The sequence below is a fragment of the Muntiacus reevesi genome, chromosome 7 (genome assembly GCF_963930625.1).
Source record: "Muntiacus reevesi chromosome 7, mMunRee1.1, whole genome shotgun sequence".
Taxonomy (NCBI): domain Eukaryota; kingdom Metazoa; phylum Chordata; class Mammalia; order Artiodactyla; family Cervidae; genus Muntiacus; species Muntiacus reevesi.
The window spans coordinates 32,062,146-32,134,234 of NC_089255.1; the positions used below are offsets into that span (position 1 = coordinate 32,062,146).

At 36.8% G+C, this 72,089-nt stretch overlaps 1 pseudogene; it reads right to left on the reverse strand.

Moving 5' to 3' along the window:
• Positions 1 to 36,675: 36,675 nt before the first annotated feature.
• On the reverse strand, positions 36,676 to 38,228 carry LOC136171995 (elongation factor 1-alpha 1 pseudogene; annotated as a pseudogene).
• Between the last annotated feature and the right edge of the window lie 33,861 nt (positions 38,229 to 72,089).

Sequence of the window (72,089 nt, forward strand, 5' to 3'; positions counted from 1 at the left end):
CTTGTACAGATTTATATAAGAAATAATGAGGACCCAAATGGTAATTATAAGGACAAATGTATCATATTTTTATGCTGTTTAAATTTTTTTTTAAGATAAGCTCTTAAATAAAGGGCTTCCCTTGCAGCTCAGCTGGTAAAGAATCTGCCTGCAATGCAGGTGACCTGGGTTCTATCCCCAGGTTGGAAGATCCCACTGGATCTTCCGGGCTACCCACTCCAGCATTCTTGCCTGGAGAATTCCATGGACTGTATAGTCCATGGGGTCACAAAGAGTCGGACACAGCCAAACAACTTTCACTTATTCACTCACTTAAATAAACACAAAATCACAATGTGTTTTGAGGTTCACCACATTTAAATAAAATCAGTCCTGAATATCACACCACATGTAAAGGAGATCAGTCCTGGATATTCATAGGAAGGACAGATGCTGAAGCTGAAACTCCAATACTTTGGCCACCTGATGCAAAGAACTGACTCATTGGAAAAGACCCTGATACTGGGAAAGACTGAAGACAGGAGGAGAAGGGAAAGACAGAGGATGAGATGGTTGGATGGCATCACCGACTCAATGGATGTGGTGAGTTTGAGCCGGCTCTAGGAGTTCGTGACGGATAGGGAAGCCTGGCATGTTGCAGTCCATGGGGTTGCAAACAGTTGGATATGATTGAGTGACTGAACTGAACTTAACATATAAATAAGTAGACTATATCACAGCAATAATATAAAAGCTTGGAGAGAAGTACATATATACTGTTGTAAAGTTCTTATTCTATATGTGAAGAGATATAATACCACTTAAAGATCGACTCTGGGCTTCCCAGCTGGCACTAGTGGTAATGAATCTGCCTGCCAATGCAGGAGACAGGAGATATGGGTTCGATCCCTGACCAGGAAGATTCCTTGGAGAAGGAAATGGCAACCCACTCCAATATTCTTGCCTGGAAAAATCCCATGTACAGAAGAGCCTGGTGGGCTATAGTCCACAGCGTTGCAAACAGTTGACCATGACTGAAGCAACTTAGCATGCATGCATAAAGACAGACTGTGATAAGTTAAAAATGTGAATTATTATCTGTAAAATCAATATAAAAAATAAATGTTATAACTAATAAGTGAGATACAATTGAGTAATTAAAGATGCTTGATTCATCAAAGAGAATTCAGTTAAAGAATAAAAAGGACAAATAAAGGCAAATAACAAAATAGAGATTTAAACTTAATCATATAAATAATCACATTAAATATAAATTGTCTAAACATACAATTATAAGGCAGAGATTATGAGATTGGATAACAAAGTAAGACAATTATATGTTACTTATAAGAAACCTAGTTTACATATGGAGACAGAACTAAATTAAAAATTAAAGGATAGGAAAAGATATATTATCCCAATACTGTTAAAAGCTGAAGTGGCTATACCAACATGAGAAAAAGCAGATTTCAGAGCAAAGAATATTGCCGGTGATAACGAAGGCCATTTCATAGTGAAAAAAGTGCCAATTTATCAAGGGACCTATGGTCTTATATGTTTAATTAATGCTCTAGTGAGCATCACAATACATAAAACCAAACTTATGGTGCTCTAAGAATAAATAGAAAACTCCACAGATATAATCAGGCTTTCAGTAACCCTCTCTCAATAACTGGCCTGAATGACGGATACAACAATGATACGGAAATTTGAGTAACACCATCAATCATTTGACCTAACTGACCTCTATAGAACTCTCCAAACAACTGCAGAACAAACATAATTTTCAAAATTGACCAAGATACACTGTATTAAACGGACACAACATGAATCTCAATAAAGTTTAAGGGATTTAAGTAGTACAAAGGCTGTTTTCTGACTACGATGGAATTAAATCAGAGACTGCTTTGCAGGGCTGAGTTGTTCAGTCATGTCCAACTCTATGGGACCCCATGGACAGTAGCCTGACAGGCTCCTCTCCCCATGGGATTTTCCAGGCAAGAATACTGGAGTGGGTTGCCATGCCCTCCTCTAGAGGATCTTCCCAACCCAGGGATCGAACCAAGGTCTCCCTCATTGCAGGAGGATTCTTTACCAACTGAGCCACCAGGGAAACCCAACGATGTACCCTATAAGTCAGTCAGGAGTCAGACTAGTCAGAAATATTAGAGACTAGTCAGAAATATTCAGAAAATCCCAATTATTTGGAAACTAAATAGCACGACTTCTAAAGAATCACTGGGTAAAAAAAAAATCAAAGGGCAATTAAAAATCATTTTGAACTTGATGGAGAAGAAGAAAAAATATCAGAATGTGTGAAATAACTTTAACACAGTATTTAGAGGGACATTTATAGCTCTACATACATATAATGAAAATAAATAGGGCTTTGAATAAATACCTCAGTTTCCAACTTAAGAAACTAAGGAAGAATGTATTGGATTCAAACCAAGCAGAAGAAATGTAATAAAAGAGAAGAGAGTGGAAGTCAAAGAAATAGAAAATCAGTTGAGGAAATGAATGAAACTAAACTATAGTTCTTTGAAAAGACTTATATAATTGATAAACCTCTAACCAGACTGACCAGGAAAAAAAACAGAAAAGACACAAATCAGGCATGAGAGAGTTGGTAACACTACAGAGTCTACAAATATCGAAAGGGGAAATTAGAGAATATTGTGAATGATCTTATGCCAATAAATTTGACACTGTAAATAAGATAGTTCTTTCTTAAAAGATACAAATTACTAAAGCTCATTCACAAACAAATCGGTAACCTAAATAGTCATACATCTATTAAAGCAAGATTTCTCAAAGTTGACACTACTGATATTATGGGCCAGATAATTCTTTGGTAGGGACTATTCTACACAAAGGATGTTTAGCAGCATTCTTGGCCTGTAGTCACTAGATGCTGTAGCAGTCCCCCTTGTGAAGACACAAAAATTGAAGTTAAATGGTATCAAGAGATTCTCTGGTGAATATCCCAAGCTCTTAACGGACCTCCTAAAGAGATATACCTTAGTACTGAGGGAGTACCAGAGACAAACATAGCCTCAGGAAATCTTCAGTTTAACCTTGAGTCAAATTTCATTCAACTGAGATGATTTGCCACTATTCTTTCAAAATGTCAGAAGATGGGTTAAATCATCTCTTGAGATTAAATAAATCACCCAGATCTGCTACAATTTTTCATGCCAGTTATTTGACATTCAAATCAAAATTATGAGGCCCATAAGAAAACCAGGAATATGAGCAAAATCAGAAAATAGAAACAGAACAATAGGTGGTTCTGACTCATGGCTACCAAATAATAAGTTTAACTATGTTAACGTTCTGAAGAAAACAGATGATTCAATTGGACATATTCATCAGAGACTGTGATTTATAAAAAGGAACTATTTCTAGAACTGAAAATATAATAATTAATAGCCATAAATATAGAATATATGTCCTCTGGTTCGGCTTCTTACACTCATCCATGTTATTGTCTGTATCAACAGTTGCTCTTGTTGTTTAGTTGCTCAGTTGTGTCCAACTCTTTGCAACCCCATGGACTGCAGCACAACAGGCCTCCCTGTCCCTCGCCATCTCCCAGAGTTTGCCCAAGTTCATGTTCATTGCATCAGTGATGCCATCCAGCCATCTCACCCGCTGATGCCCTCTTCTCCATCTGCCCTCAATCTTTCCCAGCATCAAGGACTTTTCCAGCGAGTCATCAGTTCGCATCAGATGACCAAAAACTCGATCTTCAGCTTCAGCAACAATCCTTCCAGTGAACATTCAGGGTTGATCTCCCTTAAGATTGACTAATTTGATGTTCTTGCTGTCCAAGGGACTTTCAGGAGTCTTCTCCAGCCTCACGATATGAAGGCATCAATTCTTTGGTGTTCTGCCTTCTTTACAGTCCAGCTCTCACAACCATACGTGACCACTGGGAAGACCAAAGCCTTGACTATATAGACCTTACTCGGCAGAGTAATGGCTCTGCTTTTCAACACACTGTCTAGGTTTGTCATCGCTTCCCTGCCAAGAAGCAATTGTCTTTTGATCTCATGCCTGCAGTCACTGTCTGCAGTGATTTTGGAGCCCCAAAAGAGGAAATCTTCTTATCTTAATGGATCAATAGTACATTACATTTTTATTGCTGAGTAGGATTCCCTCCTATGAATATACTTCAATTTGTTTATGTATTCCTTTGTTGATGGACATTTGAATCATTTACAGTTTGGAGGAATTACAAAAAACTTGTATAGGAATGCTTACAGCATTGTGAAGGGCACGATTCAGCTCAATAGAACTGCACCCATCTCACTTGCACTTAAAATTATATTGGTTGATATACAATTCATGTAGACAGAACTAAATCATAAGAAGATGACATTATACAAAGTGTTACTTCATAATCTTGACAATTTTGAGTCCTGGTCATTTATTCTCCATGTTAATCCAGGAGCACTGAGGTCTCTCCCCACTTCAGATGGTAGCTTCTCCATTGGTACTACTATTTTTTCTTAGCTAAGTATTCTACAGAGTCTGGGGTTTTCTTCACTTAATGGCTTTACTATAGTCATTCTATCCTTCATTTCCCTCAATTATGACCTGAAAATTCAAGTTATAGTCCATGTGATTAAAAGAGGAAACGATTCTGTGTTAGAGTATAGGAAGGGAGAAGTGTTGGAACAAATCTGTCTTCCTTGTGCCATCCTGCCCTCTTCCAAGTTTCTAAGAAAAGAAACAACCAGGCATGAGAGCTATCAGTAAATTTCATAACTAAGAATTGGACCAAGTTCACCAGGGAACAACAGAAGGCACTCAAAAACATAATCTTTTTTTCCACAAAGCTAGGGTACCCCATATGCTTCTCTGCTTCTAACCTGACTTCAGTCAGTTCAGTTCAGCCGCTCAGTCTTGTCCACCTCTTTGCAACCCCTTAACCTGGCTTACCTCCCTCATATTCTCAGACTGGTCTACAACATTCACTTTTTCAAGCATCTTGGGACAATTTCCCACCATGAGGCAATTTCCATCCTTTTTATCAATGAAATATCACATTTCTCTGATCTTCTCCACCTGTAAGGGAGGCATTCTTGATAATTATTTTTGATTATCTGACTATTGAAGGTAAGTTGTCTCTCAAACATAAAAAAAAATCAGAAATAATATTCTATTTTTGAGAAAAAATGATTTTGCTCATCTTCAGGCAGACATTCTTACCCTTAGAGTCAATGGATCCCTGTTGTCTTCTGAGGAGTATTTGGTCTTTTCTGCTCCAACAGAAAACAGAAAATGAAGAACAGAATCTACTCTAGTTTGCAATGACTGATTTCTCTGTCATCTTTTGGATTGTGGCAATGTTTGATAAATGCTTCTATTTATTTGAATAAATGTTTCTATTTACTGATTGCCTGCCCCCACTCCATAGAGGGAGAGTGTGGTTAATTCTTACTACATCATTTCTACAATAATACCTATCTACTACATTATATACCTAATTGTATTATATTCTCTAACTCAAGATTTTACAAAGACAACAAAAGAATTTCACTTAAAGCTTGAAAAGATACTGAACACGCTTTCTTCTACATGGACTTTAGCATGCTACCATTCAATGACGGGGTTCTATCACTTTCAGTTCCTTCATACCAAGGGTCAGTCGGGGATCGCCTTCTCTAGGCACTCTCCCGATTCTCCTGAAACTCCATACATGTTGCAGAGAACAGCAGCCTACCAGTGTGCTGGGACTCTATTTTTGCATTTCAACCCCCTTATTACTAAGTTCATAAACCTTACATCCGCCATCACTCTAAGTTCACTCCAAGCACAGGCTCACTGCCCTCTTACAGCATGTTTTTGGAAGGTAATTGGCTGCTCCACAGGCAGCTTTAAGAAGATTTCCTCTGAACCCAAGATCTCTATATGTATTCCTCTTGGTCTATCTTCTGTTTGCTGTTGGTATCTTTCTAGGGTCTCTTTATGCATTTAAAAGTAAATATCAACATATTCTTAATCTTAACTCTTTAATATAAAAGACAGTACATATTACACAAGGTTTGCACCTGTTTTTTTTTGTTTGTTTTTTGGTTTTTTTTTAAGTAAGCAGAATGAATTGGGAGAAAAATTCTTCATTTGTGCAGTGCTGTGACTTCCTGTAAATGTTATGAAATGCTGTCCCTATGTGATTTACTTTCAATCATTCTATGTCATCCATAATGTGTTATAATTATTTTTAATTAAATTTATGAAAAAAGATGTTTAAATGATTTAAACAAAATATGACAAAATTTAAAAACAGAAATATAAAAGTCAAAGAAGATATCAGTACCATTAATGTGGGAAGAGCTCAAGAAAATTTCAAATTAAAATATCACTGTTCTGTTGCTACTGAAAGTGAAAGCCTAAAATTAAAAATCTTAATTCGCTAGGTTGTCTTTTGTTTCCCCATAAATAACCAATTCGCCAGAAATATTCTAATTCACCTGTTGAGAAATTTTGTAAGATAAAAGTAATGTGTTTTGGGATAGGGAATACTTGTTTTTATTATACATGTATGCCAACTATTGATTGAAAATTCTTTCCTTTGGAAAATCATGACATTAGCCTACTTTCTATCAGGAAAATTTTGTTCCCCACTAGCTTTATAAGAACAAAAGTTTTCACTGAATGACAAAAACTAGAAATCTCATGCTAATCTATTAAAATTCTTATAAACCTGCATTTTAAAAAGATGGCAAAATATATAAAGTGAAAATCAACAACTATATATCATTACTTAGCCATAATCCAGTTTATTTATTTATTTTTTAAACAGTAAAATCTTTTATGATGAGCAGATGTTCATATTTACAGAGATTTGCTTATTTTCTGTATCCATTTTCAATTATCTCTTTCCATCATCTTGGTTTGCTTTTTTCCTCTCTTATTACTAGATGTATCTTTTGCATTAGTTCAGTGTTGACTTAATATGTTAATGTTGGCTTCATACCTTTATATTTAGAATCTCATGCTTCCTATAAAATATTCCTTTCTGTGATTTTAACAAAATACCTGAAAGTGAGCTATTGGGAAAAAAATGCTAAGAGGTTAGTTTTCTTTTGTTTCCCATGCCTTTCTGATTTTGCGACTTAGAACTGTTACCTCCTGCTTTAGAATCCTCACTGGCCTCAGATACATAGTCATGTAATTGTTTGAGAGGCTTGGGAAAATATATTTTAATCTGTGAGATAAAATTGAGCAGATATTTTTTAACTCCTTTATAGACAATCTGGGGCTTTCCAGGTGGCACCAGCAGTAAAGAACCTGCCTGTCAATGTAGGGGACAGATGTAAGAGATGTGGGTTCGATCCATGGGTTGGGAAGATCTCCTGGAGTAGGAAATGGCAACCCATTCTAGTATTCTTGCCTGGAGAATTACATCGACAGAGGAACCTGGTGGGCTACATACAGTCCATAGGGTCACAGAGTTGGGCACACCAAAAGCAACATACACAATCCAAGGCTGGGTGGTCTTAGGATCACAATACATGGTACACACCTTTTCACAGTTCTTCCTAAATCACTAACCATCACACACCCAACACCTTTCTCCTAACAGAATCATCATCTGGGTTTCCTCATTTCTATCAGCTTTCCTAGGCTTCTTTGGCAACAAACAAGCAACAGCAAAATTTATACTTCTACCTACCTTTTGTTTTCTTTGCTACTAGGAAAAAGCTGGAAACAAAGATTAAATCCAAATTAACTAGGATTTGGGGTAAGAAAAACTCTCAGTGGGGAAGGCATAACTGTATATGTTCTATGTACAAAGCATGCTCCTCCATTTTACTTTGGAATACTGAACTTCATTGTTTTTCTTGTGTTCAAGCAACTCAAAAGAATAGCACTGCAAATGCACAGTTGTCTGTGAATACTGTGTCTATATTTGAGCACAATAGAGAATTATGAATCATTTCCACTCAGTGTTGTAAATTTAATTTTCAAAAATATTATAAAATGAAGTAACTATTATTATAAAGATGCTTTTAGATGACATTTAATTACAATGCAGGGTAATTTATATTACCAGCTTGAGTATCTTGGGCTAATTGCATTTATTTATGTTTTATGTTTTTGCCATCATAACAAACAACCTATCCTATATGTTCATTTCACTATTTTTCGGTCTCAAGAGATATTCTGGATTTTCCTCTAAATTTTGGTAATGCTTCTTAATTATAAGGGGAATATTTCTTTGCTCTTACACCTCCCTTGTGGAAGAATGCTTTGATCTCCCTGGAAGTTTAATTGCATTTCATGGAATAGTTCCTCTTTGCAATTAGGTCTAGGCTTGGATGCTGAGCCTGTTTCTTTCATGTTTCTATTCAATCATTTGTGGTGAATTTTCTGTCTCACCAATATGTGCTTTCATCCCAGCCTCTGGGTAACAGTAACTTCTGAGTAGCCACATTCTTTCATCTGATAAATCTAGGCTCTCTGATCACCCTTGCAGTGTTCTGGCAAGTTTGCCTTTGATTATTTTAATTATCCTTCCCTTTTACAGATAGCTAATGAATAGTTCTAGTTAAAATATTGTCATACCTCTTGTTGGACTCACTCTACTAGGAAGGTGATCATCACCAATAAGGTAAATACAGTCTTAAGTCTCCCTGCTCATTAAATAAAATGTGTTATTTAAATCTGAGTGGCATTATTTGGGTTCATTTCTCTGAAAAAAATGAAAATAAAATATTTTGTGGCTGTGGTCTGTCCGGATTTCTGCCCAAAGACTCAATAGTGAAGATCTATCCAAACAACAACCTGCTTCTTGGTTCTCTTTGTAAAATTTTCATTCTATATTCCCCAAAGGACTCAGTTAATATTAGTATCATAGTTCTCTCACACTAAGAAAGCAAAGGACCATATATCTCAAGAAAAGAAAGAAGCCAAATAAATAGCCCTGTGCACACTACTTTGTTCTCTTACACAATCAAATCGATTCTATTCGAAAAGTGTGGTCAAATGGTTGGAGCTGAGTCAAGACTTTCTTTAGTTATTCTGAATAGAGAATGAATGACCCTAGGTGGAGAATACTGGCAATGTTGGATGATCACTTGTATCTCAGTTTCTCTATCTGTAAAAACAAAAAAAGAAAACCAGAAATGCCCAAGTACCTTAGAAGTGCATAAACTGGCCCAGGTCTCAAATATATGTATTAAAAGGATATTACAATTGCCTGGAAATATCTTATTTAGTAAAGTTTTTAAACTGAATAAATGCTCAACCAGTAAAGTGCTTAACTGTAGCTAATTTATTTAGTTGTTATCTATTTATCCATTCCTCTCTTCAAAAATGTTTGTTGTACCCCATCTAAGTGTCTGAAATTATACAAGACAATGTAAATACCGCAATGAATGAGGAAGCCAGAGTTTGTGCTCTAGCATAGTTTGTATCATCATTGGTGCCTGGGGACAGAAAACATCTGAAAGAGTATGTGACAAGGATGGGGAGAGGGATTTCCCTTTAGAGTAATGGTCAGGGAAGTACTTTCTAAGAGGTTAATGTTTGGGCTCATCAGAAGTAACAAAGATTGGGCCAGGCAGAAGAACATCAGGTACATGTACCCTAGGAAAGGAAATCGCATATTCAGTTTAAAAACAGAAAGAAGACCAAGGTGGTTCAAATGTAGTAAATGTGATAGAGTTTGAGAAGACATTTCAAAGTAGAAAGGAATGCATCACATGCATCTTAGAGAAAATAGTAATGATTGCAGAATTATTCTAAATACAATGGGACACTTTCATAGAGCTCAGCAAAGGTGCATCACAGTCTGATTTGGTATCTTCTATGTAGACACTGAATTATAAAGACCCAGAATAGAATAAAGAGAACAGGTAGAAGATTACTAAAGCCATCTTCATGACCAGAGATGGCTGTAGTGGTTTTCTTAAAAAGTGTTTGGATTTGGGATACGTTTGAGATAAAGTTCAGTGGTTTCATAATGGTTTAATTTGGGATTCAGGTGTGAAAGAGAGGGGGCTCAAGATGACTTGCAGGTTTTCTTGGCTTGAACAACTGAGTAGTGGTTGGTGACAGTTCTCAGATAGGAAAGAAGAATTAGGAGAAGATACGGCTGTGCATCAGAGTCTAGTTTTACCCTTGTTAACTTGAAGGTTAACTAAAAAGCCTCTAGATAAAGGTGAAAGAGGAGAGTGAAAAAACTGGCTTAAAACTGAACATTCAGAAAACTAAGATCATGGAATCTGGTCTCATCACTTCATGGCAAACAGATGGGGAAAAAGTGGAAACAGTGACAGACTTTATTTTCTTGGACTCCAAAATCACTATGGATAGTGACTGCAGCCATGAAATTTAAAGATGCTTGGTCCTTGGAAGAAAAGGTACAACAAACCTAGACAGTGTACTAAAAAGCAGAGACATCGCTTTGCTGACAAAGATCAGTCTAGTCATAGCTACGTTTTTTTCCCAGTAGTGATATATGGATGTGAGAGTTGGACCATAAAGAAGGCTAAGCACCAAAGAATTGATGCTTTTGAATTGTGGTGCTAAAGAAGACTCTAGAGAGTCTCTTGGAGAGCAAGGAGACCAAACCAGTCAATCCTAAAGGAAATCAACCCTGAATATTCATTGGAAGGACTGATGCTGAAGCTGAACCTCCAAAACTTTGGCCACCTGACAATGATAATCAAATATTCAGTTCTTTTTCGTGTATAAGGCACTGTCCTAGACTCTTGGACTTATGATTATTGAAGAAGGCAAGCAAAAATCCTTTCTCTCAGGTATTAATAGGTTAGCTTTTGGTGGGAGAAACAAACAAAAAAAACCAGAAATAGTAAATAAGTATATTATGGTAGTCTAGAAGGTAATAAGTGCTTTAGAAAAATACTAGATGTAGAGCAGAGTAAGAGAGCCCTGAAGTGCTGGGTCTGCAATTTAAATAGGGTGGTCAGACTAGGTCTCATTGAGACAATGACATTTCTGGAGAAAAATAATTGATGAAGGTGAGAGTTTAGTCAGGTGGCTATATGAGAAAGAGAATTCTCAGCAGGGAGAACCTACAAAGGCCCTGATGCAGAGGTAAAGAAGAGAGGGCTGAGTACCCCAAAGTGAAGTGAGTAAGAGGATCAATGCAGGAAAAGAGGTGAAAAGAGTGGCAGGGTCACCTTAGGGATATTTTACTAACTGTCAATGAAACAATGAGCAGTGAATTGCAGAGTTTTCAGAAGGGATTGGCATGATCTGTCTCATAATAATTCAGCTGGGAGATGATGGTAGGAGTGGAAGAGATGAGAAAAGATAGCTCCTGCAACTATTTTGAAAGCAGAACTAATGGGATTCATTCATTCATTTGGTGTCAGATATGAGAGAAAGAGAAGAGTCAAGAATGACTACAGGGTTATTGGACTAAAGTTTAAGAAGATAAAGTTGCCAACAGCAGTGATCCCTTAATTGGGAGGTGAAGTGGTGAAGGAGGTTTAGGAATAAAAGATCATGATGTCTGAGATGAGATATTCAAGTGAAGACATCAAGTAGGCAGTTGGATACACAAACTGCAGGTTAGTACCTTGCACAGTGTCTGTTAAGAGCTTTCAGACTCATGATAAATCTATTAATGCAATTTCCTCAGGTTAACTTAAAGACTATTCAGATAAAGCTTCCCAAACATACCAGATCAAATTCTATGGGGATGTCAGGGCAGACACGGTAAACACCTACAAATCTGTTTATAGTCCAAGAAGATACCAACCCTGAATATTCATTGGAAGGACTGATGCTGAAGCTCAAGCTCCAATAGTTTGGCCACCTGGAGCAAAGAGCTGACTCATTGGAAAAGATCCCATACTGGGAAACATTGAAGGCAGGAGAAGGGGATGACAGAGGATGAGAGAGTTGGATGTCATTGCTGATTCAATGGACATGAGTTTGAGCAAACTGGGAGATTGTGAAAGACAGGGAAACCTGGCATGCTGCAGTCCATGGGGCTGCAAAGAGTTAGATATGACTGAGCAACAACACAACAAAGACAACATGGGTGATGCTAATCACAATGCAGAATAATCAGGTGTATTTAATAGTTTCAATAACCCACACTAAATTTTATACAACTTTAAACCTCTCAGTTTGGATGTGTAGGATAATTGAAAGAAGCGTTTCCCCCATATAATCCCCACATCGAGCTCCATATATTAAGTAAATGGCCATGAGAGAAAGGGTTTTCAATAAATAATAATACGTAGTTAAACACTGGATACTGTATATAATATTCTGGCAATCCAAAGAAAGATGCCCTTGATCCAGTTTATCTTTGGCAAATGTCTCTGTGTATATGTGTCTTTCATAAAATATGATAAGGGCAAAGAGATAATAACTGGTACAACCAACTCCTCAGAAAACTGCAAATTTTAAAAAACAAAAAGGAAAATGGGCAATGACTAGACCTCTGATTTGAAATACCTGATGCAATTAGTGATTGCCATTACATGTTCCCTATTAGCCTGACTTTCCTAAGCACAAGGAAAAGTTCAGGGTCTAGGAGCTAATCAGGAAAAATATCACCAAGCTTTGGGGTCAGTTAATTAACAGTAAAGTCATATTTTTCACAGATTAAGTCAGACTCTTCCTTTTGACCTCATTTAATTGCAGCTTTTAAAGACCACTGGAATAGTAGTCTCTCACCACAAAAATGTATTGAAATTCAGTGTTCTCCTGAGGTGTGATGAGTCCAGAACTTCAAAACACTGGGGTGTAAGTTTAAATTGGCGCAATCTTTGTGGAAAGCAATAGATACTGTGTATTATGAGGCAATATATATTATTGTGTAACTGTATATATGACTATACATATTAAGTTGAAGAGAAATATTGATACTTTTGCCATACTCATAAAGTCTGTCCTACAGAAATGTGGATAATGATAAGCATATAAAGGTATTTATCATAGCATTATTTGTAACAGTAAAAACTTGGGGCTCTAAATGCCCCAAATCACTCAAATCAATTAAAACAGTTTATAAGTTGTTGTTTATACAACTCTAACAAGGCGAAAATACAAGTGAATGACAACTTTCTGATTTAGAGCTGAGGTTTATTGAAACAGCACATAAAATTTTACATTTGAATTATGTAAAAGCATTCATGCATACATCTTATGTATACAGAAATGAAATACTATAATAGTAATTATCTCCATATTATAGATTATGGTTAGGATTTGTGTACTTAGTATTTAAGATTGTATTTTGATCACAAATATATTTTAATTTCTATTTTCTTTTATGAGAACAGTAAGGATTATGACTTTCTGTAATAGAGAAATGCAGAAATTTTTTGCTATCAATATTCAATCCTTATGACTCTTGCTTCCACCGTGAAATATATGAAATAATTTCTCATCACATGTAATTACTAAAAGGTTAATAAAATTTAAATTTTGAAATAAATGAAGGTCCAGGAGTGTTAAACTATGAGGTTCTGAAATACACCTGCAGCTTCCAGTTTCAATGTGGTTTTTCTGCTCATTGGAATAAGATCAAATTATCAGAGCCTGTCACCAATTCTGCCTAGAAGCAAATACTTAAAAGTACCTGTTGACAGATGGAGCTGACCTGATAAAATCTATCACACAAATATTTTTGCATAATATACCAGAAGAAAAAAGATGTTACCCTTTTTAGTAAGTGAAAGGGTAATTTTTCATTTCAAACAATGAGCATTTCTTTAATAATGTAAATTAAGGAATACTTTAGCAAATATAAAATGGGTTCTCTCTGAGAGGGCTAATTTATATTTAGAAAAGGTATCTAAACTTATTTCTATTTTCATGGTTAGCACTTAAAAAGAGACAAGGATTTTTAATGACCAATGACTGTGATATTATTATGTTAAACATTTTCATTGCTCTTTCCAACATGTAAATTATTTATTGATTTCTAAGGTGCTGAATGCCTGAGTTAGGCAGTACAGTATTTTAAAATATTAAAAGCACCAGTTAATCAAATCTTGCCTAGACAAGGTACTAACACTTATTAACTAGCTTGATCATAAGCTTATCGGTATTGCTGGCAATAATTAATCATCTGTAAAAGTAGCAATCCCTACACTGGTGTAGATGGTTCTGATTGGTGTCCATATAAATGGAGGCATGTCTTTTTAACAATGATCTTCATAATCCTCTGAGAGATCTTGAAAGCTTTCAGATTCTTGAGCCCTGCATCGTACCTACTGAATTTGAATTTCTGGGCATCAATATTTCTCATGCATGCCAGGTTATATTTATACATGCTAAATTAAGCAAAAGATAGTGAATCAATATTTAGGTAGTTTTCAAAGGAATAAATAAACTAATTTTCCAAACAAGGGTGAATTACTTTACATATCTATATATCCATATATAGTATGTGATATTGATGTAATTTTATTTTGACTGACTACTAAAATCTATGTATATAATGTTTGTAAATGATAATAATTTTAATAGTTATTAGTATATATTAATAAGTTTTTAAATGCTTTGAGATATAGGAACAGAATATACCCCTTTTTATGGGCAGATGCATCCCCAAAAGGTACCATGTTACAGACAAAGAAGATGTTCCTGATGATTCTGACACATCCACCAAGGAATTCCTGGACCAAAAACTCAACCCAGCTCCAGATATATCAACAGTGCTAAGGATATTTTTTTTGTCATAATTACTCTGTGTCTGTGCTCACGTGCATATCCATTAAGGCTTTAAGATGTTATATATTAGAACAAGGAAAGCCTAAAGAAATATTAAGCCTACATTTCACTTTACATGGATATGAAAGATTTTCTGGGCAATTATGTAGTCTCCCTACTCATTTTCCTATTGCCTTAAGATTATGCCAAATTTAATAAACAGAGGGAATGGAAAAGAAAAGCTTCCCTAAATAATAGAAAATTGAGATAGAAAACCATTTTTGAGGTAAGAGAGGTGGGCATTTTAGAAAACCCCTAAATCTCTATACCTTTACATCCCTGTGGCCTGTTTTGGCAGGACCAATCCTTACTGGTGTAATATTCAATCGTAACCCTCTGAAGGCAGGCATTTAATAAGCATTTTTCAGATAAGAATACCACGAAGGGCTATTTTGTGTATGACTTAACATTTCTTGTAGCTCAAAAATCACTGCTTTGTCTATAGGAACTTGGGAGATAGCATATCTCTACATTTGGAGGCTTTCCTGGTGCTCAGATGGTAAAGAACCCACCTGCAATGCGGGAGACCTGGGTTTGACGCCTGGGTTGGGAAGATCCATCCCCTGGAGGAGAGCGTGGCAGCCCACTGCAGTATTCTCGCCCGGAGAATCCCCACAGACTGCAGCCCCTCCCGTGCCCTGGGTCGCAGAGGGTCGGACACGACTGAGCGACAAGGCGCAGCACAGCACACATTCACTAAGTACACAGTCGGTGAGTTCTCGTACCCTACTCTTCAATTTTCCTTCGGAAAACCTGATGCCCATGTTTCCATGCAAGCATTATTTACTTCTTTATTGAAAACATAAAGTCATTTCTTTACATGAACACTTTATTGTAATAAAACCTGGCATTTTTCATCACTACCATTTGCAGTCTACTCTTACAAAATGTAATGCATGTTAAACACGTGCATAATCTGGAAAATAAGGAAACAAAGAAGAAACCTTTTATTTATCAGTCAGTGTCCTGAAGTGGGCTTATCAAGGCAAGAATTCTCATGATCTAGACCAGCTCTGTGGAATTTAGTAACCATTAGCCATATGTGACCACCAAATTCTTGAAATGTCCAAATTCCAATGTGCTGTTAGTATAAAATACACAATGGATTTTGATATTATGCACAGAATTGTAAAATAACACACATTGCTATATTGGTTACATATTTAAATGATAATATCTTAGATAATGTGGGTTAAATAAAGTATGTTAAAGCTGATTTCACTTCATTTTTTTTTTTACTTCTTTATGATGTGGCTACTAGAAAAATTTTAATTATATATGTGACTCACAATACATTTCTATTGGAAAGCAGTGATCTAGATTAAGAAATGCACAGCTATTATTCCATGTGGCAATTAGGTCTGGCAATATACAGCATAATTTCATATTGTTACAAGTAGTGGGAGGGTTTTGATAGAAACTTCTATCCATTCGTTTTAGGTGGATTAACTGGCCTAATTAGATGTAAGCTGTTAAAAGGGCCCCCAGAGGAGGCAGGGGAAAGAAATGTGGACTCGGACAAGCTTTCCAAGTCCTCAAGTCACACACTCCTGGTTGACTGGTTTGCTTAGCCAAGCTGAAACCGGTCTTATTGTCATGTTGGGCACATTAATTGGAGAGTAGACTAATTTGCAAGAATGCGTTAGTGCCCTTTAAAAGGTGATTTAAAATTCAAAATGATGGAAATGGCATAAAAGCATGCTTGTCTGATCACTCCTCAGACTCCATCTTGAAATCCCTACCATTCTTCTATTTCCATTGTTAGAATTCAAGCACACAGTAAAACACTTAAGATTCGCAAACATCACATTCTACATCCTAGCACAAATAATTATCCTTCTGTTAAAGACAGACAGGGATTTCCTATCATCAGACACATGGGGATTATAAGTGAAAATACAAGCTGTAGGTTTAGTTAGGGTTCCACATACAGGAATGAAACATAAATATCACCAGATATTTTTGTAACTGAATGGAAGAAGTTCTGCTTCTAATCTATTAGAAGCTTACAAAGAATTTGAGGAAGCACCTTCACCTCTAATATAGCTGCAATAAGACTGATAACTTATATTTATAATCACTTTATAGAAAGAAAGAAAGTGTAGTCGCTCAGTCGTGACCGACTCTTTGCAACCCTGTGGACTGTAGCCCACCTGGCTCCTCTGTCCATGGGATTCTTCAAACAAGAATACTGGAGTGGGTTGCCATTTCCTTCTCCAGGGGATCTTCCCTACCCAGGGATTGAACCTGGGTCTCCTGCATCACAGGCAGATGCTTTACCCTCTGAGCCAATAGCTACATATAATTTTACATCCATTATCACATTTAATCCTCATGAAGAAGAATGACGCTATCATACCCATTTTGAAGACAAGGAAACAATCTAGACCTCTGAAATCAAAACTTCGGACTGCTTTTTCACTATATCGCAGGTAGGAACTAAACACCGTATTGCCAGGTCAAAGACCAAACCTGGGCTTTTAGGCAAGCAAAGTAGAGATGAATAATATGAAAGGAAAAAGTAAGCATGACAGTGCTTTTAGAGACAGTGAATTCAAATAATGTGAACTTACTTTTGGAATTTGCAGAATTTAAAACTAAAAAGTCTTCCATTTTATTACACATGCATGTATTTCTGATTATACAGTGTAACAAAAAAACCTTTTACTATTATTTGATAAAGGGATCTGTGTTCATTTTAGTTCAATAAACTTGATCTTTGACCCAAACCAGTAATAATAATGAAAGCAAGAGGTTTAAGTGTCACTTTCTAAAATAGTGATTCATCCAGAGTTCACCATAAAATATATTCAACAACACACTCTTAGAAAGGGCTCAGAAATACTGACTAAAGAGGAATTGTTAGAGCTAAAGCAAAGCATTATTTATGGAGTTTGTTTTGTGAAGAGATTTAGGTTTCTCACAGTCATATTGAGTTCCATGAAGATGCAGAAATGAAAACTTGCCTTTAGCAATAAGTAGGAATTTTGTAAAAAGTGGAAATCACCCACAAGAATCAATGGATGCTAACTGATACTTCTCTGGAAATCTGTTCTTACCATAGCACTAAGAAATAAAATTATAATCTAGATCAAATCTACACACTCAAAATATATATCAGCCTTAACATATTGGATTCAAATCCAACACAAATGGCTGTTCTTTGTCACTCATGTGTTTTGTAAAATGTGGACTTTCAGTTAAACCTTATTGAATGAATGGCTGAAAGGAAGAATGAATGGCTGAATAGTGTTCTAGCAAACACAGGTACTTGGATGTGTTTTCCAAGATAATAGCAATTGTGGCTGAGCCCTAACCACATTTTTGCACTGAGTCTCCTCGAGGTGGGCTGCTGGCACTCAAGGAGTAGTACGGGATAGGGCTGAGCTTTCCTCTCTGCCAAACAGGGTTGTCATTTCACAGCTCAAGCTCAGTTTTGGCTTCATGAACATCTTTAGTCTAAATCCGAAGAAGGACGCATCTCCCACATCAGAAAACATCAATGTCAGGGAGAATACCATCCTTCAAAAGCCAAAGGAATAACATTGGTGTTAATGGTTCATCCCGCCAGTTCTATGCTTCACTAGCATGCTTTCTTGCCACCTGTGGAACATGATACGGTAATGCTGTGACCTTGGACTTGTGAAAACCTGGTAATATAACTCAGAAGCTGAGTGATACAGCTGGTTTGTTTTCATATATATTTGATATTTGTATTAAATATGGAATACACACTAAAATGATTTATAAAATTATTTCTAAAACTCATACTTGGACATGCTTGTTGATGAAGACAAAGTAAAAACATTCTCCCTCTTCCAGAGCTATAAGGTATAGGGATTGAACCAGAATGAAAAGATAGATCTGTTGAAGCCCTAGTTGACCAACATGCTTGGGGAATTCTGGATCAATTCCTGACTCAGTTCCACTCGAAACTGAAAAAGAATGAGTTGATAAAGACAGTGGACTCTAATTTCACAGAGTAATCAGCAGGGCACTCAGGATGCCATCATCTTTCCTTACTTGTTTCATTGAACACATGAATTTTAGGCTCAGTAGCTTCAGGGGGCTCTTTACTGCAATTGTTGCCCAGAAGTATGTCTCTTCCCAATCCTTTGCCCCTTAATTTCTCACATGAAGATGGCCAACAGTATGTAGGGGGGGTGGCACAAAACCACCCAGTAAACGACTTGCATATTCTTTTCTGCATAATCAGAATTGTTCTGCTATGATTTCCTGCTTCAGTGTATGTCAGACTAACAGTGTGTTTCTTCAGTCTTCATTTATGGAAAAGTTATCCTTTTTAGAAAAACAAGTAAACTCTTCTCTTTTAAACAAAATTGGTGGCTTCATGCCTTTATTTATCAGGCATATTAAATGCAGTCAATTTGCTTACTAGCCTTTGGGCACATTAACACATATCTTAGAAAGAAAGACAAACTCTGCTATCAGAGTTTACACTTTGGAAGTCAATACAAAAACAAATCAGTCATAGACATCCCCTAGGAATCTTTCTTATTTCTTTCTGTCCATCACAATGTGAATGTCTATACCATAAACTCCATAATATGAAGAGCAAATTATGATTGCCTGGGAAAGGGGCCCTATTTATTATTCCTTCAGGTGGAGATGAAGAGACAATGTCCCTCTCAGAGATGTAAATCTAGAAGAGAAGGCCGTGGCTTCAGTACACATGACATGAATAGCCTAGCCCAGAATGGTATATGCTAGATGTAAAACCACTGCTGTTGTTGAGGGTTAGTTTTGGGCAAAAAGTACCTGCTCAGAGAAGACTTCTGACTCTGTAATAATTTTTTGAATCAAAGATGCCATCAATTGTAAAATTCACTACTGAATTAAAAGCAGATAAATGACAAATTTCTAAAACAAATATTAAAAACAATAACTATAAATAAGACCAAATTTGAGGTTTGGATATCTAGTCCTTCATGTTATGTTATCTTCTCTATGAATTCAATAAGTTTACATAATGGTACAATCTTAGAATTTCTGAGGTTCATTGACTAAAGCACCCATTTCAATGTAAACTATATAAATCCAAATAAATTTCATGTTACTTCCAACCCATAGACAAAAGCAAGAGAATGTAATCTCTTATTAGTATGTTAACCATGATGTCCAATTTAAAACAGCTGAAGAATGAGAAAATTTAATATAACACTTTAAAATAAGTAGAGAAAAAATATCAGAAACGAGATTACTAGATAGCTGTAGATTTCTGGTTACTCTTCCTCATAGTCTTTCTCTTTTATGACTAGGGAGCCTCCTGCAGGCTCATTCCAGTTTCCTTCATTGATACCAATCCGACTTCTTAGGGGATTCAAAGCTCCAGTTCAATTTGCAAGAAATCAGCTTTAAACCAGTTTACTGATTGACACTTCTCTGATCTTATCTAATAGTTTTATTAATGATATGTTTACTTTCTTAGTAGTATCCCCTTTGATTAAGTCCTCATCTTATCCTTCCAAGCCCTAGTTTTAATGGAATCTATACAGTAGTTCAGTTGTCCTGCCATAGGACACTGCTTTGGTCTGTTTTCCCCGGACTAGAGTTCTGATGCTCAATCCAAACCACGCAACTGTGCCCCCTTCTGTTATATTCTGTCCAGAGCCTTTACAAAGGGTCTTGTCCTTGACTTCCGTAAGCAAACATATGCATTCTTGTGAAATCTTTATTTCCTATTCCCACTCCAGGTGAAACCTTGTTCCAGCGGTTGGTTTTTCTTCCACCTCTTAGGCTTGAGTAGCGGTCAAGTGTGCTAGCTTAGTCGCATCAAAGCCTTTGCAACCCCACGGGCTGTTCCCAGGCAAGAATACTAGAACCCAGAGGAATCGGGTGGAGAGGGAGGTGGGATGGGGGACCGGGATGGGGAATACCTGTAACTCTATGGCTGATTCATATCAATGTATGACAAAACCCACTGGAAAATTAAAAAAATTAAAAAAAAAAAAAAAGAATACTAGAGTGGGTTTCCATTCCTCCATTTCCTCCTCCAGGGGATCTTCCCGACCCTGGTAACAAACTCACATCTCCTGTATTGAAGGCAGAGTCTTTACCGGCTGAGCCACTGGGGAAGCCCCCCTCCAGCTAACCACCAAGCCCTCTACAGAGCAGCTTCTCATCCTCTGCTCTTGTCGCCATGATTGGCCCCCAGCAATATGAAGGGCATCTACAAGTTTGTTTTCCTTGTGATTTCAGGTTAGATTAGCCAGCAGCATATAGACTATTAAAATTTGCAGGGTTAGATAAACTGAAGGAAAGAATGTAGGTAGACAAAAGAGAACCCAGAAGTGAAAGGGCATGCAAGTATTCAAAAATGCAAAATATATTGATACACATGGACAAGTGTCTCCACTTTAAGTGGTATCAAGTGAATTAACAAGGTAAACACGACAGCTCTTCACTTAGGGAATTAGAAAAATAAAAGTGTCATACTAAATAATCTTACGAACTTTATCTATTAGAATTATTGTATTTTTTACCTTCTTGTCTATTGCTTGAGGACCAAATGTCTAAAATTCTTCTCCACACATGGCACAATGAGAATGATGTACATGGAAGAGGTGAGAGAAAGAGATGAATATTGATTCATTTTCCTTAGAATCAATGAACAACAAATCCTAACCTGCTAGTAAACATTTCTCTGATTCAGTCTTTTCCTCCACTAACCAGTAGCAATTCCTACCCTAAATATTTTAGAAAGAAACTGCCTGAGAGTGAAAAATATATATTTGCCTGCACCACGTTTGGAGAAAGGGTGCTGTGTTCTCCCATTATTTAAAATACTGAAGTTATTCTTGCTCCAGGCAACCTGAACTTGCCTTTCCCTCCAGCTTCACACATACTCTATCTTACTTTTATATCGCTCACCTATTCAAAAAACTGCTTACCATGGCAACCCTTGTCTGTGTGACAGGCAGTTATAATTTGCTTGGAAAAACTGCAACAAGGTGTCATTTTTCATAAACTCTTTATACCAAAATGTTTTCTTTTTCAGTGATTTCCAGTGACTTTGTTGTGGTCTCATGGTCTTTGCCAAAAGATCATTTATAAGTGAAAAACATTATTAAAGAAACCCACGCATTGCTCAATATTAGTGATGGGTGGTGCTGGAATTGTTGCAACCTCTAAAAATAAGAAAATTATTGATTTTTTACCATCTCTTTGGTCTACAGAAGCAGTAATCAAACAACACTTGCCTGAAACAAGAAGTTCTACATTTTATAAAACTGTGCTTTGGATTGACGGGCTCTGAGGTATAAGGGGAACAGACAGGGAGCCAAAAATAAATGCAAACCAGTGTGAACCCTACTCTATGTCCCTGTGTATGTGTTCAATTCAGAAAAATTCAAAAGATATTTCCAAAACCCTGCTATGGCATTGTGTTTTGGGTGCTAACAATAGCAGTCAAGAGACTTTGTCTGATCATGAACAATTATTTGCATGAATACATTCACAGATTCACTGAATTGTCTGCCAAAAGGCAGTGAATGTCGGACAATACTGCCATATTTTAAATTCAAATATTGGTATTTCTGTGATATTTACTTCTGTGACACAAACATGTTTGGATCAATACACTCCATGACGCTGGATTTGTAATTCAAGCAACCCCAAAACAAGAACAATTGCAACTTCCCCAAACAATTGCTCACTATTTTCCAAATCAGATTATTGGTCCACACTTGGCATTCCATGAGAGCAAAATGAATTATACAAATGAGCTTGGTGCTACAGACTCAGAGTAGGAATGGAGTTAGTTTTAGGCTCAAGAGGAATCTGGCCATGAGCAAGTGATGAGGGAATATATGATCCAGAGTATTAATCATTCTTATGGTTTATGATAGATGCCCATCTTTACTTCACCCCTCAGTATAAAGGGCTTCCCTGGTAGCTCAGCTGGTAAAGAATCCGTCAGCAATGCAGGAGACCCCAGTTCGACTCATGGGTCAGGAAGATCTGCTGGAGGATGGATAGGCTACCCACTCGAGTATTCTTGGGCTTCCCTGGTGGCTCAGACGGTAAAGAATTTGCCTGCAATGCCGGAGACCTAGGTTCAATCCCTGGGTTGGGAAGATCCCTTGAAGAAGAGAACTGCTACCCACTCTAGTATTCTGGCCTGGAGAATTCCATGGACAGAGGAACCTAGCAGGCTACAGTCCATGGAATCAACAAAGAGTCAGACATGACTGAGTGACTTTCACTTTCAGTATAAAGAAGCTGGTGAAAAGACATCTCAAAAAGATCTAGAAAAAGCAAGTTTTTTGACACTTTTACTTTTGTATCTTTTACATTTTGGTAATATTTGAAGTTTTCTTTGCTGTCATTTGATTTTTAAGCTCAAGACATCATTTTAGTAACAAAAAATAATATAAATTTAACTTACTATTTTTGTTACCTGTATAATATTTTGACAGAACTTTAAAAAGGATTAGCAGCGAATGTTGGGCTGTGCTCCTAAATATATATACCCAAGGCAAAAATATCCAAAATATCCTGTTAGCTTACCTTATGGAAAATTGAATCACCCTGTGTCCAGGGCAAAAAATGATTGAAAATAGATTTGAGAACTAAGCAGTTCATATCATTCTGATACATATATGGTTATACATTTTGAAATGACCAAAAGAATGGCTTGGATCTAAATGCTTTTCAGTCCAGAGCAGTCAGGAGTAATATTTTCACTGATTACAAGTTAGGTCTGATTCAGAACCCATGACCAAAAATGAATCTCAGTGGGTTAAAAAAATGGTTAATAGATTAGATAACTGAGTGAATGGGCTTCCCAGGTGGCTCAGTGGTAGAATCCATCTGCCAAGGTAGGAGTCGCAGGAGATGGGGGTTCGATCCCTAGATCAAGAAGATCCCTTGGAGGAGGGCCTGGCAACCCATTCCAGTATTCTTGCCTGGAGCATCTGAGGGACAAAGGAACCTGGCAGGCCACAGTCTATAGGGTTGCAAAGTGTCAGACACAACTGAAGTGACTTAGCACGCACATACACAAGCAAGTGAATATATGGACAAAGAAGTTAGATGAATTTTCAGGTTAGGGTGTTCTTATTTAAGAAAGCAAAACAGAATAAAACTAGTGGCCACACTGGACACAGCCCCAGAATAAGAATATTTAGAGATCAACTCTAGCCCTGCACATGCCTCACCGTGAAATACTGCCTGAGGAGTTACACACCAAACAAGCCTAAAGATCTGGTTATTTGAAGATTTAACTTTCCTCTTTTTTAAAGTGTTATTGAGCTGTAATTGATGCACAAAAAATACACATCTTTTATGTAGCAATGTGATGTGTTTGGGCACATACATATACCTGTGATACCATCACCACTATCAAGGTAAACATATCCATCATCTGGAAAAATTACCTTGTATCTTTCCCCCTTTTTTTTTGTTATAAAACACTTAACATGAAGTCTACTCTCAAATTTTTAAATATACACTACTTTATTGTTAACTATAGGCACAGTATTTATACAGCAGATCTCTAGAACTTATTCATCCTGTAAAAATGTAACTTTACACCCACTGAATAATAACTCTCCATTTACCCTTCCCTCCAGCCTCTAGCAACCACCATTTTATTTCTGCTTCTATAAGTTTGACTATTTTACATATCTTATAACAGTGTAATCATGCACTATTTGTCCTTCTGTGACAGACATATCTCACTTACCATAATGTCTTCCAAGTTCATTCATCTTGTTGCAAATGGTAGGATTTCCCTCTTCTTGAAAGCTAAATATTACTTTGCTTGCATAAAGCACATTTTTTATCCATTCATCTGTTGATGGACATTTGGGTTGTTTCTGATCTTGGCTATTAAAAAACAGTGCTACAATGAACATGGAGTGCAGATATTTCTTTGAGATCTTTATTTCAATTCTACTGGCTATATCCTGAGAAGTACAACTGCTGGATAACATGGCAGATCTATTTTTAATTTTTTTGAGGAATCCCCATACTGTTTTCCATGGTGGCTGCATCATTTTACATTCCCAGTCCATGAAGATTCCAATTTCTCTATATCCTTGCCAATAGTCATTATCTTTTATTGTTGTTGCTTAGTTGCCAAGTCTTGTCTGACTCTTTTGCAGCCCCATGACTCTACCCCACCAGGCTCCTCTGTCCATGAGATTTCCCAGGCAAGAATACTGGAGTGAGTTGCCACGGGATCTTCCTGACCAGATATTGAACCCTTGTCTCCAGCACTGTCAGGAGGATTCTTTACCCCTGAGCCATCAGAGAACTTTAGCTATGTATTAAGTTAAAATTAGATTTTACAAGAGGTTACTGATTCAGAAAAAAATGCATTCATTGTAATACTGTATATTTTGAAGACAGCAAAGCAAGATCATGACATTTTCAGAAATACTTTGTACATAATAAATAATCAACATACATTTGTGAAATGATATGAGTAATATCTTTCCCATGCATAAGACTACTAAATATTTGTTTAAGAAGTACTGGAACGTATCATACAAGATGGCTGTTAGCCATTTTTTAGTCAGTAATTAAGTGATTAAAAACAAGTAGGGGGGCATCCACCCCAGAAATAGGCAAGAAAAGCCACTGACGAGAGAACATAGTAAAGAATATGTTCTTATTAAATAACTTCATATTAATGATATTCCTATCTTTGTAAAATGTGTATTGTTCTTAATTTTATAATATGTACGTTTAATTAATGTAGTTATATGGAATATAGTTTTGACATGAAATGATTCAGTCCTATGCAATATCAATTACATGGAATGGGCATTTGTCATTTGGCCACTGGACTTTTACTTTAAACCATAATCAACACTTTCCAAAATGCACTTCTTTTGTCCTAGCATAGATTCTTTACCAACTGAGCTATGAGGAAAGCCCATTGTCTTTATAATTGTAAAGATTTTTATCCTGAGGGATATAATGCACATATGTTAGGCAAATTTATGAACTTTCCCAAACCTAAGTTTTCACATGTATAGTATGCAGATAATGCCTCACAGATAATTTTTTTTCAGGGGAGGGGAACAAAACTGAGAGATTGAGCTCAAGAACTAGTTATTCATTATTTTGTATTCTATATTGTATGGAGACGTTAATATTAATTCTATGATTTTTGTCTGTTTTTAGATCTTACTAATCTCAGCTATAGTTTACAAGGTTTTTTAATTTTCTACACTGTAAATGGACACATTTCAGAACTTTACATTGATTTGTTCAAGAATCTCTCATTTTAAAAATGCTACATCTGTTTTCCATACATTTCATCTAGGGAAGATTTCTTACCCTTACTTTTGCAAACTGATGTTTCCTAAAGCAAATGGCTAATTGAAGTAAATGGTCTTGTTTGTAACCATTCCCTTCAGTATTGTTACCCACAAATGGTAGCAAATTAAAAACTGACTGATGAGGTTTCAAAGCAATTAATGGACTATGGAATACCACCAGGTTTTGAGAGAAAAATTCTACATCAATAAATATATTTGGTAATGTAAGCAAGAGAACTAAAAGAAAATCGTCCAAACGTTACTTAGGTATGATATGGAAATTCAACGGCGGTCAGAATCTAGTACTCGAGTTACAAGTGCGTGCTTAGCTGCATCAGTCTGGTCCAACTCTTTAAGACCTCACCAGGCTACTTTGTCCATGAGATTTCCTGGCAAGAATACTGGAGTGGGTTGCCATGCCCTCCTCCTAGGGATCTTCCCGACCCAAGGGTTGAACACCTGCCTCGTGTCTCCTGCATTGCAGGTGAATTCTTTACTGCTAGGCCACTGAGCAAGCCAGTGACAAATAACTGTTGTTTAAAGTTCAGTACATAAGATTTGGGGGATTTAATCTTTTTTCTATTTTCCCATTGAGATTCAGGTAGCACATTGGGAGGCTCACAAACTACCCTTTAGGAAGTGAGAGTTTCCAAATTAATGAAGAGAGAGGATATTTAACACACACTCAGAGAAGCTGAGTCAACACTATCGAACACTGATGTGGTCAGAAGTGGTTTCTCAGCCCCTGATGCTGACATATGTTTGAAAGATAATGATAACATTTTAAATTAAGGGCACAATCACAAATGCTTTATTAATATTTATTGAATTATTTCAAGATGTAACTGCACTCTTTAATAACTTTTTATAATACATGCTATAAAATGTATGACAACACATTCTTAATAAATGATGCCATAATAAGCCCCTATAATGTTGCTATAACACAGCTGTTGTTAATTAAAGCAATGTATGCACCTTCTTCATCCATTAATTTAGGTTATTAGTATATAAAGCATGCTAACATGACCAATATAATTTGGATGAGCCTTTATTTTCAATATTTCCCTGGTGTTTCAGATGGAAAGAATCTACCTGTAATGTAAAAGGCCAAGGTTCAATCCCTGGGTCAGGAAAAGCCCCTGAAGAAGGGAATAGCTACTAACACCAGTTTTCTTGCCTGGAGAATTCCACAGACAGAGGACCCTTGTGACCATGGGGTCACAAACAGTCAGAAACAACTGAGCGACTAACACACTTTATATTCAATTATTTTTCTTTACTCTCATAGACTCCTATATCCATTATGCCTTGAAAACAAAATAAGCAAACAAAAAAACCTTAGGTCACAAAGTGTTTGCAGGGTTCCTAAGTTAATAATGTATGCCCATGGTTGGTTTTCTGCGCTATGCTAGACCTGCTTCCTAAAAATATCACAGAGGGACACAGAAATTATTTCGTGCCTATGTTTTTGCTGTTGTCCTGCTTTCCTAAAGTCCAAGGAGTGCTCAAGAACTACACACTAGTGTTTTCCTGACCTCGCAGAATATTATGCCATTTGAAGATATTAATTCATCTTCTTCCAAAAGACTATCCCTTTGATCAATCTAAAGTAGAAGTAGCAGTAATATGATGACAAGTAAAGTGCTTGTTTCTTTGTCCATACAATACCAGCTATTTTGGAAACCTATCACACAAAAACAATGAACATTGAAGAAGGAAGAGCTTTATATTGTGTAAATTTCAGCTTTGATCTTACAAAACTGTTTCCTTTCTTCCTCATTCATTTCATCACCATTGCATTTCAAGTAATGCCGTCAGTGGCATAAGCATAACAAGACCCAATTATTTTAGCATGAAAAAAATAGAAAATTTACTAATAAACTCATTAAAACAAGAGTACATTGATTGGTATGTGTATGAGTCTGCTCAGGCTTCCCTAACAAAATGCCATAGACTGGGTGACTTAATCAACAAAAATATATTTTCTCATAGTTCTAGAGACTGGGAAGTCCAGTATCAACTTACTAGCAAATTCAGTTTCTGGTGGAAGTTCTCGGCATGGCTTTCAGATGGTGGCTTTTTCTTCACGCAGTAGAGAGAATGAGTCCTCTAGGCATCTTTTCCTGTAAGGACACTAATCTTATTTGATTAGGGGCCCAGTCTTGAGACCTCATTTAAATTAATTAACTTCCAAAGGTCCTATCTCCAAATATGGTTACATTTGGGGTTAGAGTTTCAGTGTATGAATTTGTGGAGGGAGGCACACAATTAAGTCCATAGCAGTATGGTTATGATACAGAAGCAAATGAGTCACATGAATATTTTCCTACTGCTAACACTTTCACATAAATATCTCTATGTCAAAGGGATTTTAAAAGCTCATGTTCTGAACAGCACACACTTTTATTAAGGAAAGCAAAAACTTTCCTATATTCCATGGGCAATACAAACCAGATTCATCAAAATTATACCCTCTTGATGACTGAGCTCAGACCTCACCCTAGTCAGATTTAGGGGCTTGGAATATGATGTTGAACAAGACAAGAAACATTCCTGCCTTCATGGAGTTTACATCCTAGAGTAAAGAATGGTGGTAATATAATATATAAATACATAAATAAGGAAACATCTGATACTGGAAACTACTATGAAGAGAAGATAGTGCAACAGAGACAGTGCCATGGGGCTGCCGTAGACTGTGGCTTAGGGTGACCATCTGAGGAGTCACAGTGTGATGGGAGAGGGTGAAGAGCACCCCAAACACTTGTAATAACCAAAAAGGAATAAAACTTGAGATTTCTTTCATTTATTATCACATTAAGATGATTATTCACAAATAAAACCTGTATCAGCCATCAAATCATTCTTATGTGTAGAGTGAGCAAACCAGCAATTTCTCATAGTTCTCTGTTACTAATGATCCAAGAAACTCTTATTTAAAAGAATTTTAATTAAGCTGTTCTTTCCTAGTCACTACTGCCACCTTTTAGCTGAACTAAGGAGAGAGTGTCTCTGTGTAACGCACCTAGATTGACATGTTTGTAATCAGTATACCCATGAAGATGTCCACAGCTATAGAAGTTTGTGGAATGTTTGAAAGATGGCTTAATTCTCAGATTCATTAAAACAGAGACTATCAATATTCTACAATTTGCTTCCCTCTAAACAAAAATGAAATTGAGTTCTTGACTCAATCTCACATCATTCTCTAGTTGGAAGTCTTTATTAGTGTTTGGCCATTTTTATTTGAACATTTAGTTTGAAATGTCTAGTAGGTGAATTAAATTCCGGGATGGGTTTGTGACAGCAAGTAAGAAATAGAAAACCTTAATAATCAAATCTGGATTTACTTCATACAGTTAAAACGACTGAATCTTTTATTCCCTTTGGTAAGTGCCTGAGGAGAGCAGAAATCTTGAAAAGGTTCTCCAGATGCCCTGGGCTAAGAACAACCAGGTGATTATGAGTTGCATATGTTTCACATTTTCTAATAAAAAGGTGAAAATCACTCTAGTTTGCATTATTCTCATTTAAGGAATTTAAAGCACCAATGAAGGATTAAAATTAATTAAGTCATGACTCCTTAAAAAAAGACAACAATTGAAAATACGCCCTATGATAATATAGGTATAATTGCACATTATACAGCAAAAAGATAAAGAAAATTCAGTACATACACAGAATAGTCACATGAAGAAATGTACATAATTAAAACGGTCAGGTCGAAAGAGAGGTAAAGGAATCCAGATGACCAACTTATTTGCCTCTCAAAGACAGTAAAAATAAGGATGACTTCATTATACCTCATCCTTTACTGTGTTTATGTTTTCTGTTATTTTCTTGTTCAAGTTCTATGAGTCTTCAGAGTCTTGTATCTTATAAAGCAGGCAATGCAAAGGCAGGGTAACACCTTCCTTCAAGTAGCACTTACAACTCAGAAAGCACTTACAATTCAGACAAAGAAAGTTTTTGCATTGCATCTGACACTGTTTCTAGAACTATACTTTCTAAATTAAATTCTTAGAACCATGCTAAGAGATTATGATTTCAAAACAGCATGGCTGCAATTGCTTATTCTACCATCTTTATTAGTGCAAAAAAAGATATGCCTTCATGCTATCATTCTCCCCAGCAAATATTTCAGATAAAATTACCTTCTCACACATTTGCTACATAACAGAAGTCTGGAGTGGGAAGTATATTTCAAATAGTGAGTTGGAGTATTAACATCCACGGTTAAAATTAACTCACTGCCATAGAAATCTAGGTGACATTTATTTAAACTCTTCTTAGGTATTATTTTGAGGTGGGCAGAATCACTTTCTATTTCTTACCCAATTGACATCTTGAAACTGCTGTATGTCCAAAACAATCTTCCTTTCTCTGCTTTATTTATAAATTCATAAAAGTTTCCATTTCCTACAAAATGAAGGTGTATCTCATTAGCAACTTGCAATCTTGTTTCTCAAAATCTTTTAGATTCCTCTGCCTTGGAATGTCAACAACCTCTTTCCTTTCCTCATCTCTCAGTCTGGTTCTACTTGTATTTTTCTAAACATGTGTTTTCATATCAACCTACTTTTCTTGTGCTGCCTGCCTGCCTGTAAAATTCGTTCTTCTCTCTGCCGGCTCATCCAAAGCACTTCTCCATGTGAATGCTCTTTGTCTTCCAGACCCAGATCAAACGTGTCCTCTTCTTTGACATGTTGCTGATTCTCCTAATAAAAACTAGCTGTCCCTATCCTGGACTTTTACTACAGCGCAGTGTGAATTACACTAGCGTTATCTGTGCACCTGTTTTCCTCCTTTGATAAACTACTTATTTGGGACTTCCCTGATGGTCCAGTGGCTAACATTTTGCACTCCCAATGCAGGGGTCCTGGGTTCCATCCCTGGCCTGGGAAGTAGGTCCCACATGCTGAAACCAAGTGTTCACATGCCACAACTAAGACCCAGTGCAGCCAAATAAAGAAAAAATAGAATTTTAAAAACAAGCTACATATTCATATATGTAACCCCTTTAGGGTCTATAACTACCTGGCATGCAGTAGGCAGCTGAAAATCATTTAATTAAATTGGCTTTGAAGAGTTAGTTATTTCTTTTGGCATTTAACTTGATCTCGAAAGCAATGGTTACCACACAGCGGAGACACAATAGCACTGTTCTGAGAAAGTATATCTAGACAACAGCCATTCAAATATTTAGTAAGTAATCACAAATTTGAACAATATTGTGCTGGAGTATCAAGACAGGGCAGTTGAGCTTGGAGGTCTTGAAAATAAGCCCTGAAAACACTCAGGGTGATGACCACAATGAAAATTCTCCATCTGTAGAGTAAGCAAGACGGCTCTGCTCTGTCATCAATCAACCACCACAGCTACTTGTTATTTAATGAAGCCAAATTTCTTCCCCGATGGCAACAACACTAGGTTACATTTGTGAAAAGAGAGTTGATTTTGACTGACTCAGACCCCACCCTCCCCCCACGTTTGCTGTCTCAAACATGTAGTTGGATGACTAATTGAATGGCTGGCCTCTCAATTGGAAGTCTCTAGACCCTTCACCTACCCACTCCAGTGTTCTTGCTGGAGAATCCCAGGGACGGCAGAGCCTGGTGGGCTGCTGTCTATGGGGTTGCACAGAGCCGGACACGACTGAAGCGACTTAGCAGCAGCAGCAGAAGCAGCAGACCCTTCACCTAAGCTACTTCATTAGTCACCGTATTGGGAGGACAATCTAGCTCTTGCTCTGAACTGATGGAGCTGTAGCTATGATGGTGCAGCATAGTCTAGTAAAATAACATTGGCTGGGAAGGTAGGAACATGAATGTAGTCCTGGGTCAGTCCCAGATTAATTTGGGACCTCTGAGAGCCTGTTGTAATGAACTTTGTCTTCAGACACACTTCTTGGATTCTACTTCAGCTGCTGACTAACTCTCCTTCTGGTGATTTGCTTCTTTGAGCCTAATTGTCTTTGGGAAATCAATCAAGGTTTCATTAAGATGCTATCTAGGGAAAAGTTTCACATAGTACTCAGGATGAAAGCACTAAGTGCCCATCTAAATAAACATTCAGTAGGGGACTTCCTTGATGGTCCAGTGGTTAAGAATCCACCTTTCAATGTGGGGGATGTGAGTTTGATCTCTAGTCAGGGATCTAAGATCTTACATGCCACAGGACAACTAAGCCCATGAGCTGCAACTACTGAGCCCATACACTCTGAAGCACTCGGGCCGCAACAAGAGAAGCCTGCGTACCACGACTAGAGAAGACCCTGAGCACTGCCAGTAGAGAAAACCCATGAGCTGCAACGAAGACCCAGCACACAGCCAAAATAAAAATAAATAAATAAACAAATGTAAAATACATGTTTATTTCCTCTCTTATCTAACCCTGTATTTTTGTTTCCTAGTCCATTCTGTGAGAATCAAATCCTGCCTCTCTCCATGTGGACAGGTTTGGGCAAGTGGGACTTACACTGGATGGCTGCACCTTCTTTTTTTTTTTTTTTTTTTTTATTAGTTGGAGCCCAATTACTTCACAACATTTCAGTGGGTTTTGTCATACATTGACACGAATCAGCCATTGAGTTACACGTATTCCCCATCCCGATCCCCCCTCCCACCTCCCTCTCCACCCGACTCCTCTGGGTCCTCCCAGTGCACCAGGCCCGAGCACTCGTCTCATGCATCCCACCTGGGCTAGTGATCTGATTCACGATAGATAATATACATGCTTTTCTTTTGAAACATCCCACCCTCACCTTCTCCCACGGAGTTCGAAAGTCTGTTCTGTACTTCTGTGTTTCTTTTTCTGTTTTGCATATAGGGTTATCGTTACCATCTTTCTAAATTCCGTATATATGTGTTAGTATGCTGTAATGTTCTTTATCTTTCTGGCTTACTTCACTCTGTATAATGGGCTCCAGCTTCGTCCATCTCACTAGAACTGATTCAAATGAATTCTTTTTAACGGCTGAGTAATATTCCATGGTGTATATGTACCACAGCTTCCTTATCCATTCATCTGCGGATGGGCATCTAGGCTGCTTCCATGTCCTGGCTATTATAAACAGTGCTGCGATGAACATTGGGGTGCACGTGTCTCTTTCAGATCTGGTTTCCTCGGTGTGTATGCCCAGAAGTGGGATTGCTGGGTCATATGGCAGTTCTATTTCCAGTTTTTTTAAGAAATCTCCACACTGTTTTCCATAGTAGCTGTACTAGTTTGCATTCCCACCAACAGCGTAAGAGGGTTCCCTTTTCTCCACACCCTCTCCAGCATTTATTGCTTGTAGACTTTTGGATAGCAGCCATCCTGACTGGCGTGTAATGGTATCTCATTGTGGTTTTGATTTGCATTTCTCTAATAATGAGTGATGTTGAGCATCTTTTCGTGTGTTTGTTAGCCATCTGTATGTCTTCTTTGGAGAAATGTCTGTTTAGTTCTTTGGCCCATTTTTTGATTGGGTCATTTATTTTTCTGGAATTGAGCTTCAGGAGTTGCTTGTATATTTTTGAGATTAATCCTTTGTCTGTTTCTTCATTTGCTATTATTTTCTCCCAATCTGAGGGCTGTCTTTTCACCTTACTTATAGTTTCCTTTGTAGTGCAGAAGCTTTTAAGTTTCATTAGGTCCCATTTGTTTAGTTTTGCTTTTATTTCCAATATTCTGGGAGGTGGGTCATAGAGGATCCTGCTGAGATTTATGTCAGAGAGTGTTTTGCCTATGTTCTCCTCTAGGAGTTTTATAGTTTCTGGTCTTACATTTAGATCTTTAATCCATTTTGAGTTTATTTTTGTGTATGGTGTTAGAAAGTGTTCTAGTTTCATTCTTTTACAAGTGGTTGACCAGTTTTCCCAGCACCACTTGTTAAAGAGGTTGTCTTTTTTCCATTGTATATCCTTGCCTCCTTTGTCAAAGATAAGGTGTCCATAGGTTCGTGGATTTATCTCTGGGCTTTCTCTTCTGTTCCATTGATCTATATTTCTGTCTTTGTGCCAGTACCATACTGTCTTGATGACTGTGGCTTTGTAGTAGAGTCTGAAGTCAGGGAGGGTGATTCCTCCAGTTCCATTCTTCTTTCTCAAGATTACTTTGGCTATTCGTGGTTTTCTGTATTTCCATACAAATTGTGAAATTATTTGTTCTAGTTCTGTGAAAAATACCGTTGGTAGCTTGATAGGGATTGCATTGAATCTATAGATTGCTTTGGGTAGAATAGCCATTTTGACAATATTGATTCTTCCAATCCATGAACACGGTATGTTTCTCCATCTGTTTGTGTCCTCTTTGATTTCTTTCATCAGTGTTTTATAGTTTTCTATGTACAGGTCTTTTGTTTCTTTAGGTAGATATACTCCTAAGTATTTTATTCTTTTTGTTGCAATGGTGAATGGTATTGTTTCCTTAATTTCTTTCTGTTTTCTCATTGTTAGTGTATAGAAATGCAAGGGATTTCTGTGTATTAATTTTATATCCTGCAACTTTACTATATTCGTTGATTAGCCCTAGTAATTTTCTGATAGAGTCTTTAGGGTTTGCTATGTAGAGGATCATGTCATCTGCAAACAGCGAGAGTTTCACTTCTTCTTTTCCTATCTGGATTCCTTTTACTTCTTTTTCTGCTCTGATTGCTGTGGCCAAAACTTCCAATACTATGTTGAATAGTAGTGGTGAGAGTGGACACCCATGTCTTGTTCCTGATTTCAGGGGAAATGCTTTCAATTTTTCACCATTGAGGGTGATGCTTGCTGTGGGTTTGTCATATATAGCTTTTATTATGTTGAGGTATGTTCCCTCTATTCCTGCTTTCTGGAGAGTTTTAATCATAAATGGGTGTTGAATTTTGTCAAAGGCTTTCTCTGCATCTATTGAGATAATCATATGGTTTTTATCTTTCAATTTGTTAATGTGGTGTATTACATTGATTGACTTGCGGATATTAAAGAATCCTTGCATTCCTGGGATAAAGCCCACTTGGTCATGGTGTATGATTTTTTTAATATGTTGTTGGATTCTGTTTGCTAGAATTTTGTTAAGGATTTTTGCATCTATGTTCATCAGTGATATTGGCCTGTAGTTTTCTTTTTTTGTGGCATCTTTGTCTGTTTTTGGAATTAGGGTGATGGTGGCCTCATAGAATGAGTTTGGAAGCTTACCTTCTTCTGCAATTTTCTGGAAGAGTTTGAGTAAGATAGGTGTTAGCTCTTCTCTAAATTTTTGGTAGAATTCAGCTGTGAAGCCATCTGGTCCTGGGCTTTTGTTTCCTGGAAGATTTTTGATTACAGTTTCGATTTCCTTGCTTGTGATGGTTCTGTTAAGATCTTCTATTTCTTCCTGGTTCAGTTTTGGAAAGTTATACTTTTCTAAGAATTTGTCCATTTCATCCAAGTTGTCCATTTTATTGGCATAGAGCTGCTGGTAGTAGTCTCTTATGATCCTTTGTATTTCAGTGTTGTCTGTTGTGATCTCACCCTTTTCATTTCTTATTTTGTTAATTTGGTTCTTCTCTCTTTGTTTCTTAATGAGTCTTGCTAATGGTTTGTCAATTTTGTTTATTTTTTCAAAAAACCAGCTTTTAGCTTTGTTGATTTTTGCTATGGTCTCTTTAGTTTCTTTTGCATTTATTTCTGCCCTAATTTTTAAGATTTCTTTCCTTCTGCTGACCCTGGGGTTCTTCATTTTTTCCTTCTCTAACTGCTTTAGGTGTTGAGTTAGGTTATTTATTTGGCTTTTTTCTTGTTTCTTGATGTAAGCCTGTAATGCTATGAACCTTCCCCTTAGCACTGCTTTTACAGTGTCCCATAGGTTTTGGGTTGTTGTGTTTTCATTTTCATTCATTTCTATACATATTTTGATTTCTTCTATGATTTGTTGGTTATTCAGAAGCGTGTTATTTAGCCTCCATATGTTTGAATTTTTAACAATTTTTTTCCTGGAATTGAGATCTAATATTACTGCACTGTGATCAGAAAAGATGACTGGAATGATTTCAATTTTTCTGAATTTTCCAAGACCAGATTTATGGCCCAGGATGTGATCTATTCTGGAGAAGGTTCCGTGTGCACTTGAGAAAAAGGTGAAATTGATTGTTTTGGGGTGAAATGTCCTATAGATATCAATTAGGTCTAGCTGGTCCATTGTATCATTTAAGGTTTGTGTTTCCTTGTTGATTTTCTGTTTAGTTGATCTATCCATAGTTGTGAGTGGGGTATTAAAGTCTCCCACTATTATTGTGTTGCTATTAATTTCCTCTTTCATACTCATTAGCGTTTGCCGTACATATTGCGGTGCTCCTATGTTGGGTGCATATATGTTTGTAATTGTTATATCTTCTTCTTGGATTGATCCTTTGATCGTTATGTAGTGTCCTTCTTTGTCTCTCTTCACATCCTTTATTTGAAAGTCTATTTTATCTGATATGAGTATTGCGACTCCTGCTTTCTTTTGGTCTCCATTTGCATGAAATATTTTTTTCCAGCCCTTCACTTTTAGTCTGTATGTGTCTCTGGTTTTGAGGTGGGTCTCTTGTAGGCAGCATATATAGGGGTCTTGTTTTTGTATCCATTCAGCCAATCTTTGTCTTTTGGTTGGGGCATTCAACCCATTTACATTTAAGGTAATTATTGATAGGTGTGGTCCCGTTGCCATTTACTTTGTTGTTTTGGGTTCACGTTTATAACCAGTCTTTTACTATCAAACTTAAATGGCCAATTGAGACAAACAGTTCTGAGACCGTTCTTCCACCACTGATTAAGACTGGGGTGGCAGGTGTTGGGGATAATATTCATTTAGCCTTCTGAGCTTTCTGGGCAGACTTGGTGACCTTGCCAGCTCCAGCTGCCTTCTTGTCCACTGCCTTGATGACACCCACAGAGACTGTCTGTCTCATGTCACGCACAGCAAAACGGCCCAGGGGAGGATAATCAGAGAAGCTCTCGACACACGTGGGCTTGCCAGGAACCATATCAACAATGGCAGCGTCACCAGATTTCAAGAATTTAGGGCCATCTTCCAGCTTTTTCCCAGAACGACGATCAATCTTCTCCTTCAGCTCAGCAAACTTGCAAGCGATGTGAGCTGTGTGACAATCCAGCACAGGTGCATATCCAGCACTGATTTGGCCTGGATGGTTCAAAATAATCACCTGAGCTGTGAAGCCAGCAGCTTCCATGGGTGGATCATTTTTGCTGTCACCAGCCACATTGCCACGACGGACATCTTTGACAGACACGTTCTTGACATTGAAGCCCACATTGTCCCCAGGAAGGGCTTCACTCAATGCTTCATGGTGCATTTCTACAGACTTCACTTCAGTTGTTACATTGACTGGAGCAAAGGTGACCACCATGCCAGGTTTGAGAACACCAGTCTCCACACGACCCACAGGGACAGTACCAATACCACCAATTTTGTAGACATCCTGGAGAGGCAAACGCAAGGGTTTGTCAGTTGGGCGAGTTGGTGGCAGGATGCAATCCAGAGCTTCAAGCAGGGTGGTTCCACTGGCATTGCCATCCTTATGGGTGACTTTCCATCCCTTGAACCATGGCATGTTAGCACTTGGCTCCAGCATGTTGTCACCATTCCAGCCAGAAATTGGCACAAATGCTACTGTGTCAGGGTTGTAGCCAATTTTCTTAATGTAGGTGCTGACTTCCTTAACAATTTCCTCATATCTCTTCTGGCTATAGGGTGGCTCAGTGGAATCCATTTTGTTAACTCCAACAATTAGTTGTTTCACACCCAGAGTGTAAGCCAGAAGGGCATGCTCACGGGTCTGCCCGTTCTTGGAGATACCGGCTTCAAATTCACCAACACCAGCAGCAACAATCAGGACAGCACAGTCAGCCTGGGATGTGCCTGTAATCATGTTTTTGATGAAGTCTCTGTGTCCTGGGGCATCAATGATGGTAACATAGTACTTGCTGGTCTCAAATTTCCACAGGGAGATATCAATGGTGATACCACGCTCACGTTCAGCTTTCAGTTTGTCCAAGACCCAGGCATATTTGAAGGAGCCCTTTCCCATCTCGGCAGCCTCCTTCTCGAACTTCTCAATTGTTCTCTTGTCGATCCCGCCACATTTGTAGATCAGATGGCCAGTCGTGGTAGACTTCCCTGAATCTACGTGCCCAATGACAACGATGTTGATGTGGGTCTTCTCCTTTCCCATTTTGGCTTAGGTTTAACGGTGGTTTTCACGACACCTGTGTCCTAGCAGCAAACCCGTTGCGAAAAAGCTGCACCTTCTTTAGAAGGCTTCCTTAAACACAATCAGGTGAAAGATTCAAGGTATGGAGGAAGAGAGGACCAAGCACTAACCATTTAGGCAGAGGAAGCAAATTATTGGAACATAAAGTGCTCCTGGAGTGGTTCTCATCTCCTACTACAGATGACAGTAGGAGTTGTATGAAGGAAGGAAGATTAGGAACTGTTCACACAAACAGTGAAGGATTTCTATGACCAGTTTCCTTACTTAACCACATCTCAAGAACACACATTCATTAAGACTGTATTATGCTCAGTGAGCTAAGATAGTTCATATAACGCTGTAAGACAACAGAATTTTTCTCTCACCAAGGAAATCTGCTGAAAGGGTCATTGATCACCTCTGTCCAAAAATGGGAATAACTGCATAACAAATTTTGCCTCCAATGGCTGTTATCATAATTACTATACATCTTGCAAAAACATTAAAAAGTGGTTACAAATAAACTCTCCAGATTTATATTTTAAAGGCCTCAAAAAAAAAAAAAAAAAAATAAAGGCCTCAATTCAGTGTGAGGCTTCCTAGTACTTTCAAATTTCCACATGTGGCAGACGTTTGATAAATAACCCCATCACAGATAAAAAGCAACTGCTGCAGTAAATTCATTACTGAAAGTGCATCTGCAATTCTACTTTGCCAATTAATATCTATATTAAGCTTCCTTGATTAGAAATCAGTTAACTTTAAGTGGCAAGGTAGCTTTGATTCACAAAATCTTTTTCAAGGCTCACTACATTTAAGGTTATTGATGGATTTCATTTTTGGAAAGATAGGATACAAACAGGAGACTTGTAAAAGTCTTTAGTTCTAGCAAAGACATTGAGTATTCATTCAATTCTCTACTTTTTTTTTCACAAGATGTGCAATTTAGCTAACATATGCTGATTGTTCTCAGTAATTGAATACTGTGGAAGAATATCACTCCTTATCCAGCGTATCAAATCTCTTAATCACTAACTTGAGCTAGTTTCTACATTTAAATACTTCGTGAAAAATAAATCTTTGGATGGGGAATTTATACTAACAACCACTGGTTCCATCATCAACTGATGGCTTAATCACCAATAGAATAGCCATTTAAATTAGCCTCCTGTGGATGATTAGACAATGTAGCCAATGAACCAGTGTGAGGCACCTGTGTAAAATGGGCAGTAAAAGTCAGTAAAAACTCACTCCCAATTAATAAAAGAATCAACAAACCAATGACAATCTCATCAGAATATTGGATGACTGATTTCTCTTTATTGTCAGTAGTTGGCTTCCCTTTGGGGCAGCTAGTCCTGTTTCTCACTGTGAAAAGTGATTGGGTATGGGAGGACAGAGCTTCCCACATAGCATAGTAGTTAAGAACCTGCCCGCCAATGCAGGAAATGCAAGAGATGCAAGTTTGGTCCCTGGGTCGGGAAGATTCCAGGGAGAAGGAAATGGCAACCCACTCCAATACTCCTGCCTGGAAAATTCCTTGGACAGAGAGCCTCGGGGGCTATACTATAGCCCTTGGGGTAGCAAAGAGTTGGACATGACTGAGCATGCAAGGGAGGACAATTAGGTTAGTTAATTTCCCCATATCCACATATTCCTTGCAAAAAAAAAAAAAATTCTGTCGAAGGAGCAATGAGTTCTCTCACTGTTTTTCTAACTAAAATCTGTCACCCATCAGCAAGTTTTGAAATCCACCTAAGGTACTGTGGTCTGAAAGTGTCACCCCAGATTCACTGCTTAAAGCTCAGCTCCCAAAGATGATAGAAGGAGATGGGTGGAGCCCTCATAAATGAGATTGGTGCCTTTCAAAGGAAGCTCCAGGGAGCTCCCTTACTCTTTCCACCATATGCAGACACAGCTAAGCAACACTGGGTATGAACTAGGAAGATGGATGTTACCTGACCCTGCTGATGCCTTGATCTTGAACTTTCCAGCTTCCAAAATTGCAAGAAATAAATTTGTTTCTATAAGCTAGTTCGTCTGTCGTATTTTGTTACAGCAGCTCAAATGGAATAAGACAATAGGTCGGGACAAGCATGTACCATGAATTCCTATGATATACATTAAAAAGATACTGAAAAGTCACTGAGTTATTTACATGTTGCATTAACTATTAGCATTAAGTACTTTGTAGCCAGGTAAATTTACAACATGCCAGATTGCTGAGATAATTCAGAATCAATAGATCATCTACCCTCTACTATTTTAAAATAATCCACTTGTAATAGCTTCTAAAATGACCATTTACATTCTGAGGCAGTCCGAGGTTAGTGATACAACCAGTCCTTCCCATTGGTACTAGCATCCAGCATGTTTTTCACTATAAAATGGATGACACTGTTTTCTATTTGCAAAAACAAAACAAAGCAAAACAAAACAGAACACAAGAGCAAGTAATGGAGGATCCAAGTTTTGTGGGACCCAAATTTATAATTTTGGGGGCCCTCTATAAGGAAAAGAATATCAGGTAGTATTAATAATACACAATTAGGTATGAAAGGAAATGTTTGTATAGAATAAGAAAAGAGATTATAACGAATTCCTAGAGCATTTGAGTTTTAAGTTTTTTTGGGCAGTTTACTAGATAGATATGAAAGTGACAGTCCCTCAGTCGTGTCCGACTCCACAACCCCATGGACTATACAATCCATGGAATTCTCCAGGCCAGAATACTGGAGTGGGTAGCCGTTCCCTTCTCCAGGGGATCTTCCCAACCGAGGGATTGACCCCAGGTCTCCCGCATTGCAGGTTGATTCTTTACCAGCGGATTCTGAGCCACAAGGGAAGCCGCTAGATAGATATGCTTACATGTAAATGCTTCCTGACTCTAAGCAGGCTTTCACTCTTCCTGGACCACTTTACAATTCCCAGCAATTCCCAATACTTAGAGGGATGCTAAAGCTCAAAGCTTTGTGTACATATGGCATAAAAACTAAAGAAATGAATTTAAGGAAGCATACCTGTTACTTAAAGATCAGGAACTCATCGGTGGGACTGAAACATCACTTAGCGCTTACAGTAGGGTTTTGGATGTTGATATACTGGGATGGCGCTTAGCTCTTCCATTTACTAACCTGTGACTGTGAGCAATTTATGTAATCTCACCACACCTCAATTTTCCCATTTGCAAAACAGAGACATCTTAACAGGCTATACATGGGACTATACATGTAACGCTTTTAGAACAGTGCTAGGCACACAGTACATGCTGAGAGAATGTTTACCATTATTTTATAAAAACCTATAGTCAGATTCAGAGATAGATGATCCAGATTCTAAGCCTCACTCCTGAACTTTCTCTTTTTTCCTATATGATAATGTCTGTACATACTCAGTTGTTTCAGTCATGTCTGACTCTTTGTGACGCTATGGACTGTAGCCCTTCTGACTCCTCTCTTCATGGGATTCTCTGAAGTGGGTTGCCATGCCCTCCTCCAGGAGATCTTCCCCCTCCAGCAATTGAACCTGCCTCTCCTGTGTCCCCGGTATTGCAGGTGATTATTTACCCACTGAGCCACCTGGAAACCCAAGATAATGTCTACTACCTAGGAAAAATTTATGTTCTGAATGGGTGCATGAAACATTTAGAGCTCCTCAAAAGAAAGAGATCAATCTATCTATCTATCTATTATAGGATGTAGTGGCTAAGTACAGGTAAAATTATAGCAATATTGACAACCACTAACTAGAATATATTAATAAGATGAACATCTCATATACTGTAACTAAATGATCAGTTGTATAATTTCCATATAAAAACTGCATTTATTGAGAGGAAAGTAGAATGGTAGAGGAAAGCTGAATAGAGAATAGCCTCTACTAAGTAGTCCTTAAAATAAGTTTTTTAAAACTTCAGTTTACATGCAAGCAAATAAACAGTAGCATTGCTTATAATTACCTACTGATTACCTGTAAATAAATTAACACCGAGTGGTTTTTAAAGTACCTGATCAAGTTTCCTAAATGGGATAAATGCCTTTCCTTCGAAATATACTTTTAATGATAACTTTGCTTATAAAATATTTTAGCATAGATAAAGCAAAGGTAAATCTACCTCTTAAGTCATTTCAAGACCATAAGATATTGCAAATATAATAGAAGAATTAATAATATTTGCTGCATTTAAAGAAAGAAAAAATATACAAACATTTAACATAAGTCCAACTACTGCACTGGCACCTTTGTTCAATCTCCGCTTGGAGAGAGGGTTATGTAGTATCTTCACATGTTTACATTTTGGTATCAACCTAGGGTTTCCAGCAGTCTGTGGAAGTGAGAGATAATGGTGGGAAGGGGACAGAGACAAGGAGAGAGATATTTTCTATTCTAGCTGGGAAGAAAAAAGCTTACTTCTATTTATTCTAGTTCTTTAATCTTGTGTTTTTCTTGATTAATGTACAACAACTTTCTAATCCTTCTTTTGAACTAAAAAAGCATCTAAATTAAAATGCTGTAGAAGTATTATCTTTCACATTTCACTTACAGGGAAAATACATATATATACATAAAAATTGAAAACCACCTTTTTCTTGACTACCAGAAACACTGAAATCAAGTTAATTCTTTGAAGTATTTCTCTAAGATATCTTGTCCTACACTAACAATAATTAAATTTTCTACAAGGTAAATATAATCAACTGAATTCAAATATACTCCATTAGAAACTCTTGGGTTTCCTTGGTGACTCAGATGGTGAAGAATTTGCCCCCAGTATAGGAGACCTGGGTTTGGGGATCGGGAAGATCCCCTGAAGAAGGGAATGGCTACCCACTCCAGTATTCTTGCCTGGAATATTCCATGGACAGAGAAGCCTTGTGGGCTACAGTCTTTGGGGTTGCAAACAGTCAGACACAACTGAGCAAATAACATTTTCACTTCTTTTTTTCAGAGGCTCTTACCTATACAAAGAAACATAGAGAACGTGGGACCTTACCTTTGCAAATCGTAATAAATTCCTCTTGGGTTTACAAAGCCTCATAGGCACCATCTGCGCTGATGAAGGCCAAACTCAATAGGAAGAGATTCTAGAAGACTCTCCTGCCATAATTCTGTTCCCCTAACTGGATCTGATTCTAAAATTTCCATTTACAAGGGAGAAAGCCTATGTTCTAATTGCAATTTCTGCAGTTGCAAATGATGCTTGAAATTAGTGTTCTTATCAGACAGTGTCTGAGCTAAGAGGTATTTTTTTTTTTTTTAAGAGGTATTCTTATCACGAGAGATGAGAAACAGAGACCCAGCAAACGCTGGACACATTCCCGCTTTGTGGCGGAGTGGAGTCTACAGCTGGGACTACTGACTTTGGACCTAAAGTCCTTCACATCACTTGACCTGGCTTTCCACATGCTAGCCTCAGGTTTATTCATGTGAAAAGGCCTTCCAATGAAATTCCTTTCTTTTTTTTTTTTTTTCTGATTAACTGAACACAGTGCTTATATTTAGAGCTTTAAGTTTAAAAGTTGTTGGCATAGCGCTCAGTCGTGTCCCACTTTTGTGATCCCATGGACTGCAGCCCGCCAGGCTGCTCTGTCCATGGAATTTTCCAGGCAAGAACACAGGAGCGGGTTGCCATGCCCTCCTCCAGAGGATCTTCCCAACCCAGGGATCAAACTTGAGTCTCCTGCATCTCCTGCATTGCAGGTGGACTTTTTTTTTTTTTTTTTTAAACCACTGAGCCATTAGGAGCCCTTAAAAGTAAAGGAACAGAAGTCAAAGTACTCTCTTTCTATCTTAGCATTTTGGTGAAATATATGATCTGTTGGTATGAAACAGTTCAATGGCAAAATTCCCTTTTGCTGCCTCTGGATAGGGGAGACTAACTTGGAGTCAGACAAAAAATAAACAGCATCTTTAGAGTGGTACTAAGACTAGAATTTACATTCTTCTCAGCCAACTGCACAGGAATCTAGGCAACCTGTCAACATCTAAACTGTAAGTTTCCCATACATAGGACCTGTGCCTCATCTAATCCTATGCCTTGAGCCTCATGAAATTGATACAGCAGATGGAAATTTGTGCGAACTGGTGGCAAGAGGAATAGTTGAAAGAGATGGTATCTATCTAAAAATTTATTTTTATTATTATTTTTCATGGTAGAAGTCCACCATTTACCTATGTCTAGCCACATCTCTGTGAAGGCAGAAAATCACTGTTCTGGAGACCTTCTAGTTTTATAAAAATTATGTGGTAATATAGTCAAATAAATATGAAGCAGTAGATAACTATTAGTCTGGGAGGAAAGGTAAGGAATATTCTGTGATCCAAAGGGCACTTAAGAAGGAAAGAGTTAAGTGCATTTGTTTAGGACCCCAGGAAACTCCTGGGAGGGACATTTATCTGGTCTATTCTTTTTCATGGATCAAATTCTAGTATGAATTGAAATATTCCCAGATATATTCAAATTTTAAAAATGGTCACAAGAATATAATTTGAGAGACAAGAAAGCAATGAGCAGCGGAGTGAAAGTATTTAGGAAGATGCCTCCTTCCTCCAAATTAAGACAGAACACATTTTAGAACTAAAATGAATCCAATGTTCATGATGATTCAATTTACCTTTATCATTACTCTTGATATTTTAGGAAGTTTAAAAGATGATTTGAGCCAGATGTGGATGAGGGGGTCATAACCAGCATTAAAAGCAACTGAAGAAGCTCACAGTGTGAAAAGATACTCTTATTGTGACTTGAAGAAAATCTAGGGAAATTTCACTTAACTAGATTTAAATTGGGACAATTTACCAAGCCTATACATTAAATGGTATATTTGTCCAATTTCTTTTATGACTGAATTCTGCATAATGCACAAAAAACATGGGGTTCAAATAAAATTAATAATAAACTCAAATAGTCTTGAGATTTGATAAAATTATGTTGTGTTTGACTCTGCGGCCTCATGAACTATAACCTGCCAGGCTCCTCTGTCCACGGAATTCTCCAGGTAAGAATATTGGAGTGGGTCTTGTGTTTGATTCTCCAGAGGATCTTCCCAACCCAGGGATCAAACATGGGTCTCCTGCATTGCAGGCAGATTCTTTACCCTCTGAGCCACCAGAAGGGTGGGAAAATTATGATGGGTGTTTTTATTTTCAGATTAATCAGGTGCCCTCAAATGATATGATTTAAAAAGGATTTATTTTTATTGTTGCTTATATTGAAACAGTATTTATAAAAAGAGATATAATTTTCCTCAATTTGTCATTGACTCCTCTTTTCTAAAGCTAACTGGATCTTCTTTAGATCCTTCCTTCTACCTTCCTAAGAGAAAGAAGTCTTGGTTTATTCATTTCAGTAACATTTATTCCTTTCTTTCCCCTCATCTTAGCGCATTAATTTTTGAGTTTTTCATCAAGTGACTTCAGTTGTGCCTGACCCTTTATGACCCCATGGACTGCAGCCCACCAGGCTTCCCTGTCCATCACCAACTCCCAGAGCTTACTCAAACTCATGTCCATCGAATCAGTGATTACATCCAACCATCTCATCCTCTGTTGTCCCCTTCTCCTCCTACCTTCAATCTTTCCCAGCATCAGGGTCTTTTCCTGTGAATCAGTTCTTTGCATCAGGTGGTTAAACCATTGGAGTTTCAGCTTCAACATCAGTCCCTCCAATGAACACTCAGGACTGATCTCCTTTAGGATGGACTGGATGGATCTGCTTGCAGTCCAAGGGACTCTCAAGAGTCTTCTCCTACGCCACAGTTCAAAAGCATCAATTCTTCGGCACTCAGCTTTCTTTATAGTCCAGCTCTCACATCCATACATGGCTACAGGAATATAGCTTTGACTAGATGAACCTTTGTCAGCAAACTAATGTCTCTGCTTTTTAATATGCTGTCTAGGTTGGCCATAGCTTTTCTCCCAAGGAGCAAGCGTCTTTTAATTTCATGGCTGCAGTCACCATCTGCAGTGATTTTGGAGCCCCCAAAATAGTCTTTCACTGTTTCCATTGTTTCCCCATTTATTTGCCATGAAGTGATGGGACCAGATGCCATGATCTTAGTTTTCTGAAAGTTGAGTTTTAAGCCAACTTTTTCACTCTCCTCTTTCACTTTCATCAAGAGGCTCTTTAGTTCTTCTTCTCTGAGGTTATTGATATTTTTCCCAGTGATCTTGATTCCAGCTTATGCTTCATCCAGTCTGGCATTTTGCATGAAGTACTCATCAAGTTAAATGTCACTTAAATTAAGAGAGGTATCAACTTCCTTTTCTCAAGTTGTAATAAATTGCTTTCAGTTTAGGGATAGAGGAAGGTATTAATATTACTCTATGACTGTTTTTGTTCTTCTCTTAGAATATGAAGCATTTGACATTCATGACTATTGCAAGATTTGAATTAAATATAGCATCTTAATATAATACCATTTAAATGCTACTTAGATTTTAATTACCTTAGAGAATGATTATGGTAAGAAAAACTTTTAGAAGTGTAAGACCTGAAAATTTCTTTTCAAGGGGTTTTTTGTTCCTCCTTAAATTTTTGATTTGTTGAGCAAATACTTTTTCCACTTTATATAGAATTATATAAGCAATTATTAAATCACATAAAATTCAAAACAAATTACAAAGGGATGAATATTCTACAAAATAAGTAGTAGTAGCGTTAGTCGCTCAGTCGTGTCCAACTCTTTGCGACCCTATGGACTCTATCCACACTAGGCTCCGCTGTCCATGGGGTTCTCCAGGTCAGAATACTAGAGTGGGTTGCCATTCCCTTCTCAGGAATCTTCCTGACCCAGGGATCGAACCTAGGTCTCTCACACTGCAGGAAGCTTCTTTACCATCTTAGCCACCAGGGAAGCCCATTCAAAATAAAACTAATTGTAAATAGTTGTGGTTGTCAGGGGAAGAAAAAAAGAAAGGAGAAATTCTATCCTAAACAGAAATGGAATCAACAATTTTTATGACTTTGTTTATGAAATATGAATGGAAGATCGTTTTTTTATAGGGACAAGAAACAAGACAATCACCTACCTAGCTCAACAAAGTCAGTGAATGATCAAGTTACATAGCAACTGAAATTAATATGTATTTAATAACATTCTGCTTCCTGCACTTGGAAATTGCGCCAATCTCGCACACTTAATAAATATTGATGATTTGCTGAAAGAAAACTCAACAAGTACTTAAGTTTCATTTCATTATGTTTACTAATCTTGTGTGAACTTGGCTTTCCTTATTATCAGGGTTTGTGATAATGCAGTATCAGAATCAAATCTGGATCTGCCTACCCCAATCTCATTTAAACTCATAATCTCTCCTCACATCTGTGGGGTGTCTAGATGATCATATAGACACTCATTTTAATACAGCAGTTCAATTAAAATATTTATTAGCAAGGACCCCATGGGAGAAGCCACATTGTGGAAAGACGTGGCTGAGAGGGGTAAAGAAATTAAGCCAAACTCATTAGCCCTAAAAACTAACACAATATTCTGGAAAACCATCAGAAATCAGCATGAACAGAGACTTAGTTGACAATGCCACATGTTGGGTCTATTTTCAAAATACTCAGTGCATTTGTATCAGGAGTTTTGCTATACAAATGTATATGGTAATGATATGACATGTCAAAATATTTTCAAATGCCTAAAATAGCAGTGTTGTTACTAAACTCAATAACAAAAGCTTAGGAATTTATTTTATTTTGGAGCAGAAAATCAAATGCCCACAAAAGAATAAAAAAATAACATGAAGCAATAATAATGCCCTATACCATATAAGGATTTGGTCAGAGGCAGTAGAGTTTAGTAGTCTGAATTAAAATCCCAACTTCATCAGTCATTAATTGTCTGATCTTAGGATAGTTTATAGGCCTCAATTATTCCTATCTATAAAACAGTTTTAATAGTGATAATTTACCCATAGGCTTGTTTTAAGAATTAAATGAGGTACTGGCATATCAGGTTTTATAGTGTTTCACTTTACTGTGCTTCACAAATACTGTGCGTTTTATTTATTTATTTATTTACCATGCAAAGGTTAATGGCAACCCTACTACAAGCAAGTTTTTTGGGCCATTTTCCCAATTGCATTTGCTCACTTTGTATCTCTGATACATTTTGGTAAGTCTTCCAAACACCTCAGCTTTTTTATTATTATATTTTTTATGGTGGTCTGTGAACCTTTGATGTTATTATTGCAATAGTTTTGGGGTGCTGAGAACCATGCTCATATAAGACAGCAAACAACTGATAAACATGTGGTTCTGACTGCTCTACCAATTGGCCATTCCCCATCTTGCTCCCTCTTTGGGCCTCTTCATTCCCTGAGAAACAAAACATATTAAAATTAGCCAATCAATAACTCTCAAAGGTCTCTAATTGTTCAAGTAAAAAGATAACTAGGTCTCTCACCTTAAATCAAAAGCTAAAATGGGTTAATGAGGAAGGCATGTGAAAAGCCAAAACAGACCAAAAGCTAGGCCTCTTGCACCAAACAGTTAGCCAAGTCATGAATACAAAGGAAAAGTTCTTGAGTGAAGTTAAAAGCACTACTCCAGTGAACACATAAACAATACGGCAGCAAAACAGTTTTATTGCTGCCATGGAGAACATTTTAGTGGTCTGGATAAGATCAAACCAGCCACAACATTTCCTTAAACTGAAAGCCTATTCCAAAGAAGGGACCTAACTCTCTTCAGTTCTAAGAAGGATGTGAGAGGCAGGGAAGCTGCAGAAGAAAAGTTTGAAGTTAGCAGGGGTTGGCTCGCGGGGCTTAAGGAACAAAGCCATCTCCATAGCAGAAGTACAATGTGTAGCAGCAAGTGATGATGTAGAAGCTGCAGCAAGTTATTAGAAGATCCAGCTAAGATAATGAATGAAGAAGACTACACTAAACTATAGTCTGAATATAGATAAAACACCCTTCTATTGAAAGAAGATGTCATTGAGGACTTGCATAGCTAGAGAAAAGTCAATGCCTGGTTTCAAAGCTTCAAACAGTAGGCTGACTCTCTTGTTAGGGGTTAACACAGCTGATGACTTAAAGTTGAAGCCAATACTCATTTACCATCCTGGAAATCCCAAGGCTCTTAAGAATTGTGTTATATCTACTTTGCCTGTGCTGTTTTCATGCTTGCAAACACAATATTCGTTCTGCAAGGAGTAATCTTGACTTTCAAGTATTATTATTTAGGAAGTAATGAGCAAGCACACATACACTGTTGTTCAGTTGCCCAGTTGTGTCCGATTCTTTGCGACCCTATGGACTACAGCACTCCAGGCTTCCCTGTCCTTCACCATATCCAGATCTCTCAAAAAACTGAAGGCAAGAGAAGAGGGCAATAGAGTATGACATGGTTGGATACAATGGACATGAACTTAGGCAAGCTCCAAGAGATGGTGGGGGCATACATGCACAAGGGGACATTAAACAAAACACCATTTCCTTACGCTTGGCATTCCTTGAATGTTGAGGTTCAATAGAAGACAAAAGAACTAAGCTGAAATCTGTGGAAAGAGTGACATATCCTATAGTTTCATGGGATTGAGAAAACCAAGACTCATAAGGAAGAAGAAACAATTTTAAAAATGCAAAGAATAGACAAAATCCCTAGAATTTGTTGAATTGATACTACATTTAAGAATCTATAGACACTTTTTCCTAAGGATACTTATGATGAAATATGGAAGAAGGTTCATGACATTGTACAGGAGACAGTGATCAAGATCATCCCCAAGAAAAAGAAATGCAAAAAAATCAAAATGGCTGTCTGAGGAGGCCTTACAAATAACTGTGAAAAGAAGAGAAGTGAAAAGCAAAGGAGAAAAGGAAAGATACACCCATTTGAATGGTAGAAAGTGAAGAAGAACTAGAGCCTTTTGATGAAAGTGAAAAAGGAGAGCAAAAAGTTTGGCTTAAAGCTCAACATTCAGAAAAACTAAACTCATGGCATCCGGTCCCATCACTTCATGGCAAATAGATGGGGAAACAGTGGAAACAGTGGCAGACTTTATTTTTGGGGCTCCAAAATCACTGCAGATGGTGACTGCAGCCATGAAATTAAAAGACGCTTACTGCTTGGAAGGAAAGTTATGACCAACCTAGACAGCATATTAAAAAGCAGAGACATTACTTTGCCAACAAAGGTCCAGTTAGTGAAGGCTATGGTTTTTCCAGTAGTCATGTATGGATGTGAGAGTTGGACTATAAAGAAAGCTGAGAGCCAAACAACTGATGCTTTTGAACTGCGGTGTTGGAGAAGACTCGTGAGAGTCCCTTAGACTGCAAGGAGATCCAACCAGTCCATCCTAAAGGAGATCAGTCCTGAGTGTTCATTGGAAGGACTGATGTTGAAGCTGAAATCCCAATACTTTGGCCACGTGATGCGAAGAGCTGACTCATTTGAAAAGACCCTGATGCTGGGAAAGATTGAAGGCAGGAGGAGAAGGGGAAAACAAAGGATGAGATGGTTGGATGGCATCACCGACTCGATGGACATGGGTTTCAGTAAACTCCGGGAGTTGGTGATGGACAGAGAGGTCTGCCGAGCTGTGGTCCACAGGGTCACGAAGAGTCAGACATGACTGAGTGACTGAACTGAATGAAGGACACTCATCAATGTTGAACACAACTGGACTCAGAGTCAGACTTGGGTCTGGCAGAGGCTGCTGATGGGATACATTGAAAACAATGGATACACATGGCATTTGTATAGTGCTAGAATGACAAAATTGGAGACCTGAGGGCATTAACCACAAGATGGGGCCCCCTCTCAAGTGAGACCAAATAGCTAAAGTTAATCCTTTGAGGGGGGGATAAAATTCCAGAGGTTTTTCAGAGCTGAAAAGACACAGATTTACCAGGCTCTCACTTGAAGTCCCTGGTGGTCATGCCCTAGGAATCAGGATGACCCACACACAGATTAAATCTAATCAAAACTGCAACCTAGTCTCAACACAACCTAATCCATGATTGTGTTGAAAGGATAAACCCTCCAATCTTATCCTACATTTTGTCTTCTTAACAGAGGAAATATTTAATGCTCTCGAGTATAAGAGAATATCAGCCTGAGAGTATATGGATTTTATATATACAATGCCTGGCAGATAATAAAATGATAGACAATATGAGCAGATTGGTAAAATATCCACATTTTGAAGCAGTTGAGACATACTTAAAAATAACTACTATGAATATGTCCAAGAAAATAGATGAAAATAATAAAACTGAATAAAAATATTAGAAGCAGAATAGTCAAGATTTGAATCTATATGAAAGAATCAAATGATTATTCTATAACTGAAAATACATTATCTGGATCAAGAACAGAAAGATTTAGTAGACTAGACACAAATGAAGCCAGAATCAATGAGTTGAAGATAAGTCAATAGAAAATACTGAAGTTAAAATATAGAGAGAAGTAAAGACAGGCTTTAAAAAAGAAAAGAGCAAAGAAAATGTAGAATATACTCAAAATTTCTAACTTGTGAAAGTGGAGTTCTGGAAAGACAAGACAGAGAAAATGGGGCAAAAACATTATACAAAGAAAGCAGGAAATTTTCCCAAATCAATGAAAAAGATTTATTTACAGATGCAAGAAATTTAACCAAGCAGGATAAATACTCCAAAATAGACTGTAACTGCTAACCACCTAAGATAATCAATAATCAAAGGATAGTTACAGAGAGATAGAGAGAAGATGTTAACACAATCAGATGGAAAGCTGATATTTCAACAGAAATAACCTATACCAAATGGTAATGGAAAGAAATGTTTAAAGAAAATAGTTGCCAATTTAAAATTCCATATCATACAAAAATCTTTCAACAATTTGAGGTGAAATTAAGGTGTTAACAAAACTAAAGCAATGGGTTTGCAAAAGACCTGTAATAAAATACCCTAAAAGAATTCTTCAAGCCAAAGAAAGTGATCCCAAATGTAAACATGGAAATTCAGAAGGAAATAAAGAACACTGGAAAATATAAACATGTGGGTAAATATTTTTAAAAATGTACTGTAAAAGATGTTAATAGTAATGTCCCTTGGAATTTAAAATACAGAGAAAATTAAAATTCATGATAACAACAGTGCAAAAGGTCAGAGAAGAGTTAATGGAGGGTATATGTTCTACATTATTTTAAAAATATTAAAAGTAATAATATGTATTACATTTCATAAGTCAATCATACATTTTATAATCTCTAAGATATCCATTCAAAGAATAATAAAGAATGTATAATTAACAAGGTAATTCAAGAAAAATATGAAACAATACAATGAATAACTTAGTGTGAAAGAAAAGGAAATATTTAGGGGTGGAAAGGAAAAAGAAACAAAGCTAAAACGGTTAAACTGCATGGATAATAGCTCCCGAGGAATGTCTGAATGGCATAAATTCTAATGGCTAGGCTCTGCAGTTTTTAACATCTACACAGGTTGAGGAACATGATTTAGGACTCAGGTGAGGCTGCAGGTTGGAACAGAGATTTCTGCATAAATCTTAGACTCTTTATGTGCTAGGCTCTCATGAGAAGAAGGAATATAAATACCCTATTCTCCAGCTCAGGAAAGTAACACCAAATCTTGCTTTTGCTTCAACTTCAAGACAAGACAAGGTGGCTTTCTTTACAAAACCCAGCTCTAAGCCTAAACTATGTATGGAAGCTAGCAATTTGATTTTACATGGACAAAATGTAAAATCTTGTCTTGGACTAGTGAAACGTGAAATTTATCTAGGAAAAGAAATTCTAGCCATTTTTCAACAATTCTGTAGACATAGATCTCTTTAAAAATAGGACAAAATGTCAAAAATAAAAATAGGAAAGGAAATAATCCACCATGGAGTAAATTAAATATTCACAATAAACTAGAGGATTTGTCTCCAAGAACTTAAGATAATATTAATTAAGCCACAAAATAATTATGCTTGAAAGACTGAAGACATATAAGTAGAAATAGGAAGCATAGTGAAAGAAAAAAACGAAACCTAACATAAAAACAGAAGTTTCTTTAAAAGGAACAAATAGAACTTATTTGTGTGGAAAAATAATCAAGAGAATTAAATATCCATGTGTATTATCACCTAAAACAAAAATCCTATTTAAGATATTTTAAAATAAAGACTGATAGCTCGTGACTCCAAGACCCTTGATAAAAGAGCTAAGTGATTTATATAGGGGAAAAAAAAATTTGGCCTAAAGGAATAAACAGGATATAAAAAGCAATGGAGAGAGAGAAATTGGAAAATATTTATGTAAATTTATATTATTTCTGGCTTTTATATTTAAATAAACAAATCAACAATATGAATGATTAAATTTACACTTTTATTTACCCTTAGTTGAAAGTTCTCAGCTTCATTATCTATATTATCATCATAGAAAAATATTTCCAAGAATTCTTCAGGTTAACTTACACTTTAAAGTGTTCTTCAAGTTCTTTAAAACTCATTTTAGGATTTTGAAAAAAAACTTTTTTTCCTTACCTCCTCCAAGAAAAAATATTTTAAGAGGTTTATCACTTTTCTCCCATATGAACACAAGGTGAATTTTATTTTAATTTTTGGCTTAGGTATATAATTTTAAACTTGCTATAGTTGAGAAATTATATCTCCAAAAGAAAAAGTTAAGATATAGATAGATACAGACATAGACATATGTACACAGATGCATATACACACATATGCCAGTTGTAATTTTCATTTGATAAAAGATTATATTTCTATATATATATTTATACATTTTAGTTTTTTTGTAACTCAAAGATTTCAATAGAAAGTCCATCCTCTGTTGTATATAGTACTACTCTATATTATAAAAAAATTTTTATAACTCCTCTGTTTTACCAAATTGGATAAACTATATTTGCCAATGATATTCTTATTCATTTTACTGATGCTCCAACATATTAGGGAAAATATTACAATCACACATTAAGTACATTGATTTAGTTCACTTCAGCTGATTCTCCATGCATGCTAAGTCACTTCAGTCATGTCTGACTCTTTGCAACCCAATGGACTGTAACCACCAGGATCCTCTGTCCATGGGGATTCTCCAAGCAAGAATGCTGGAGTGCGTTGCCATGCCCTCCTCCACACTATCTGCCTGACCCAGGGATTGAACCCACATCTCTTATGTCTCCTGCATTGGCAGGCATGTTCTTTACCACTGAGCCACTGGGGAGTCCATGCTAATTCTAAGTAACCTATAATATAACATAAAATTCAAGCGTGTTACAGATTGGTAATTGGTCCACAGGCCATACTATTTTCTCTCACAAACTGACCAGGGATTGTAGAAAATAACATAACGGTTTCTCAAATGTCCTACTTCTTTTTTAACTTCTCTTCCAGTTGGATGTTCTAATAAGCAGATTTATTAAAAAAAAAAAAAAAAAAGGTTAGCAGTAGCAAAAGATGTGACTAAATCCCCAAACTCAATAGTTGACATTAATTAAAAACTGTTGCTTTTAAAAAAAGGTTTTGTAGCATGCTGAAATGGAGCATTTCCTAAGTTGTAAGATGTTTTGAGAAAAATACATCTTGCAAGTTGGTTTTGGGTGTCATATTTTCTAGTGTCACATATTGAAGAAAACCTCACAACTTGTCAAATTCCCAACACCCATGTGACTCACCAGTATGCAATAATTTATATGGAAGAGCTGGATTAACCTTTCGCTCAAATTCAATGTGAAATCAACCGCCTCCAAAAAAGCCAAGCCAAATTTTTAAAAAGGTCAACTAAATTGTATCTGTTATTACAAACATTCCTCCAACCAATAAAGCTTAGGATGACAAAATATACCTTCAATTTCTGGAGTTTACATAAAATAATGCCTAATCACATCTAGACTTCTGTGACTTTGGAAACCATTGAAATTAAATGTTGAAATAAAAATATGTTCTGAAATTATCAGAGAAGTTCACATCTTCTGAAATGTGTTTTTAAAAACCTGATAATCAATCCATAAATGGTTGAATCACTTTGTATCAATGCTTTCTGTGCTACAACTCTTAACATGAAGAAGGTAAAGTACACCAGCAGAGAATGAGTTAATTCTAATTGAAGTGTCTTTAGGAAGGTATGTTCCTGTTATCTCATGGCTGAGTTCCTAGCAAAAGATGATTCATTGACCCAACCAATTCTAGAAAGGAAAAGGAAAAAGAAAGGCCATTATTATGATTTGAGATCCTTATTCTGCTAAATACTGTGGTTAAAACAATGCAAATAATGAAATATAACAGGATCAAATTTTGTCCCTTGTGGTCTAGGTCCACATTAAAGAATGTTGTGTAGCAAAAATATAGATTATTATCATGTTATACCTAACTACCATTTATATAAATGAGACAGGGTCATCTGGTCAGATTTCCTTCTGCACTAAGCAAGTTCTTCTTCTTAGATACTTATGTCTCTTAGATCTCAGTTTATATTTTCAACATACAGTTCACACTTCAATTTTTAATATTTCCTATTTCATAAAGCAAAATAATTTCTTGTCATCACACTGATATAAATTTTTGCTTTCATTTAGGGATGACTAGGTTATATCCTTGCCTTTCTTTTAAATATATAATCCTACATGGGCAGTACTGACCAGAAAGAGGGCAATTCAGATAGGAACCTAGCATGAAAGAAGAACAAAAAGCATAAAATTTAGTTAGTAGAAACAATATTAGTTAAGACATATTCAGGAGAAACTGAAGAGGTCAATAAGAAATTATGGAGAGAAGGAAAAAACCACTGAGATGAAGTAGATGAAACTGTGGAAGGTTAAGCATGTTTTGATCATGAGCCTGAAGTGAGCCAAAACACACTGGGAGCTTTACCAGATAAAGTTTCAGTAAAGATTGAACTGTTCACAGTCTTTTTCATGCCAGCCTCACTAAGGAGTTTCTACCAGGGATAATAACCTTTTAATGAGGAAAACACACATGCAAATGAGAGAAAAATAGTAATATAGACAGAACTACATGTGATCTATAAAACACTAACGAAGGAAGGCCTGGGGAACAGTCAGAGAAGTGGGGATGTGCATCAGAGTTGCGGGTGGGGTGAAGGAGAAGATTACACCATAGAGGAGGAAGTAATGATAGAAAAGACATTGAATTACGTGTAAGAGTCCAATTGAGCCTATGGAAGATCTTAAATTTAATACATATACAAATATTGGTTTGAAAGTGACAGATATTGGTTTAAGTGAGTATAAATCAGTGATTCTCAACTGAGGGTGATTTAACCCCAGAACATTTTTAGCAATATTTGGATACAGGTTTGGTTTTCACAACTAGAGGCCTTTCACAACTAGAGGGGCCTTGGTATCTAATGGCTACATGCCAGTGATTCTCCTAAATATCTTCAATGCAGAGAAAAACTTCCCACGACAGAAATTATCCAGTTTGAGCTATCAATGAAATCAATAGTGCCAAACTTGAGAAACTCTGGTGTAGATAATAAAAAATATTGTTCCCTACAAATGTTGCTTTGTTCTGTTTCCCAGAATTGTTGACAACATGACTGAGCAAGTGAACAATAACAACTGTGAAATTACTACTCTTTTGGTAATCTAAATTAAGCTGGAATTGGATAGAAAAATGAGCAGAAGACATGAGGAGACATTTCATCAAAAAGGATAAATAGATGCAAGCATGCACATGAAAAGATATTCAACATCACTAGCCATGGTGGCGAGGGTGGAGGGGGGGCGCTTCTCAGATAATGTTAGTGGTAAAGGACCTGCCTGCAGGTTAGACATAAGAGACAGGGGTTTGATCACTGGGTCAGGAAAATCCCCTAGTGAAAGGTACTTGCTACAGCCTACTCCAGTATTCTTGCCTGGAGAATCCCATAGACAGAGGAGCCTGGCAGGCTGCGGTCCATAGGGTCAGAGAGAGTTGGATATAGCTGAAGTGACTTAGCATGCACACACACAGACATCAGGGATAGGCAAATGAAGACCATGATGAGATATCACTATATACCTATTAGAATAGCTTGAGTAGACAACAGTGGTAACATCAAGTACTGAAGAGGTTGTAGAGAAACTAGACGTTTCAGACAATGCTGGTGAGAGTGTAAATTGTAAAGCTGGCCTGGACAGGAAGACTTCTACTTCTGAGATATGCAGTAGACATACTTTTCCCTGTTCCTTTCACTAAGTGAAGGTAAAAACATGAACATGATATAGAAAACAAACACATGAAGTCTCTGAAATGTGGAGAGAAGGTAGACATGCTAGAGTATTTGGGATGCAAAGAAAAACTTGGTGATGAGTCCTCTGCTTTTTCTTTCAGCTTCATATATACCATAGAAGAGAACCAGTGAACTTGAAGATAGAGCAATTAAAGTATGCAATCTAAAAAACAGAGAGAAAATAGACTTTTTTAAAAAAGAGAGAGAACAAACCCCAAAAATAAATAAATAAATAAAAGTATGGGTGGGGGGGATGCTGTCAACTTGGAATTCTTTACCAACAGGAATTTCCTTCCGGGATGAAAGGGAAATCAAGATATCCTCAGATTGAAGAAAACTAAGACAACTTGTTGACATCAGATTTACCCTAAAAAGATGACTAAGGATGTTCTCTAAATAGAAAAGAAACAATAAAGGAAGGATCTTAGAATATCTAGAAGGAAGAATAGAGTAAGTAAAAATATGAGTATATAAAATTAATTTTCCTTCTCCTCTTCAGTTTTCTAAATTATATTTAACAGCTGAAATAAAAGTCAAAACAGTATCTCATGTAGTTCCAAATGCAGGTAGATGATATATTTTATATTATTATGCTATAAAGGGTGGAAAATAAAGGAATATGAAACTGGTAAAATGATAATAACAGTAAACTGAAATTTTATAATATATATACTATAGAGATTCATTCAAAAACAATACAGATAGATGAATGTGTAATTATAAAATATATTCAGGTAACTCACAGGAAGGCAGTTAAAATAAAACAGAGCAATGAAGATCACAGGGAGCAAATATATAACAAAAATAAAATGGCACACTTAGTTCCTTACATATCAATAATTATACCAAATGTTCATGGTCTAAATAAAACAATTAAAAGGCAAAAATTGGCAGACTGAATTAAGAAACATGGCCAACAATATTCAATCTACAGGCAATTTATTTTGAATATAAAAATATAGGGAGGCTGAAAATAAAAGAATAGGCAAAGGTATATCATGTAAACATTAATCAATAATAAACCAAATTCACTATATAAATGTCAGATAAAATAGACATCAGAGCAAAAAAATTAGTGGATACAGAGAAGGACATTATATAATATTGAAAGCTTCAGTTTACTAAGAATACATAGTAATCCCAATTACATGCATTAAACAATAGAGCTAAAAATATGTAAAGCAAAAACCATTATAACTGAGAGATGAATCCTAAATTATAGAGACATCACCAATTCTTTCTCAACAATTGATGGAACTACTAGTCAGAAAGCCAGCAAGAATATAGAAGAACTCAACAATACCATCAGACGAAAAGATCTAATGAACATTTTTATAATGTGTCACTCCAACACAGCAGGATACACCTTCTCTTCAAATGTCAACAGAATACATACCAAGATAGAACATATCCCGCTCCATAAAAAAATTTCAAAATACAAAACAATGGAAATAGTATATTTCCATTAGTATATCCTTTGGTTACAATGGAATCAAACCAGAAATTAATAACAGAAAGATAAGCAGAAAACCTTGAAACAATTGGATAACTCATACCTAAGCAATCTATGGGTCAAAGAGCAAGTCTCAAGGAAATTTTCAAAAATACACTGAATTTAATAAAATTAAAATAAACATTTCAAAACTTGTGGAACACAACTAAAGCATTATTGAGGAAATTTATAACATTAAATGAATTCATTAGAAATGATAGAAAGTCTCAATAATCTTCACTTCCACCTTAAGAACTACAAAAATAAGAATAAAGTAAACCCACAGTAAGCATAAAGAAGGAAACAATAAGGATACAAGCAGAAATCAATGAAACTTAACGCAGCAAAGCGATAGAGAAAAACCAATGAAACTGGTATTTTGAAAATATTAATAAAATTAACAAATCTCTAGCAAGACTGACAAGTCATAAAAGGATATACACGAATCACCAGTATCGTAAATGAAACAGGGGATACCACTACAGACCTTGCAGACATAGAAAGAAAGAAAAACCACAAACAACTCTATACACATGCATTTGAATCTTAAACAAAATGGACCAATTTCTAGAAATAGAAACTACCACAATATACACAATATAAAATTCATAACTTAAATATTTCTATAGTTATTAAGGATACAGAATTTGTAATTTAAAAATTCCCCCCAAAAACATATTTAGGAGAAGTCTACCAAACAAATAGATTTAACATCATTTCTAGGCAATATTTGAGAAAAATCAATGAGGAAACATTTCTCAATTCATTTTGAAAGTGAAAGTGAAGTGAAAGTTGCTCAGCCGTGTCCAACTCTGCAACCCCATGGACTATACAGTCCATGGAATTCTCCAGGCCAGAATACTGGACTGTAGGCCTTTCCCCTCTCCAGGGGATCGTCTCAACCCTGGGTTTGAACTCAGATCTCCCACATTGCAGGTGGATTCTTTACCAGTTGAGCCACAAGGGAAGCCCAAGAATACTGGAGTGGGTAGCCTATCCCTTCTCCAGTGGATCTTCCCCGCCCAGCAAATGAACCAGGGTCTCCTGCATTGCAGGCTATCTTGATACTAAATTAGGCAAAGATAGTACAAAAGAAGAAAATTACAGAACTGTATTCTTCATGAATATTTATACAACAATCCTTAACAAAGTATTAAAAAACAAATTATTATATATCATGAACATATGGAGTATATACCAGCAATGAAAGAATGGCTTAATATTAAAAAATCAATCTATGTGATCACCATATTAAAAGCTAAGAAAGAAAAATTATATCAACTGATGAGAATAAGAATTACACAAAATTCAACCGGGATTCATAATTTTTAAATCTCAAAAAAGTATAACTGGAATTCCTCAACTTGATAAACATCATTTATATACACCCTATAGCTAACACTGTATTTAGTGGTGAAAGAGTTTTCTCTATAAGGTCAGGAAGAAAGGAAAAATATCCATTGCTCCCACTCTTACTCAGCATAGTCCTGAAAGCTCTGACCAGTGTAATAAAGCAAGAAAAATAAGTCATATAAACCACAAAGGAAGAAATAGCACTCTCCTTATTTCCTATGACATGATTTTATAAATAGGAAAATACCAAGAAATGTAAAAATCAAAACCAAAAATACCTGGAGCTAATAAGTCATTTCAGTAAGGTCATGGGATACGAAATAAACGCATAAATACTAATTGTATTTTTCGACACTATCAATGAACACATGGACACTAAAATTAATAATATAATGCCATTTATAATCACCCCAAAAAAAGAGAACAGGTATAACAAAACATACACAGAATTTGTATTCAGAAAAATGCAAAATCATGAAAGAAATAAAAGACTTTAATAAATAGAGAAACATGCTACATTCACGGATTGGAAGATTCAACATAAGAAAAAAATGTCAATTCTCATAAATTTATTCTGAGATTTAATACAATTCCTACTAGAATTCCAGAATTTTTAAAAAAATATAGACAAGATTATTATGAAGTTTATATGGAAAGGCAAAGGAACTAGAATAGCTAATATAATTTTAAAAATGAAAAAAAGGTGAGAGAATCTGTCTACTTGATTTCAGGACTTATTATATAGCTTCAATAATCCAAAAACATAAATAAATAGGACAATATATAGGATCCAGAATAACCCAACAGAACCTTGCCCAATTGATTTTCAACAGAGGTGCAATAGCAATTTAATGAAGAAAAGAAAGACTTTTTAACAAATGGTGCAGAATGGCAGTAAATATTTGTAAATCACATATCCTACAAAGGACAGTATCTTTAATAAATGAAGAACTCTCACAACCCTACAGTAAAAACCAAACAAACAAATAAAAACACAAAAATATCATTAGGATATAGGCAAAAGACAAGAAACATTTCATCAAATGTATATACAGATAGCAAATAAGCACATAAAAAGTTCTTGAACGTCAACAATAATAAGATCTTAAAACTATGCCTTTATCTTTTACAAAATTTTTACTCCTTAAATCTATCTACCTGAAATCATGAAAAAAAAAAAAAAAGATTAGCTTCACAGGTTTTAAACATGGGTTTACCCTCATTTATCATGCAAAATCAGCCAAAAGAGAGGCCTGTTGAGTGACTGAATCACAATTTCTCCTTCAAAATGATAAAAATCCCAGGGGGAGATCAAGATGGCAGAGTAGGAAAACATGTAGCTCAACTCCCCCATGAACACATCAAAGATACATCTACATGTAGAGCAATTCTCACTGAAAATAAACTGGAGACTGACAGAAAGACTCTTATACAACCAAGCTATAAGAAGGATCCACACGCAATTGGGTAGAAAGGGAAAAGAAGGGCCTGCGCTCCTGGGAAGTGATAAAAAAGAGGAAGGGTATTACACAGGGCCAGAGAGCCTCACCGAGGAGTGGGTGGTTTGATCTACACATTAAGTGCCTCAGCCTTAGGATCTGACAGCAGGAAGACTAGATCCCTTTGCTAGTTTGAAAACCAGTGGGCCTGACACTAGAGGTGTAAGAAACCTAGATTTCTTTCACGAAGCACATGCATTCTGGTTTGTTCCCAATACAAGACTGGCCCATTTCACATGACCAGCCCAGCACCTCCCAGGTGAAGTGAATGCCTGCTCTGGCCCTGTTTGCTTCATGAAACAGCTCCACACTGGGGCTGCTGCTGCTGCTGTGGCTGATAAGTCGCTTCAGTGATGTCCAACTCCATAGACGGCTAGGGCTTGCTCATCCGGACCTGACATGGCATCTGAAGTGGGAGTGGTCCAGAATCATGACTGCTGCTGAGACTGCCACAGGCCATGCCCTGACCCATGCTGGGTGGCTTCTCTAGCCCCTCTTGCTCCTCAGTGAAGCCCCATACTAGGGTAAGGCTGTCATGGCCAATGGGAACATGTAGTTGTAGGGAACAGAGCCAGCTTGGACCTCACAAATCTCTAAACAGGGTGAGGGGAGCCATTGCTGATGCTCATAGAAGCAATGGATTGGGAGTGGTTCAGAACAGACTAAGTGCCCGTTCGAGCCCTGTACCTCTCTGTGGAAAGAGTGCCAGTGCTGAGAGAAGGGGAGAGAACACACACATATACATGGAATGGAGCAGGACAGACCTGAACCCTAGGGGTTTCTGCTCCAGCAACGTGGGACCCACTCTCATCCTCAGTAAATGGTATTGTCTGCTAAGCAGAGGAGAACCTTGGTTAACACCTGCAACTTCCTCTACCCCCTCCATTTCCAGTCCTCCTCCTACCAAAGTGATAGTTACCAGCACATCCTGAGGGAAGACATGACTTGTACTCACTTCAGACCCAAATCAACCATCAAAGCCAGTGGGCACACGGGGCTGTGTACAGACAATCTCATACAAGGACACCAGTCACTAAAGACTGGGATAGGTAACTTTTATTTAATTTTGTAAAGACAGAGATGTTTAAGTCAAACGAGAAAACACAGGAATTTGTTTCAAACAAAAGAACAAGAGAAAAACTCAGATAATCACAACTACTGAAACAGAAATAAATAATTTACCAGATAAAGAGTTCAAAGCATTAGTAATAAGAATGATAATTGAACTAGGGAAAATATCACAGTGAGAATTTTAATAAAGAATTAGAAAATATAAAAAAGAACTGGTCAGAACTGAAAAACATAATAACTAAAATGGAAAATATTCTAGAAGGATTTAGCCTACTAGGTGATACAGAAAAACACATTAACGATCTGGAAGACAGAAAAATGGAAATCACCTAATCACAACAACAAAAAGAAAAACAAACTTAAAAATTAAAGCAGTTTAAGGAACATCTAGAACACTATCAAGTGAACCAATATTCACAGTATAGGGGGCTCAGAAGGAGAAAACAGACAGAAAGTGGTTGAAAATGTATTTGATGAAATTATAGCTAAAAATTTCCCAAACTTGAAGAAGGAAAAGTCAGATACAGAAAGCACAGAGGGTTCCAAATAAGATGAACCCAAACAGACTCACATCAAGAAATGTAACAATTAAAACGGTAAAATGAAAAGATAAAGATACTTGCAAATCAATCAACGTGATATACCACATTTTAAAAAGGAAGGATTAAAAAAAGTCACATGATCATTTCAATAGATGTAGAAAAAGCATTTGACAAAATTCAATTTCATTCAAGATTTTAAAAAAAACTGTCATCAAAGTGGATAGAGAGGGAACATATCTCAACACAATAGAGGCTATTTGTGACAAACCCACAGGTAACATCATACTCAGCAATGAAAATCTGAAAGCCCTTCCTCTAAAATCAGGAAAAAGAAGGATGCCAACTGTCACAACGTCTACTTAACATAGTATTGGGAGTCCTAGTCACAGCAGTCACACAAGAAATAAAAGGAATCCAAATTGGAAGAGAAATAAAACCGTCACTATTTGCAGGTGATATACTACATACAGAAAACCCTAAAAAGTCTCCACCAAAAAAACCCTCTTGGAACTACTAAATGAATTCAGCAAAGTTGCAGGATACAAGAAATACATTGTTTTCTATACATTAATAATGAACTATTAGAAAGAGGTAGCAAGCAAACAATTCTGTTTAAAACTGCATCAAAAAGAACAAAATATCTAGGAAAAAATTTAGCCAAGAAAATAAAAGACCTATACTTTGAAAAATATAAAACTTTGGTGAAGGAAACTGAGATTGATACATAGAAATGGAAAGATAAACCTGTGTTCATGGAGTGGAAGAATTAATAGTTTTTAAATGCCCATACTACCCAAAGAAATCTACAGATTTAATGTGATTCCTACCAAAATAGCCATGATATTTTTCAATGAACTAGAACAAGTAATCATAAAATGTATATAAAACCATAAAAGACCCCCAAATAATCAAAGCTATATTGAGAAAAAAGATCAAAGTTGGAGGGATAATGCTCCCTCACTTCAGACTGTACTACAAAGGTACAGTAATCAAAACAGTATGGTACTGTGCACATCAAACTAATGTAATATTGTAAATACACATATTTCAATTAAAAAGTACAGTGTCACAAAATGAAAACTCCCAAATACTTTAGCTACAATATTGATTGTAACTGAAATTAATTTAAGGATAAAACTCAGCCTTCTATAATTTTCTGAAATAAGAGTAATAATATTGTTGTTCAGTCTCTAAGTTGTGTCCAAATCTTTGCAATCCTACAGACTGCAGCAAGCCAGGCTCCCTGTCCTTCACCATCTCCCAGAATTTGTTCAAATTCATGTCAGTTGAATTGGTGGTGCTATCTAACTATCTCATCCTCTGCCACTCCGTTCACCTTTTGCCTTCAGTCTTTCCCAGCATCAGAGTCTTTTCCAGTGAGTCGGCTGTTCACATCAGTTGGCCAAAGTCCTGGTACTTCAGCTTCAGTATGTCCTTCCAATGAATATTCAAGATTGATTTTCTTTAAGATTGAGTGGTTTCATCTTATTACTGTTTAAGGGACCCTCAAGAGTCTTCTCCAGCACCACAGTTTGAAAGTATCAGTTCTTTGGCACTCAGTCTTCTTTATGGTCCAGCTCTTACATCTGTACTTAATTACTGGAAAAACCACAGCTTTGAGAATACAAACCTATGTCAGCAAATTGTCAACATCCACTGAATCATAGAAAAAGCAAGGGAATTCCAAAAAACATACCTACTTCCACTTCATTGAGCATGCTAAAGCCTTTGACTGTGTGTATCACAACAAACTGTGGAATATTTTTAAAGAAATGGGAATACCAGACCACCTTACTTGCCTCCTGAGAAACCTATATGCAGGTCAAGAAGCAACAGTTAGAAATGGACATGGAACAATGAATTGGTTCAAACTTGGGAATGGAGTACATCGAGGCTGTATATTGTCACCCTGATTATTTAACTTATATGCAGAGTGCATTATGAGAAACACTGGGCTGGATGAAGCACAGCTGGAATCAAGATAGCCAGGAAGAATATCAACAACCTCAGATATACAGATGATGCCACCTTTATGGCAGAAAGCGAAGAATTAAAGAGCCTCTTGACGAAAGTGAAAGAGAAAAGTGAAAAAGCTGGCTTAAAATTCAACATTCAAAAAACTAAGATCATGGCATCTGGTCCTATCAGTTCGGGTCAGTTCAGTTCAGTCACTCAGTCATGTCCAATTCTTTGCAACCCCATTGGACTACAGCATATCAGGTTTCCCTGTCCATCACCAACTCCCAGAGTTTACTCAAATTCATGTCCATTGAGTCAGTGATGCCATCCAACCATCTCATCCTCTGTCATCCCCTTCTCCTACTGCCTTCAATCTTTCCCAGCATCAGGGTCTTTTCCAATGAGTCAGCTCTTCGCATCAGGTGGCCAGGGTGTTGGAGTTTCTGCTTCAACATTAGTTCTTCCAATGAATATTCAGGACTGATTTCCTTTAGGATGGACTGGTTGGATCTCCTTGCTGTCCAAGGGACTCTCAAGAGTCTTCTCCAACACCACAGTTCAAAAGCATCAATTCCTTGGCATTCAGCTTTCTTTATAGTCCAAATCTCACATCCATACATGACCACTGGAAAAACCATAGCCTTGACTAGATGGACCTTTGTTGGCAAAATAACATCTCTGCTTTTTGATATGCTATCTAGTTTGGTCATAACTTTCCTTCCATGGAGTAAGTGTCTTTTAATTTCATGGCCACAGTCACCATCTGCAGTGATTTTGGAGCCCCCCCAAATAAAGTCTGCACTGTTTCCCCATATATTTGCCATGAAGTGATGGGACCAGATGCCATGATCTTAGTTTTCTGAATGTTGAGCTTAAAGCCAACTTTTTCACTCTCCTCTTTCACTTTCATCAAGAGGCTCTTTAGTTCGTCTTCACTTCCTGCCATAAAGGTGGTGTCATCTGCGTATCTGAGGTTATTGATATTTCTCCTGGCAATCTTGATTCCAGCTTGTGTTCATTCAGCCCAGCATTTCACATGATGTACTCTGCAATGTAAGTTAAATAGGCATGATGTAAGTTAAATAAGCAGGGTGACAATATACAGCCTTGACGCACTCCTTTCCTTATTTGGAACCATCTGTTATTCTATGTCCAGTTTTAACTGTTGCTTCCTGACCTGCATACAGATTTCCAAGAGGCAGATCAGGTGGTCTGGTACTCCCATCTCATTCAGAATTTTCCACAGTTTGTGATGATCCACACAGTCCAAGACTTTGGTATAGTCAATAAAGCAGAAGTAGATGCTTTTCTGGAACTCTCTTGCTTTTTCAATGATCCAATGGATATTGGCAATCTGATCTCTGGTTCCTCTGCCTTTTCTAAAACCAGCTTGAATATCTGGAAGTTCATGGTTCATGTACTGTTGAAGCCTGGCTTGGAGAATTTTGAGCATTTCTTTACTAGTGTGTGAGATGAGTGCAATTGTGTGGTTGTTTGAGCATTCTTTGGCATTGCCTTTCTTTGGGATTGGAATGAAAACTGATCTTTACCAGTCCTGTGGCCACTGCTGAGTTTTCCAGATTTGCTGGCATATTGTGTGCAACACTTTCACAGCATTATCTTTTAGGATTTGAAATAGCTCAACTAGAATTCCATCACTTCCTCTAGCTTTGTTTGTAGTGATGCTTCCTAAGGCCCACTTCACTTCGTGTTCCAAGATGTCTGGCTCTAGGTGAGTGATCACACCATCATGGTTATCTGGGTCATGAAGATCTTTTTTGAACAGTTCTTCTGTGTATTGTTGCTACCTCTTCTTAATATCTTCTGCTTCTGTTAAATCCATACCATTACTGTCCTTTATTGTGCCCCATCTTTTCATGAAATATTCCCTTGGTGTCTCTAATTTTCTTGAAGAGATCTCTAGTCTTTCCCATTCTATTGGTTCCCTCTAGTTCTTTGCACTGATCACTGAGGAAGGTTTTCTTATCTCTCCTTGCTATTCTTTGGAACTCTGCATTCAAATGGGTATATCTTTCCTTTTCTCCTTTGCTTTAAGCTTCTCTTCTTTTCTCAGCTATTTGTAAGGTCTCCTCAGAAAACCATTTTGCCTTTTTGCATTTCTTTATTGGGGATGGTCTTGATCACTGCCTCCTATACAATGTCACGAACATCTGTCCATGGTTCTTCAGGCACTCTATCAGATCTAATCCCTTGAATCTATTTGTCACTTCCACTGTATAGTCTTAAGGAATTTGCTTTAGGTCATACCTGAATGGTATAATGGTTTTCCCTACTTTCTTCAATTTAAGTCTGAATTTTGCAGTAAGGAGTTCATGATCTGAGCCACAGTTAGCTCCCAGCCTTGTTTTGCTGACTCTATAGAGCTTCTCCATCTTTGGTGTCAAATAATATAATCAATCTGATTTCGGTGTTGACCATCTGGTGATGTCCATGTGTAGAGTCTTCTCTTGTGTTGTTGGAAGAGGGTGTTTGCTACGACCAGTGTGTTCTCTTGGCAAAACTCTGTTAGCCTTTGCCCTGCTTCATTCTGTACTCCAAGATCATATTTGCCTATTACTCCCGGTATGTCTTGACTTCCTACCTTTGCATTCCAGCCCCCTACAATGAAAAGGACATCTTTTTGGGGTGTTAGTTCTAGAAGGTCTTGTAGGTCTTCATAGAACCGTTCAACTTCAGCTTCTTCAGCATTACTGGTATATATAGTATTTGGTATAAATAGCTCTATATAAAATTATTACATGTACACCTTAAATTTACACAATGTTTATGTGTCAATTATATTTAAATGAAGCTGAAAGATAGAAAGAGAAGTTGAAGTAATTTGTGTTGGATGAATGGAGGAATTAATTTGAATTATTACCATCCGCTCAAACATAGTTTTATTTGTAGCCCTTTTGATTTACTATATTTGTAGTAAAGGTGTACATAATCTTAAGAGATGAATAGTTATTTAAGCATATTTGTAGTTTTATCAAAATTGAGTGCACATCAATCTCTGAACTCTCACTGCTTCTCTCCTTTTCTTTCTCTTTTTTCCTATTTTTTTTTCCTCTCTCCATCAGTCTGCCTGGTATTAGTCTTTATAGTTGTATTACTGAATATGTGAAAGCTAGCTGGAGAATAGGTAAGAGAGAATGTCAATTTTATTCCAAAGGTAGATTAATTTGCTCTATAAATAGTTGAGCCATAAATGTGTATTGTATGTTCAAAATTGATATCTCACCAAAAATTTTCTCTGGCTAAGCATTCATAGTAAGGATATACCTTGCATAATTGTACACATAATATAGGAAAATGTCTCTTCTGTTCTTTACCTCTGGCCCACCTTTTAATCCTCCCACTCTAGACAGGACAGGAATAAAGAGAGATAGAAACAATAGGATCTAATGTCATGTCACTGTTGGACATAAAAGTCTGTCTGAGTATAAAGTGTGGGTTTTATTGTCCCCAAAGGCTCAACCTTAGTTTTGAGGTTGAGTTCTGTATATTTGAACATGCCATGTATGGGTAAGTATGACTTCTTTCCTAGACCAGCTCACCATCACTTAATGTGAACTTTAAATCAAGTCCTGTGGTACAGGTTTGTTATTTGCAGTATATTACAGACCTGCATAGATTAATTTCAAAACTGCGACTCAGAGTCAACCAGTTCAATCTTACAAACACTGTATATAACATGACTACTACAGCCAGACTTAAAACATGCAATCTTCTTTTCAATTCTAATTTTAATATTTTGTAATAGGCTATATGCATCTCATTTGTATTTATAAATGAGATTTGTGTGAGCTGGAAATAAAACTGCAAGCACATGTTAATCATATATGTGAGATCCAGCACTAGGCATAATAATATACCATCTATGTCTGTAAGCCAAAAAGAAAAAAATAGAAAGGAAATGGAGAGTCAGAGGTTCAGGCTACTCTCCTCTTTTATGATTTGAACTGAGATTCAATAGGCTTAGGATAACTTACAGTAGATTGCTTCTAAAATTTAAGTCACATAAACCAAGTTTTAATGCTAGTAAATAAATTATTTTTAACCCAGGGACAAGTATATTTTTATTTAAAAAAAGGGAAGACTGCAAATTGTTTCTACTTAACAGGCAAATATATACTCCCTCTTTGGGCTCCTAGGTCACAAAAGGTGGTTATCCTGTCACTATGGCTGATTTCTGAAAAGTGTGACATGCATTTAGTTGTCAGTTCCTATCAGCAGCATTCAGGAATCAACGTTACATCAGCAGCAAGACACACCACTTTATGCTCTTTTTGAAGATAATTAGAGTTCCCTTTTGTTGCAAATAAGATGTAAAACAGCTATAACTGCTGGAGAACGTGATTAAAGTAACCTCTATAGAACCCCATTATTCTAGACAGATTCCTTCAGATGCATAATTTTCCCATTTTAAGAAAACATAATGCATGCATATAAAATTCAAATTGTCGAGACACCTCTAACAAAAATTAGTACTCTATTAAGGCATTCTTAGTAGCTGGTTAACACGTAAAACTCTTTAAGTGTATTTTAACATAATCAAGAAATAATAGTCTGTGTCACAAAAGGTAAACATTTTACAGTGAGAGGATTCTTCAGACAAGATCCATGTATTTAATTTTTTTAACTTATAAAACTTTTGACAGATAATGTGTGAAAAGTTGTATCCCAAACATCCCAAGACCAGTGAAATATGCATGCAGATTTTCATCATCGTGTGCTCCAATTCTAAGAAAGGTGGTTGTACATACAAACATACAAACCCACCCAAACTTGCATGCACATACATTCCTTATTTTTTAGGCACTTGTGTCAATTTATTTGAAACACTAACACTCCAAGTATCATTTTTAGCAGGTACTCTACAAAATCCAAATATATCTAATTCAAATAAAATAGCAGATGTGCACAAATATACTACAGTTTTTTCTTAATAATTGCTTTAAAAAATACATAATTTTCCAAATCCTGTAGTAAAACATAGCTTTAAAAGAGATTTTAAGAAATATCTCTCATCTCTCACTGCAGGTCTTATCTGTTCCAAATACAACCTAGGACAGACACAAGTCATCTAAGAGGCCTAATGTCCTACAAAATAACTTACTGCCCACTTGTCCATGGGGTGTTTCATTTATTTAATGAATAGTAAATGCCATTTGAAAAAGACATCTAAAGTGGCGAGTAGTAAATTCCACCAAGACTACCCATATGCTGACCGTAACTTTTGCAGAATGGTTATAATTATAAAATCAAATTCTTGTTTGACTCTGCTGGGAAGCTCAACATCTAACAAAAATGTTATTAAAGAAGCTTACAAATGAATAACCATTCTCAACCACTCACAGCAGCCTTCACAGCATGAAAGTGGGAAAAATGAGGAAAGTTTTAAGGTGGAGAACTGATGAGGATGACAACAATCTCTGTCAAGAGAATGTATTGTGCAAGGCTTCTCAGGAGAAAAAATTTTCACCTGAGAAGAGACAGTGTTATGAACAGTGCAGAACTGTGGATGGCGGGACACGGATCTTATTAAGAACTAATGCTAATTTGCACACTGTCTCCTGCTGAACTGGAAGCAAGTTTACCACTGGGTTTGTTAATTTACCCAGGACACCATTATCTGTGGTTGGACTTAATGTATCAGAGTAGAGGTCATTAACTGCTGGGTTCATGATTATCCAGCATGAATTACCGACAGGATCACCAAAATAGATTTGTACTCAGACTTCATTTCCCTAGATGCAATTGTTTTTTCTTCAGCTGTTATTTAATTTCTATCTCAAAACACTAATTACTATATTATATGTATGTCTATGTGTATATTCATATGCTTTTCATAGAGAACAGAGCACAAGCACCAGCGTTTACAATAGAGATTGCCATTTTGATTTGATTTTCTAGCATTTCAGAATAGTAATGTAATTACTATATAAACAAAGGATATGGCTTTTTCTTGCTGAGGTTGCAAATAAAGAGCGGTATGGTCATGTGGAAATTTTTAATCATAATAAAATATATAATTATTATGGGAACTTTCCTTCGACCATTAGAGTTTGCATTGACTTGAACTGTTCAACATTCAAAGTGATGTCGCCCTGAATCTGCTCACTCTGCTTTTGCAGACATTTCATTTCAACCATCTATCAATCATAGCTCTAAAACTTATGTTTTATCCCAAGTAAACACTTTGTTGAAAAAAAAGAAACTCCTACAAAATCCCACTGGTACCTTTACTTTAGCTTACAGCTCAATAAAATCACTGTGAAGATTCATAAAAAGAAATCTTAGAATTAAAAGTTAAATAGGAGAGGGAATTCTTAAAAATATTTGTGGTTTCTGGTTAGATAAACACATTTTCATAAGGCTGCATGTTCAATCTATTTTATATAAATGGAACAAATCAACCAAAAATTCATTTACAATTTTTATAGTCTGTACAAGCCCATTTCTAATAGCAGGGAACACTTTTGTGTCTCTGCATGATATCTGTGGAAAGAGGTGAATTTTCATTTATTTAATGCAAATATTCATGCAAGGTAAACTCTTCAGGCATATATGAAGCGTGCTTTGTGGCAGCTATGTGGCAATAGGAAAATAACATGACATAATTGTACAATAAATGGAGAGCTGCCACCTCAAAATTACCTGCGGCACAGTGTCATGAATAAAGAGAGGAACACAGGAAGTCAGAGGTGTTTTTTTTTCCTAGTTTCTGAGCTACTTTGCTTACAAATGATTTAATTCTGATCATATAGAGCTGGACATTTATGACAATCTC